Source organism: Rana temporaria, chromosome 5 (assembly GCF_905171775.1).
Source record: "Rana temporaria chromosome 5, aRanTem1.1, whole genome shotgun sequence".
Classification (NCBI taxonomy): Eukaryota; Metazoa; Chordata; class Amphibia; order Anura; family Ranidae; genus Rana; species Rana temporaria.
This window is the reverse complement of record NC_053493.1, coordinates 243144184-243216272: the sequence shown is the minus strand read 5'-3', so window position 1 is coordinate 243216272 and position 72089 is coordinate 243144184. Positions and strand designations below refer to the sequence as shown.

The 72089-nt window shown below is 43.3% G+C and overlaps 1 protein-coding gene and 1 long non-coding RNA gene across 2 annotated transcripts; one reads left to right on the top strand and one right to left on the bottom strand.

Moving 5' to 3' along the window:
- Positions 1 to 10200: 10200 nt before the first annotated feature.
- LOC120940676 lies at positions 10201 to 14609 on the bottom strand. Its single transcript, XR_005749472.1, has 2 exons — positions 14464 to 14609; positions 10201 to 10362 (listed from the first exon to the last, which is right to left on the bottom strand). It is a non-coding gene; the product is annotated as an uncharacterized LOC120940676 (long non-coding RNA).
- Positions 14610 to 38621: 24012 nt separating this feature from the next.
- On the top strand, positions 38622 to 65698 carry LOC120940675 (proto-oncogene Mas-like). The gene is made up of 3 exons (XM_040353657.1): positions 38622 to 38784; positions 45874 to 45918; positions 63079 to 65698. The coding sequence occupies exon 3, from the start codon at positions 63114 to 63116 to the stop codon at positions 64098 to 64100; it is 987 nt and encodes a 328-aa protein (XP_040209591.1). The 5' UTR covers positions 38622 to 38784; positions 45874 to 45918; positions 63079 to 63113; the 3' UTR covers positions 64101 to 65698.
- Positions 65699 to 72089: the final 6391 nt, after the last annotated feature.

Below are 72089 nucleotides of genomic sequence, written 5' to 3'. Positions count from 1 at the left end.
CGAATCAACTAAAATAACGAAAATTGACGGAAAACGTATTCGTAACTTAAAAAATTGCACATGCCTAGTACACACCGGGCCAGATTCACAAAGGTTAGCGGATCTTTAGATCCGTGTAACCTATGTGTTTTAAGATCCGCCCTCGCAAGTTTGTGAGGAAAGTGTCAAATTCACAACACACTTACCTCCAAACTTGCGACGGCGGATCCTAACTCCCCCGGCGGAATTCTAATTCCGCGGCTGGGGGAGTGTACTATTTAAATCAGGCGCGCTCCCGCGCCGATTTAAATACGCATGCGCCGTCCGGGGAATTTCCCGGCGTGCATTGCTCCCACTGACGTCAATAGGACGTCAGTGGTTGCGACGTGAGCGGGACTTGCGACGCGCGTGTTCGTGAATCGGCGTACGCAAACGACGTAGGAAATTTCAAATTTGACGCGGGAACGACGGCCATACTTAACAATACTTACCCCTGCTTTTAGAAAGGGTAAGTATACGACGGGTACCGCGCTACGGAAACGACGTAAGAACACTGCGACGGGTCCGCGTATGTTCGTGAATTTGCGTATCTCGCTGATTTAGATATTATTTATCGTAAATCAGCGGGAACGCCCCCGGCGCCATTTTTAAATTTAAAAAAAGATCCGACAGTGTAACACAGTGTAACACTGTCGGATCTAGCCCTATCTATGCGTATCTGATTCTATGAATCAGGTGCATAGATAGGACCAGTAAAAATCAGAGATACGACGGTGTATCTGTAGATACACCGTCGTATCTCTTTGTGAATCTGGCCCCACGTAACTTTAGGTGCAAACGACAGAGCACACGTGCAGTACACACCAAGTAGCTTTATGTGCAAACTACAGAGCACATGTGCAATACATATCAAGTAGCTTTATGTGCAAACTACAGAGCACACGTGCAGTACACACCACGTAACTTTAGGTGCAAACTACAGAGCACAAGTGCAGTACACACCAAGTAGCTTTATGTGCAAACTACAGAGCACAAGTGCAGTACACACCAAGTAGCTTCATGTGCAAACTACAGAGCACACGTGCAGTACACACCAAGTAGCTTTATGCGAAAACTACAGAGCACAAGTGCAGTACACACCAAGTAGCTTTATGTGCAAACTACAGAGCACACGTGCAGTAGACACCAAGTAATTTTAGGTGCAAACTACAGAGCACAAGTGCAGTACACACCAAGTAGTTTTTGTGCAAACTACAGAGCACACGTGCAGTACACACCAAGTAACTTTATGTGCAAACTACAGAGCACACGTGTAGTACACACCAAGTAGCTTTATGTGCAAACTACAGAGCACATGTGCAGTACACACCAAGTAACTTTAGGTGCAAACTACAGAGCACAAGTGCAGTACACACCAAGTAGCTTTATGTGCAAACTACAGAACACACGTGCAGTACACACCAAGTAACTTTAGGTGCAAACTACAGAGCACAAGTGCAGTACACACCAAGTAGCTTTATGTGCAAACTACAGAGCACAAGTGCAGTACACACCAAGTAGCTTTATGTGCAAATTACAGAGCACACGTGCAATACACATCAAGTAGCTTTATGTGCAAACTACAGAGCACACGTGCAGTACACACCACGTAACTTTAGGTGCAAACTACAGAGCACAAGTGCAGTACACACCAAGTAGCTTTATGTGCAAACTACAGAGCACAAGTGCAGTACACACCAAGTAGCTTTATGTGCAAACTACAGAGCACACATGCAATACACATCAAGTAGCTTTATGTGCAAACTACAGAGCACACGTGCAGTACACACCACGTAACTTTAGGTGCAAACTACAGAGCACAAGTGCAGTACACACCAAGTAGCTTTATGTGCAAACTACAGAGCACAAGTGCAGTACACACCAAGTAGCTTCATGTGCAAACTACAGAGCACACGTGCAGTACACACCAAGTAGCTTTATGCGAAAACTACAGAGCACAAGTGCAGTACACACCAAGTAGCTTTATGTGCAAACTACAGAGCACACGTGCAGTAGACACCAAGTAATTTTAGGTGCAAACTACAGAGCACAAGTGCAGTACACACCAAGTAGTTTTTGTGCAAACTACAGAGCACACGTGCAGTACACACCAAGTAACTTTATGTGCAAACTACAGAGCACACGTGTAGTACACACCAAGTAGCTTTATGTGCAAACTACAGAGCACACGTGCAGTACACACCAAGTAACTTTAGGTGCAAACTACAGAGCACAAGTGCAGTACACACCAAGTAGCTTTATGTGCAAACTACAGAGCACAAGTGCAGTACACACCAAGTAGCTTTATGTGCAAATTACAGAGCACACGTGCAGTACACACCAGGTAGCTTTATGTGCAAACTACAGAGCACACGTGCAGTACACACCACGTAACTTTAGGTGCAAACGACAGAGCACAAGTGCAGTACACACCAAGTAGCTTTATGTGCAAACTACAGAGCACACGTGCAGTACACACCAAGTAACTTTAGGTGCAAACTACAGAGCACACGTGCAGTACACACCAAGTAGCTTTAGGTGCAAACTACAGAGCACAAGTGCAGTACACACCAAGTAGCTTTAGGTGCAAACTACAGAGCACAAGTGCAGTACACACCAAGTAGCTTTATGTGCAAACTACAGAGCACACGTGCAATACACATCAAGTAGCTTTATGTGCAAACTACAGAGCACACGTGCAGTACACACCAAGTAACTTTAGGTGCAAACTACAGAGCACAAGTGCAGTACACACCAAGTAGCTTTATGTGCAAACTACAGAGCACAAGTGCAGTACACACCAAGTAGCTTCATGTGCAAACTACAGAGCACATGTGCAGTACACACCAAGTAGCTTTATGCGAAAACTACAGAGCACAAGTGCAGTACACACCAAGTAGCTTTATGTGCAAACTACAGAGCACACGTGCAGTACACACCACGTAACTTTAGGTGCAAACGACAGAGCACACGTGCAGTACACACCAAGTAGCTTTATGTGCAAACTACAGAGCACACGTGCAGTACACACCAAGTAACTTTAGGTGCAAACTACAGAGCACACGTGCAGTACACACCAAGTAGCTTTAGGTCTAAACTACAGAGCACAAGTGCAGTACACACCAAGTAGCTTTAGGTGCAAACTACAGAGCACAAGTGCAGTACACACCAAGTAGCTTTAGGTGCAAACTACAGAGCACAAGTGCAGTACACACCAAGTAGCTTTAGGTGCAAACTACAGAGCACAAGTGCAGTACACACCAAGTAGCTTTATGTGCAAACTACAGAGCACACGTGCAATACACATCAAGTAGCTTTATGTGCAAACTACAGAGCACACGTGCAGTACACACCAAGTAACTTTAGGTGCAAACTACAGAGCACACGTGCAGTACACACCAAGTAGCTTTATGTGCAAACTACAGAGCACAAGTGCAGTACACACCAAGTAGCTTCATGTGCAAACTACAGAGCACACGTGCAGTACACACCAAGTAGCTTTATGCGAAAACTACAGAGCACAAGTGCAGTACACACCAAGTAGCTTTATGTGCAAACTACAGAGCACAAGTGCAGTACACACCAAGTAGCTTTATGTGCAAACTACAGAGCACAAGTGAAGTACACATCAAGTAGCTTTAGGTGCCATCTACAGAGCACAAGTGCAGTACACACCAAGTAGCTTTATGTGCAAACTACAGAGCACACATGCAGTACATACCAAGTAGCTTTATGTGCAAACTACAGAGCACATGTCCAGTACACACCAAGTAACTTTAGTTGCAAATTACAGAGCACAAGTGCAGTTCACACCAAGTAGCTTTAGGTGCAAACTACAGAGCACAAGTGCAGTACACACCAAGTAGCTTTAGGTGCAAATTACATAGCACACGTGCAGTACACACCAAGTAGCTTTATGTGCAAACTACAGAGCACACGTGCAGTACACACCAAGTAACTTTAGGTGCAAACTACAGAGCACAAGTACAGTACACACCAAGTAGCTTTAGATGCAAACTACAGAGAACCTGGACAATACACCACGTGAGATTACTGCAGAAGAACTGATCTAGCTAAACTATACAGTGTATAAATATATGTACAACACCTGGGATGTATATATATCCTCTACACTCTGTGGGGCAGATTCACGTACAATTGCACGGGCGCAGCGTATGTGAGATACGCTACGCCGCTGTAACTTACTTTTCAAAGCTTTGAATCAGGAAAGAATTTGCGCCGTAAGTTACGGCGGCGTAGTGTATCTCTCGCGGCGTAACGTCGCGTAATTCAAATCGGTGAGTAGGGGGCGTGTTTCATTTAAATGAAGCTCGTCCCCGCGCCGAATGAACTGCGCATGCGCCGTCCCTAAATTTCCCACTGTGCATTGCGCTAAATGACGTCGCAAGGACGTCATTGTTTTTACGTGGACGTAAATTACGTCCAGCCCCATTCACAGGCGACTTACGCAAACAAAATAAAATATTTTCAAATTTGACGCTTGAACGACGGCCATACTTAACATTGCGTACGCCACCAAATAGCAGCTTTAACTATACGCCGAAAAAAGCCGAACGGAAACAACGTAAAATAATGCGACGGCCGCTCGTACGTTCGTGGATCGTCGGAAATAGCTAATTTGCATTCTCAACGTGGAATACGACGGGAACGCCACCCAGCGGACGCCGAAGAATTGAATCTAAGATCCGAAGGCATACGAAAACGTACGCCTGTCGGATCTAACCCAGATGCCGTCGTATCTTGTTTTGAGGATTCAAAACAAAGATACGACGCGAGAAATTTGAAAGTATGCCGGCGTATCAGTAGATACGCCGGTGTACTTTCTTTGTGGATCTGCCCCTGTAACTTTAACTGACTAGCCTGCCTGCTCTATCTACCTATTAAAAAAAAAAAGACACTATCTCTCTCTCTATAAGACTGATCTCTAACCACCGCCGCAACACACTACACAAGGCCGACCTGCAGGTGGCCTTTTATAGTGTGGGTCATGTTCTAAACCCCCTGAGCCATAATTGGACAAAGCCACCCTGGCTTTGGCCAATTATGGCTCTCCGTTTTTTGCGCGCTGTGATTGGCCAAACATGCGGGTTATAGTGCATGCTTGGCCAATCATCAGCCAGCAATGCCGCAGTGAAATATGGGCCGTGACGCGCTACTCGAATTTGGCGCGAACTGCCCGTAACGTTCGTATTTCGACGAACGATCGAACATGGGTTCGACTCGAACACGAAGCTCATCCCTACTCAGTATGTCAAGATACATTTTCAGATAGAAGAGGCTACAAAACCACTACATTACCACCATTGGCGGTAGGTTTTATCACCAACTTGCTGTTGATTCTACCTCTCTCTAGCCGTCAGATTGGATTTCATCCTACCAGAACGTTCCCCCTTTACTCTTTCCCATAGTTGCTTGAGGTCATGTTCAACTAATTTAACAAATAGTTGAATATTACTTCACTGGGTCAGGAAAGGGGTATAATTAATTTTGACTTTCAGGCTAGCTGGTCCTAAAACCTCCCTTGCCTCACCCATACCCTCATTTTGTAGGGATTCCAACAATATGACACCCTCAATATCCTTAAGGCCCCGTACACACGACCAAACATGTATGCTGAAACTGGTCCGCGGACCAGTTTCAGCATACATGTTCGGTCGTGTGTAGGCGCGAGCGGGCCGAATTCCAGCAAACATTTGCCCGCCGGGCCTTTTCCCAGCAGACAAATATTCCTGGACGTGTTTTAAAACCGTCTGCTGGAATCCTGCCCGCTCGGACATGTACAGTCGTCAGTACAGACCTACCGTACATGTCCGAGCGCCCGCCGTCCCTCGCATGCGTCAAATGACTTTGACGCATGCGTGGAAGCCTTTAAATGGCAGGCCCGCCCACGTCGCCGCGTCATCGCCGCGTCATCGCCGCGGCGACGACGCGGACACGCCCCGCGTATTGTTTACGCGCGGACTTCTGTACGATGGTTAGTACAGCCATCGTACAGAAGCCCTCTGGCAGGCATGTACGGTGAAAACGGTCCGATGGACCGGTTTCATCGTACATGTTTGCCCGTGTGTTTGGTCTTTATATTTCTTCCTCAATACTACCTTGCATGCAAACAAATTGATGTCTTTTACCCTTTCAAACAGTTTAAAGTCCATGTGGGAACACATAATAAACCTTATTCTAGAACATGGCACAATGCCCATGTCCTCTTTCTGTACGTTGGCAAGATGATACGAGAATTTAGACAAAGAGTGGCGGGGCACATAAATTACGCAACCCCCTAAAAAAGACAGACCAATAGTGAGACATGTCTGGACAAAACATCAGGGTAAACCTGAATGCTTAAAATTTTGGGTCATACAGGAAATTAAAATGGGTCCCAGAAAAGGAGACCTAAATCAATGTCTTCTGAAAACCCAGGAAAAATAGATTTTTAGACTGGGTCCCAGGTCACCATATGGTCCTAATGAAGTATTATCAAGTAACAAACAATCTGGCATCATAGAGCATGATAGAGTGTCTGAAGGTCCCCTATATAGCAGAAAGTTTGGAACAAAAATGTTTGCATAAGTTTTAGGAAGTCTTGTTAATGGCAAGTATGGTTTACAGTATGTTTTTTCCCACCTATTGCAGATTAATAGGAACATGCAATATACTTTATGGCCATTTGTGAGCGTCAGACCCACATAGGGATTGTATTGAATTGCAGATTATGCATTGGGACATTGGAGCCATTTTGACATTTGGATGGGTATTTATGTAATGGCGCAAAACATATATTTACGTCATAATGCAAAATTATGTCATGACGCACTTATGATGTCACATGTCGACATGGGATGACGTAGCCACACCCCTACCCCATGTTATGAATAGATCTGTACTGTAAACAGTCGTCATTTGCCAAGTGATTTTCTTAAACACCCCTAAGCTTAAAACCTTCCAAATCCGCCTCCTACTTCTCAGCACAAATCTTTGCCCCCTCTCCACTAACCCCCCATCTCGAATCCTCTCATTCCCTGTATGCCTCCAAAACAAATGCACTCCCCTGAAAATAAATTCCCTCCTCCTAGTACAAATCCTCTAACCCTCAAATTTCCCCTCTGAGCACAAATCCACTCCCCACTCCAAATTCCTCCTACCAGCACAGATTCTTCTCAATCCCCCATCCTAGCACAAATCTCCCCCAAATTTCCCCTCATAGCACAAATACCCCAAATCATCCCCTTCCACCCATCATATTACCCTTTCTAGAAGAAACTCCCCAAAATTGCCCTCCTAGCACAAATGTTCTTCCCCTATCCCCCCTCCCAACACAAATCCCCTCAACTCACCACTCCTAGCACACCACCCCAAATTTCCCCTCCTAGAACAATTCCTATTCCCCTGCCACCCCCCAAATTCCCACTCCCAACACAAATCCCCCCCCCTTACATGATACCACAGTGCCCAGGGCAGTCACTCCTACTGCCCACCCCTTGTCCTGGCCCTGGTTGTATACATTGTTGGCAGGCACTAATTTTATGTGAGTGTAGTGATTTTAAAGAACTGTTCTTATTAACTGTTCATATTATTAGGTGTGGGATTTTTCTTTATAAGTGATTATTTTTCTTTTATCATGTGAGGATGATGGGCATGACTGAGAGACATAAATATTGTTCACAATTTATCAATGGTAACAGGTTTTATGTGACTTTTAATATATGTAGCAACTGAGACTGAGAGGTCATTTTGGTTGTGTAGTTTGGAGCTTTTGTAGTTTAGAAAAATATGTTTTTATTTAATGGTTAAAAAATATAGTGTAACAGGAGTGACTTTTGGGCACAGATTGAGCCAGGAGATAAGGGACATATGTTGGATTGTTTTAGCATGGACAGTAATCTACAATATATTCCTTAATGTCTGCTAAGAATATTCTGACCCTACCGGTCAATAATGACTCATTCAATGCTTAGCCCTGGCTAGTGAGTTGTTAAATGAGGCTGGCTCTTGAAAGGCCTTTCATTGTGTGATAACACTGTTTAAAGCCTATTGATGCTCAGGTGTGAATACCTTTCTGTCGGAGACAGACCGTCTGTCTAAAGATGTGGATTGAGGGGAAATCATTGTGTGATGGTGTTTTGTTTGAATTCTGTTAATGAAGGAATGTGACTTCTCAGGTGGAGTGATTAGGTCATGTTAATTATAGACCGGCGCCGAAATGTCTGGAATGTTTAGCAATTAGCCCATCTGAAGGTGTATTGAAGCCCCCCCAGGGTGTGATGGGTGGGTGGAGAGTTTGATTGTTCCTGTGATCACTGAAACATGCCTTGAAAACTGTATATAAACTTGAGAGCTAACCATTAAAAGTGTTCATACATTAGAAACCAGTAACAGAGCAAGTCTCGTTATTCTGGGAAATGGGATGTCTGATGTCTGTTGGATGGTTCGAGTGTCAGATAAGCTGTCGTGGGTTGATGGAAGGTCGTAAACGGTGGTGACCGCTGTAAGGTTCGGTTCTGGTTCCGTTGCCTAGGCTCGACCTTGGACAGGTGGATGCCCCCTGTGCCGGCAGGACAAAATAATGACACAGACACAATATGCTGTATCAGGCCCCGTACACACGACAGAGGAACTCGACGTGCTTGGCACGTCGAGTTCCTCGTCGAGTTTTGGGATGAAGCCGCCGAGGAGCTCGGCGGGCCGGCTTCTCCCATAGAAGAACGAGGACAACGAGAAAATAGAGAACATGTTCTCTATTTTCTCGTCGAGTTCCTCGGCAGCTCCATCGAGCCAAAACTGTACAGACGACAGAGATTCTCGGCAGAATCCGGGTTTTGACCGAGTTTCTCGGCGAATTCTGCCGAGAATCTCTGTCGTGTGTACGAGGCCTCATAGATTGCAAATTGTCTATATTGTTCACAGTATTTTATACAGATACAGATGTAAGAATGAAACAGATACAGATGTTCCTCTTTCCACAAGTTTCATTCTTACAAGTTTCAGAAAATTGAGGAACAAGTTTCTTGCACACAGAATGTCTGTGCCGGAACTAGCCGTCTAACACATAATCTATTTGTATCTATGACAAAAACCGCAAAGCTTAAATGGTAGGAGAAAAACAAGCACAGTACTCATTGCAATGTCTCCAAAGAGACCCATGCCATACAAAATGGAACCCCAAATCTAAAATGGAGTAACTAATGTTTCATATAATATTCCATTATTTCACATTCCCTACAACCGTTACATATAGTTTAAAAAATCAGCAGGAGAAGGAGAAGAATGAGTTAATTAGGGATATTTAGGGTACACTAAGGATTAATAAGGAGAATATAAATACATTTTAATAGAAAAACAGGTTCCGTTGCCTAGGCTGGACCTTGTTCTGGTTCTGTTGCCTAGGCTGGACCTTGGACAGGTGGATGCCCCCTGCGCCGGCGGGACAAAATAATGACACAGACACAATATGCTGTATCATAGATTGCAAATTGTCTATATTGTTCACAGTATTTTATACAGATACAGATGTTCCTCTTTCCACAAGTTTCATTCTTACAAGTTTCAGAAAATTGAGGAACAAGTTTCTTGCACACAGAATGTCTGTGCCGGAACTAGCCGTCTAACACATAATCTATTTGTATCTATGACAAAAACCGCAAAGCTTAAATGGTAGGAGAAAAACAAGCACAGTACTCATTGCAATGTCTCCCAAGAGACCCATGCCATACAAAATGGAACCCCAAATCTAAAATGGAGTAACTAATGTTTCATATAATATTCCATTATTTCACATTCCCTACAATCCCTCCTCTGATCCCAAAGAATGTTTACTTTCTTGGGATCACTCACTATACCAAATTTGGTTCGCCATCTAAATGGTATGAATCTTTTCCTTACTATGACTAATTTTGGGTCTTGGCCTTTTCCTATCTTATGTATCCCATGTATCCCATGAATCCCATGGCAGCCTGGGGTGAAGTAGCAAACCACAAAAGCGGTCACCACAAACAGTATAAGCAATAGTCCACAATATTTCCCTCCTCGTATCATTCTATTGTACACCCCTGACCGTTGTCCCATATAGTTTCTATTCTGATTGGCAGTTAAGTGCTGGTTTTCCCGGACCCTTGCTCTATGGGAGGAGCCATCAGGGTCTCTGGCTTTACGTCCTCCTTGTTCTTGAGCCCTCGCTCCAAGGGGGGAGCCATCGGGGCTTCTGGGGTCTTTATCTTCAAGGGACCTTTTCCACCGTATATGGACCTTGGTAAATGGGGCCTGTCTTTCTCCTTACGGCCAATTGCTTAACCAATACCTCATCTCCAGGTATAAAGGGGTGAGTTGGATCTGTGGAAAGAGGAGAAAAGGTGACAGCAACTCCTTCTTGGGTATGTTGGATAGTACTTACCAGATGTTTCATCCAAGTCTCCTGTTGAGAAAACAAATCATTATCCTTTCCTACACTATTCTCAGCTGGAGGATGTCCCATGAGTATCTCAAAAGGGGAATACCCTCTAGAATTAGGAGAGATCTGGCAAAGTACACCCGGAAGATAATGTTTCTATTCATTCGTTACACAATTCCAGCACTCTGAGGGTGATAAGGGATGTGCAATTTCCATTGTATCCCCAAAATCTTGGAGCATTCCTGTGTGAGTTTAGAGACAAAAGCTGGTCCCTGATCAGACCAGATATTCACTGGGAGTCCGAATCGACTCACCTAATTATTTATAATAGCTCGTACCGCTATTCCTCCCCAGTAGTGGGCACTGCTTCTACCCACCCGGAAAATTTATCCACAATTACCAAAAGATATTTTACATTTCCTTTCTGTTTTGGCATATGTGTAAAGTCTATTTGTAAGTCTGTAAGAGGTCCTAATGGAGGGGGCAAATTTCCGTGTCTTCCCATTGCCTTGCCCTGTACATTATTTTGTGCGCATGTAACGCATGAGCTTACAAAGTCTTGTATTATTTTTATGAGTCCTTTTGGACTCTGTATTGTTTTAAGATGGTCTTCTGGCCTATGTGACCTGGACCATGAATGTATGAGATGATCAATGGTGCCGCAGACTTAGGAATACCCATGATTCCCTCCTTATCTGTCCAAAGACCCGCAGGATCCCTGGCCAAATTATGCTGCATCCAGTCAGAGATATCAATGGGCAAAGCCATAGACTGTAAAAGCATAACCGTAGTTTTGAAGTCTGGTGCACCAAAATCATTCATGTAAAACATAGAGGTTACAGGGGTGTCATGTGCAGGGATAGTATCCGCTGCTTGTTTGGCTACTTTGTCAGCAAGTGCATTGCCAAGTGCTTCCGTGGTCCTACTCGTAGTATGAGCTTTCACTTTAATCACTGCAATCGCTTTAGGCAGGTGTATGGCATCTAGTAATGTTTCAATAAGGGTTTGCAAACAGCTGACAGGCACGTATTAACGCAGTAAGTTCAGCCTCTTGCGCAGATTTTGCGACTAAGGGTTTTGCTTCATGAATAATGTTAGGAAGTTGGACAACTGCATAACCAGTACGGTAGGTTTTATCATTGGGACGTGTACAGCTACCGTCCACATATATGTTAATGCCCCCTTCTAGGGGTTTCTCCTTTAAATCAGCTCTTGGGGAGGTTGTTTGGGAAATTAGGTCTTTGCAATTATGCTCGGGCACTGGCTCTGATTCAGGCATTAGTTTAATGAGGGAGTGCAGAAACCGTACTATAGGAGTAGTGAATGGACAAGTTTTAATCTCTAAATTTTGTGTGTTTAAGAGAATTATCTCGTACCCACTTAACCTCTGAGCTGTCATATGTTGCGTGTTCATGTTTTGCATCAGTTGTGTGACACTGTGAGTTGTGAAAAGGGTCATGGGTGATGCCAGAACAAGTTTCTCTGCCGCCTGTACTGCTAAGGCACAGGCGGCCAGTGCCTGAAGACAAGCGGGCATACCTTGAAGAGGTAGTTTCTTTAAAATATACGTTACAGGTCTTTGCTTACCACCATGCTCCTGGGTCAGAACAGCAGCCATGGTATTCCCCACAACGAGGCAATACAGTGAAAAGGCCCTACCATGTTGTATCAACCCCAAAGCGGGTGCATTACGAAGTGAACGCACCAGTGTGTCATAGGCAGTGACCATCTCAGGGGTCCAGGTAATTTGTTTGGGGGCTGTGGCGAGTGTAGCCTTCCTAAGGACTGAGTCATGAAATGAACAGTCTGGAATCCATTGCCTACAGTACACTATTGAGTCTAGGAAAGACAGCAGTGAGCGCTTGTCGCTCGGTCTGCTCAGTGCCGATATGGCCTCTACTCTGGCAGGGGATACCAGCCTGGCACCTTCCGAGATGACCGCTCCCAAGTATTCCACCCGAGACGAGCACCACTGCACCTTCTTGAAAGACGCTAAGTGACCCTCGTCAGCGAGGTGGTCTAACAGATGCACAGAGTCATTATAGCAGCCAGTTTCCGTCCCATTTCCTATTAGAATGATCGTCCACGTATTGGATCAGAACTGAACCATGTTCAGGAACCCAGTCAGTCAGGGATTGAACACCATGCTGAAGGCGGCTGGACTATCCACAAAACCCTGCAGTAACCTGGTCCATGTCAGTTGGCCGCGTTTCCATGAAAAACTAAAGAGGGGCTGACTAGCAGCATCAACGGGCACACTAAAAAATGCATTGGCAAGGTCTATCACCGCATACCATTTGTGTTCTGGTGTCAGAGGAGCAAAGATGGTGCTAATATCTGCAACGAGGGGAGGTAGAGGTGTAATGCATTTGTTCAAGGGTCTTAAATCTTGTACCAAGCTCCATGTTCCGTTTGCCTTTCTTACGGGGTTAATGGGTGTATTTCAAGGACTGATGACTGGAGTCAATATGCCCTTTTGTAAGAATAATTGTATCTGTGGGTCTATACCATTCAACTTCTCCTCAGACAGGGGATATTGTTTCTGAAAAATGGGGATACATCCCTGTCTGATTGTCGGCCGGTAGGGTGTGCAATTTAGGAAACCCACAGAATCTTTGGACTCTGCCCATATTTTATGCTGACCTACTGGTGGGGGTAGAGCCACAAAGAAAGATCTGATGTCCACCCGTTTCTGCACTGACACATCACAGTCTGGTGAATTAACTGACACCGTGCCATTGGATTCAAAAATTATTTTGATCCGTAATTTGGACAGTAAGTCTCTACCAGCTAGAGAGTCTGGGCAAGAAAACAACAGAGCAAAACTGCATTTACATAGAAACTTGCCATCCTGGTTACATATTTCTAAGTCTGATGTTATGTCATGTGGTGTTGGTATAAGGTGGAGGAACTTCCCTAGTAAGGGCAGTACCTTGGTCCAACTCCGCATATTTCTTTTCATATTTTTCCACTAAAGGCCTCCACTTCTTACAACATTTTTTCATATACTCCGTATCCCAATCTCCTGGTGGATATATGTTCTTTCCTATTCCACACATCTTCTCTACCTCATACCACTGTTCCCTATTCACAGGACCTACTGGACTGTATCCTGACATATGCAATTGATGGCTTCGTTTCATTATCAAATCCCAAAAAGGATCACAATATACAATTGGTATTTCACTCTTAACAAACTCTATAGGGGAAGGTTGTTTCAGCTCACCTTCTGAATCTTCCTTCCCAAATTTATTACCCATGTCGGTACTCTGTATTTCAAGTCCTCCTAAAATATTTGGGACACTGGTAAAGAAAAGGGACAGACAACTAAAGTTTGTCCTGTCCTTTGTACAATCTCCTTCACTTCGTCCGGGGACAGGCCTTCTCTAAGACCTTCCTGCGGGGTGAACGTTATTTGATTGTGTATATTTACTCGGTGCACTCTAGTGCAGGGGGACTGTTTTTGGGGATTAAACGGGCAAAATCTCCTGTTGCCTAGTTGGGTTGGACTTCTATGTCCTCCCGGCCATACAGAGATTAAGGATAACTTTGACCCGTTTGCTGAGAAAGTTAAACCTGTTTTGCACTGAATACAGGAGGTCTTTGACACAGAGTATGACATGCAATCACTGTTACAAAAATAACAACAATCAATCTTATTATATATTACACAATACATTGTGTTCTATATCATTCAAAAGGTTGCAACAGATTAAATCACATCTAATTCAGACAATACAAAACAAGAAATTAGCTCTTTTGTACTTGGGGCTCCACTCTATGTCCGTCCTTCTTCAGGGAGCAATCTGCTGCTACCCTGAAATATTCTTACAATAGTTTATAGTCAGACTCAATACTCGTCGGACTCAGTGGTTTATAGTCAGACTCAACACTCGTCGGACTCTCCCTATCCTTTATAACCGCAACCTCTGCAATGCGCACAACAGAACTTCAAAACTAAAATTTATCCGAGGTACTATTGAGCCAGGCAAAGAACACAAAAATACCCAAATATTAAAATTCGAGAATAAATGCGGACCTACCTGGTCAATCAATACCCCACTTCTGGTACCAGTCTGTAAGGTTCGGTTCTGGTTCCGTTGCCTAGGCTGGACCTTGGACAGGTGGATGCCCCCTGCGCCGGCGGGACAAAATAATGACACAGACACAATATGCTGTATCATAGATTGCAAATTGTCTATATTGTTCACATTATTTTATACAGATACAGATGTTCCTCTTTCCACAAGTTTCATTCTTACAAGTTTCAGAAAATTGAGGAACAAGTTTCTCGCACACAGAATGTCTGTGCCGGAACTAGCCGTCTAACACATAATCTATTTGTATCTATGACAAAAACCGCAAAGCTTAAATGGTAGGAGAAAAACAAGCACAGTACTGATTGCAATGTCTCCCAAGAGACCCATGCCATACAAAATGGAACCCCAAATCTAAAATGGAGTAACTAATGTTTCATATAATATTCCATTATTTCACATTCCCTACAACCATTACATATAGTTTAAAAAATCAGCAGGAGAAGGAGAAGAATGAGTTAATTAGGGATATTTAGGGTACACTAAGGATTAATAAGGAGAATATAAATACATTTTAATAGAAAAACTAAAATAATAATAAAAACTTAGGCTCATCCTTTTGATCTGTTGATGACTGAAACAATGATTTTTTTCTCTGGTGTCTAAACAGTATTTAAAAAAAAAAGTCAAATTGCCTTTTTTTGCAGCAGCAGCAGCTACCTGTCATTCCAGAAAGTTGGAAGGGAAGAGGTGGAGAGTGACAGAGGGGCATAAGATAGGGATGACACTCTACACACAACCTACAGTATGTACTTTGAAGAAGTTTTTTTTTTAACCTGTGTGGTATATCCAGTGTCCAACTGATTTAAATAAATAGTAATGCCCTTTTCCTTGGATGCATTCTGTTGTAGGTTGTATTGTGTGTTGTAGTACAATATTATTATTATTATATAATTATCATTAGTCTATGAATAGAGCATCAATAAACGTATACACTACATTTGAAGGATAGCATGTACTGACAGGAGTTTCCACATTTACAAAACACAGTGTTTTAATCTTGTAGCATGTTAATAATTTTAATGATTTCATAATATTAGAGGAAATCCTGACTCATAGTTTATCTAAAAATATCCCTGGATTTTTTTCAGGGATTGTTTTCACTGTATTACATTTATTGAATTCGTATTACGTTGTGACCTAATTTTTAAGTGATGAGTAAAAACCATCTCCTTAAATTCCTTAATTACTACACTGCAACATTTCTTTGTACTTTTATTCACAATGAATCCTTTATTTGTATTAAAGTACAGTAAAACCTTGAATTGGGAGCATAATTCGTTCCAGAAAAATGCTTGTAATCCAAAGCACTTGTATAGCAAAGCAAATTTACCCATAAGAAATAATGAAAACTGAAATGATTCATACCACAACCATTTATTCATAGGTCCTTCAGTTCATAGTCCATATTTATAAAGATTATAGCAATGTGACCAGGTTGTGCAACCATAAAAATGTCACTGGATTTCTAGCCTCTTTGCTGACTCCCGCTTTTTACGCTTACCCCATGATGATGGAACAAGGCCTGACGAGACCCCCTCACTTGTGACACCAGGGCCAAACTTCTCGCTTGTATACAGAAGTGGGAGAAAGGTCTAGAGATCAGTTTTTCTCATGCCCATATTGACAAATTGATTTACTTTGCCCTCAATACATATCAAGAGTCAGGTTACACACTGCTCACAAGATTGTACAAGGTTCCATCCATCCATCACTATATATTCCCCATAGTCCCCAACAGCTGCGGGAATGCTGAGAATACCATCCTCCATTTTTTCTGGGGACATCCCAGATGCCAAACTTTCTGTTGCTCAGTTAGATCTATGCAGTTTCCCACAACCCCCGCTTTTCTTCCTCACATTACAACATGATCCCCAGAAAGATGTGCAAGTGGTCGGTGCTCTACCATTTGAACTATGGAGCCTGAACGTACACCCCTGGTCTCCTTGGCAAAGTGCAAGATATCAAACTTACGGAGATCATCACATTCACCATCAAATGAACAGAGGAAACCTTCTGCCAATGATCGCATTCTCAGAGGAATAAATCTCCTACCTGGAGGCACCCAAGGACAACGAATCTGGTTAAAGTTTAAGTTCACTTTTTCAAAAAAAAATGGAAAAGTGAATTAACACCATACACCTTAACCCCCCTCCCTGTGCTCCTGGACTTACTTACCTTGAGGGTTGCTGAGTGCCCACGCTGAGTGACCGGTCCATTAGTCCGGGATTTGAAATCCTTCTTGTCTTTGTGGTGCTTTCAGGATGGATCAGACTGATGTTGGTTGGTCAGAGCCATCACAGAACATCGCTTTGATCTGTCCCATAAGTGCTGCAAAGAGAAGAGTGGAGATTTCATATCCCTGGCTGTTTATTGGCTGTGTGGGCACTGGCGTCTGGCGGCTCAGCATTCCCAGAGGAAAGTATATCGGGGACCGGGGGGAGTGGGCAGGGTGTACGGTGTTAGTTAAGCTAACCTTTACATTTTGCCTGGAAAGGTGAACCAACACTTTAACCATATTAATTGACGATTTCTATACCTTGAGGTTTGGACCCTCACATTTTACCCCTCCCCGCTCCCTTTTTTGTCTCCCTTTCCATATTGATTGTCCATCCCTTTTTCTCCTGCATCTTACAAAGCTTTTTTTCCTTTCCAACTAAATTGTTTAGAAAGGGCAAAACACTTATTAATTATTTCTGATTGTTTGAGTTTGTGAAACACATTGCGGTACTAGCTGCTCTGGGTTTTCTATTTTGGACTAGTGTAAGCAGCCTGGCAGTTCTTAGTTTTCCTTTAAAACTCAGAGGAAGACACACTTATTGAGAAAAACACACCAACATTTGCAAAGGTATTCTTATAGCAGCTGTATTGCTGGTCTGCTCCAATACAGTTTATTTTCTCATAATTGTATTTCTATAGTCATTTGCAGTTAGTCTTAGGCCCCATACACACGATAGAATCCATTCGCTGAAAAATCCCAGCAAATGGGTTTCAGCGGATAGATCCTATGGTGTGTACACTCCAGCGGATCTGTTTCCGCGGATATTTCTCCCCTGGGATGGATTCCAGCAGATCGAATATTTGCTGACATGCCAAACAAATCTATCTGCTGGAATCCATCCCAACGGATGGATCCGCTGGTCTGTATAGACTCACTGGATTCATCCGTCCGAAGGGATCCCCAGCATGCGTCGTAATGATTCGACGCATGCGTGGAATTCCTTATATGACAGCGTCGCGCACGTCGCCGCGTCATAATCGTGGCGACGGCGCGACACGTCATCGCCAGAGGATTTCGGCGCGGATTTCAATGCGATGGTGAGTACACTCCATCGCATAGAAATCCGCGGAAATCCTCGAGAGGATTTATCCGTGGAAACGGTCCGCTGGACCGTATCCGCGGATAAATCCTCCCGTGTGTATGGGGCCTAACAGAGATTACTTTATCTGTAACCATATCCTTTTTGCATTTTTGAGGGGATGCCTCTCTTCTTCTGAATAAAGAATGTATAAAGAATAGAAACTCAAAGGCATAATCCATATTTTGAAAAAAATAATAATAAAGGCATAATCTTCAAACAATACATTGTGGGAGAAATGCACAGGCTCTTGCATCATTTGCCCCTACTCCGAGGCCTGTGCATAGGTATGGACAGTCTATTATGCCCCAGATGCCCCAGTTGAAGTCCACTTGGACGAAACGCGTCGGGCTTGCTATACCTGCACCCCATATTGCTTTTACTCATTTTTATACTGAAGTGATCACTTTTATGTAATTTGGTTTTATTACAATAAAACCTATCCTCTTTTATCTGCACCATCCGGAGCATTGTTTTTTTCTTTCTCCTGCATGACCTGCTTGGATACAAAGTTTTTCATACTCCATGTTTGTGCGCACCTTCCATCAGTGGACACCATTGTTTACATCATCGTTTGTCGCTTGAAACAAGCTGACCTTCTGTTCCTGTCTACGAATCTGAGTTGGAGCAAGTACACCCACGGTGAGGTTCCAGTCTAGGCTTACAGCCATCCATCGGGATATCCCGTGGTGAGTCTACTATTGGGCCATCGTCCAGCCGAGCAGATTCGAGTGAAGTCCTTCCATGCTTTTATGATCTGTTGTCGCTGACAAGCAGATCCACGTTATCCGGTAAGAGTATTCCATCTACTTGTCAGGTCACCCGTAGCCAGGTGACAAGTGCACCCCGTAGGGGTCAGGGATGCACCACAGGGTGGTGAATCCTATGGCCGACTGCTGCTAGCAGAGACGAAGCGTGAACCTAAGATCACCCAGGGCGCGGAGTCTAAGACCCAGTATTGTATTCACCAGAGCCTTTGATGGTAAGGATGGTCTTGGCCGCTACTGGGTCCAGGTCGCATCCCCGAGATTCCTCAAGTCACACTCCGCAGGGAGAAGGGGGAAGCAGCCAGCAGACCAAACAGTGGTGATGGACAGGCCGAGGTCAGGGCAACAGGCAGACAAGGATAAACGTGGAACATGCAATTAGTCAGGGGCACAGGCAGACAGGGAAGTCAGGGACAAGCCAAAACGGTACACGGAAGATGATCGTAGCACTCTGCAAACAGGAACTAGCAATACACTGCAGACAGGAACTAAGCATGGAACACTGTTGAACAGCACTGCAGACCTGTAGAGCAAAGGTTAATATAGGCTTCCTGGGATGGACTAGGGTGGAGCCATACAGGAAGAGGAAGTGATAAAAAGGGAAACCAGAACAGGATCTGCCTCTAAACAACACATGGAGATCAGGTGAGCGGACAGACTTGATGCATATTCATGACACTACTCCTGTTTTTATCGTGCAGAAAGTCTTTCCTATGATGAGGATGTGGCCATACACCCCCTATTGATGGACTTTTTGTTTTTGTGTTTTTCATTTCAAATGGACACTCATTCACAGGCTACTGTGATCCTATCACATTGACGCATGTTTTTCACTTTTATATCTTTATAAGAGTTTTATTAGCGCTGCATATTTTTTCACTGTTTATATTTCAATTTTTGTCATATTGCTTGTGTAGCTGCTCACTTTATGTTTCTAGATTAGCGCAGTTTTTTCCCTTTTTTACAGTCTATTATAGGGCTGAAGGAAGTAAAAAATGAACTACAAAAGCGGTGACATCAGTGCGTTTTAAGTAGATGGGAGAGTGGCGGTTTGAGGGTGGAGTGTGAAGAATGTGACAATGTGCTACAACCTAAATATGGGTGTAACAGGAAACATAGTTACAAAGGTCAATTATGCCTGTGTGTGCATGTTCATGTACTGACAGTTTTCTGTGCAATAATGGGAGGTTGTTTGCACATCAAGCTCATGATTGCTGTCATAGTATCAATACCATTATTATTAAACAATATGACAAAATATCCAACATAACAATGTAAAAATGTGGGATTTTTTTAGGTACCAGTAAATCAAAACTGGTTATGTAGCTTCAAAAATGTATTTATCTAGTCATAAAATTCTTTATTTAAAAACACAAATGTTCACCTTTAAAATAATCCCTATTTCCCCTTAAACTCTCTTGTATATTATCATTCTATATGAAATATATGAAAAAAATCTAAAGAGATCTTCCAAATGAAGGACAAGGGAAGTAGGAGATAATCTTAATGCTTTTTGTGAGCCAAATCAGTCACTTCCTCAGGAAATTAACGTTGTATTTAATTGACAAGGTAGCATTAGGATGAGGCCAGCTACGGTTAAAACCAAAGTATTAATGGTATTTGTCCCAGGGATGTGTGTGACAAGTGTACAAGGTGGACAGTGGCGGCTGGTGCTCAAATTTTTTTTGGGAGGGGGTGGCAAACAAACCTGTCCCCCCACTCGCACTACCCCTGGTGCTTGCTCACACTAACCCATCTCCTACTTCCGGCCACGGAGCATGATCGAGCCATCGAGTGGCCATTGGTCCATGGCCTTACCTTATGCAGGGTGGTGTGGGGAGAAGGTTGCGGAGGGAAGAGCCGAGTCGGGGCCCTTGCTTCTCCTCCTGGCCGAACAGGAAGTGGGTCATGAGACCCCATTGGCCGGGAGACCCCATTGGCCGGCTCTAATCACATGCTTCTATAAAAAAGAATACCCATTAAAATCCATGCGTCCGGCGCCCTGCATGGAGATTAGGGGTCAGGCGCATTAATTAGGGGGGCGGCGCTCCTGCACCCCTAATGAGCTGGCCGCCACTGAAGGTGGATCAGAAAAGTCTTAAAGAATATTAAGGACAATTATAGTATCATCAACATTCGTGGAATAGTGATGACAGATGCAGCTAAATATTGAGATGTGTTCTAACTGATCAATCTGCTATTTTCACACACTCTCTAAAGCCCTGTACACACGATCAGATATCTGATGGAATCGAATCCAAAACGCGGTGACGTACAACACTATGACTAGCCGGAAAAAAAATTAAGCTCAATGCTTCCGAGCATGCGTCGACTTGATTCTGAGCATGCATGGATTTTATTCCGATGAAGTTCCACACAGACGATCAGATTTTTCTATCGTTTTTTTATCGGTAGGAAATTTTTAAAACATGTTCTATTTTTTTTCACCAATGGAAAAATGACAGAAGCGGCCCACACATGATCGGTTTGTTTTCATCGGACAAACCGATCGTGTGTACACGGCTTAACTCTACATTACAATTAGGGTGACCATGTGTCCTGGATTGCCCGGGACAGTCCCGCATTTTGCAGGTCTGTCCCAGTTACCTTCATTCCAGGACAATACAGTGTCCCGGAATGAAACTGACACAGCCACCCCCCGGGCCAATCTGATGCCCCCAAAAAAGGCTGCCACATCACCGCTTTACTCACTGACAGTACTTGGGTCACTTTTCTCAAGACTGGGAGAATATCTGGACACCTTCTTCAAACCCCTAGTATCCCAAAGCCCCTCGTATCTTAAAGACAGCCGTGATTTGATAGTGGACATCCAGCAATTGCAGGCTTCCGATTCCACAATAATGGCTACAGTGGATGTAGAGTCTTTATATACCAATATACAGCACCAAGATGCGATCGAAGCACTCCGATGGGCCTTAAGCCAAGATGCAAAGATGAAACCAGACCAAATTAGTTACTTGCTGAAAGGGTTGCAAATGGCCATGAGCAACAACTATTTTTGGGCCATTAACCAATATTACACCCAAGTGGGTGGTGTTGCTATGGGTGCCCGATACGCACCCAGCGTAGCAAACATAGTCCTTAACAAATGGGAACATGAAACGATTTTCCATCATAGGCACGAGTCACTCAAGTTCTATAAAAGATATATTGATGACGTGATCATTTTCTGGGAGGGGACGGAGATTGATCTACATCAGTACATCACTGTCAGGAGAATATAGTAGACCAGTACTGTGTGACTGCACAGAGGAGACCAACAATGTAAGTAGTGAAAAAGGTGTTTATTTACAACAAGTGAAGACAACCAGTGCAACAAATAGTATATACAATCAAGGGGAGATAAATAGTATACACAATCAAGGGGACCGTATTCGTAAACAAGCCAGGCCGAGTTCATACACAGGAGAAGTCAGCAGATGGGTGAGGATGGGAACCCAACGGATCAGGGAGCGGATGGATGGTCAGGCTGCGGGGCAGGAATCCAAGGGGAAGGATAAGTCCAGGATGGGCTCAGGATAGGGATCAGAATCAGGGTCCAGAAAGCAGGGTCCAGAAAGCAGGGTCAGGATAACAGGCTCAGGTCCGGAAGGAAGAACGATACCAGGACGAGGTCTGCTTGAGCTCACCGGGTATTTGTAGAGGTGTGCAGTAATTGAGTTCAGGTCACACCTGAGCACAGTAAAGGCCATCTGCTCCACAGTGCCGGGGTCCATCCGCTGGTGAAGACCAGTACTGCATCCCAAGGGTGATATAACACCAGCAGGGGAATGTTCTCCTGACAGTTTGGAACTGTCAGGAGACACCTGCTGGTGAGACGCAGTACTGCAAGCCAGGTAACAAATAGCAGCAGCGGATGGAACCTTTCCTGACAATCACCCACATTAAAATTTTCAGCCGAAGTCAGCATCGTATCGATCAATTATCTGGATCTAACCATCAGAAAAAACGGAGCAAGGTTTGAAACCCTCACCTATTTCAAACCTACAGACCGCAATGGGTTTGTACCAATATCTAGCTGCCACCATCCCTGGTGACTAGGTGCAATACCCAAGGGGCAGTATATGAGACTTAAAAGAAACTGCCACAGACGAAGATTACCATTTGCAAGCTGAACAACTCACTACCAAATTAATTGAAAAGGGGTACACAGAGGAAATATTAGGTAAAGTCAAAGAACAAGTCTTCAAAATGGAAAGGCAATCTCTCCTAGTAACCAATCCCAAAAAAGAACAACAAAGAGAAGTAGCGCTCATCTCAGGGTTTAACAGACAGTACAAACAGGTTGAAAGTATCTACAGGAAATACTGGTCCATCCTGTTAAAAGATAAAGATCTTCAGACCTGCATCTCAGATACTCCCAAGTTCATCTATCGTAGAGCACCAGGGTTGAGGAATAAAGTAGCACGGAATGTGCCAGATCCACCTGAAAAACCTTTAACATTCCTTGACATTCCTGGGTTCCACCATTGCACCAGGTGTAAAGCCTGTAAAACTACACGGCAAGCAGGAGCCCCCAAAAAACGTACACAATTCAAATCGCATGTCACGGGAGACCAGTTCCAAATTAAACCCCTTATAACAAGCGATTCAGATTACGTAACATACGTGCTGGAATGTCCGTGCCCACTCCAGTACGTGGGGAGAACGACACGTAAATTAAGAATAAGAATTAGCGAACATCTAGCCAACATCCGGAATAATTTTCCAAATCACAGTGTGTTGTGTCATTTCACCAGTCACCATAATAGTGACCCCACATTGTGTACTTTTTACGGAATTGACAAAATATCCAAACACTGGAGAGGAACACACATGACACGGAGTGTGTCCCAAAATGAAACCATGTGGATAAACAAATTGAAGACTATGCACCCATCAGGGTTAAACATAGAACTGGACCTCGATTGTTTTTTAGCTAATGATTAATAATTTTTTTACCATCATCAATTTGTCCCGCCTATCTTTGTCCTAAATTGATAAATAAGGAAAGACAAACTAGTACATAAACAGTTAACAGCGAGAACCAATCATAGTACAATCCAGCCATATACGGGTAGTGTAACTGGTTTCCTGTAGTTGTATATATTATCCTCACATTTTTGTAGATTCCCTACATTGTATAATATGCCTCCTATTGATACTATATAAGTGATGCCTATCTATCTCCAGCAGATGACAGCACTAACCATGCTCTATGCATTTAATTCCCTTAGCTAGATTCCACTATTCCCCATATAGAGTAAAGCCATATTCCCCGAAGGAATTTTTAACAAGTAATTTTAAACAAGTAATTTTTATCTATTTTGAATAAGTAATTCTCATATAATAACTGTTATAATCAATTTACATAACTACATTGATAACTCGCGGTCATTGACGATCACAAATAGCCTGTTGATATTCTATTGCACTATCACATTCAACTGGCCCAGGTTTTTTCTATGATAGCTATCTATGATTCAGTTATATATATATTAGCGTTTGTTTGTTTTTTGTTAGAAGAGAGAGTATGTATATGTGGGGAATGTAAGTTTGCCTTTGTTAAACGTAGTACTGCACGGCACTGAGACTGCGAGCGTCACAAACACACGCCCATCGGCACTTACCATTGGCTCCCCCCACCTTTCCTACATATACCAGAACTCCTTGCGGCCAGACATGCCCCCCTGATGACGTGTAATCCACGAAACATATGTCGGCGGCATAGATCTGGTCACCCCGCTCACAGCTGATCCCGTCACTTGACAAACATCACAGGACCCAGGACATCCAGCCGCAATATCCTGGTTTGGCAGAGCAACGTCCACTACATAAGGGTTGATACGCATGCAGTCCTAGTGCCGGGTAGGCACCTATTCAAGTAAGAGGCTAATCAGCTATTTTTATTTCATGTGTTTTAAATAAATGGTAATACACTATGAGATCCCCTTCTGTTTTCTTTGGTTGAACATACTGGTTACCACTATTGGAGGCATCATTCCAGATATTGTCGCAAAGTGTGCAGGCACTCATCCTGCCCAGGGTATATGACCAACTTTTTCAGTAAAGTGGTCCATTCATTTTGGTAAGCGCATTGATTATCTAGAGGTGAAGTTAAATAGATGGTGAAGGCTGCTTTATCACCTGGAAACTAATTGCATGATCACCTATAGAAGAATCTCTCCTTGGAAACTTCTTTATGAACTTTTTTATCTAAGAATCATTATTTTGTTTATTTACTAATCACCATGGTTTCGAATGTTGGTCTTTTTTTCATTATTATATATGTATTCTTATTCCCAATCACTGTTATGGAGAAGGAATTATTCTCATTGTATTCATCTTATCTAATGGAGTGTTAAACTTTCTTTTCCACACCCTGGTATTTAGATCCACCATTGCAGGTGAATCTTATTCACTAGGATCCTTTCTGAATTCACAGCAGGTGTCTCACAATTTAGCGCCCTCATTCACACTTCTACCAATCATTTCACAGTTCACGTCTGTACCCTGAGGAGCAGCTTCACAATATTTTTAATATTTATCCATTAATCATTTATTTCACTATTTGTGAATTCCAATATATTTAATTACTTTGGCGCGGAAAACACCTTACCTGACCGGGAATGCCTGGAGAAGCACAATCCCCGCCCCCTGCTTGTGATTGGAGAAATCATAAATCCCGCCTCTTGTGTCCATTCACTGTGCTGTGATTCGTTACAGCACAGGCTGTTTTTTGGGAAGGGGGGTGTCCCTGAATGGTAGTTTGGAAATGTGGTCACCCTAATTACAATACGTCCGCCATAGTGAGTATTGTCATAGACAGGCAGTGATACAATCTTGCAGCACACCAACCTCATCGGTCAGAGACCCAATAAGGACGAATAGATACTGTACATTTATGAATTTTCCATAACCAGTTTTGATTTTGTAGCGCTATCCCCAAAGGACCTGCTTGGTTATTTGTGTTCTATGCTCTGTGCCTCGACTTAAAATATAAGTCTGTACCAATAAACTGGGATTAACTCATGAATCAGCAAAGTCAGCAATAAACAGTGCATATAAGCGATGGCGGCTGATGCACAACATTTTTGTTGGGGGTGCGCAAACAAACTGAAAAAAAAAAACATAAATTGCAGCCACTGTGCCCATCAAACACAGCTACTGTGCCCATCAATTGCCACCACGGTGCCATCGAACGCAGCCACTATGCCCATCAAACGCAGTCACTGTGCCATCAAATGCAGCCACTGTGCCCATCAAACGCAGCCACTGTACCCATAAATTGCCGCCACTGTGCCATCAAACACAGCTACTGTGCCCATCAATTGCCACCACGGTGCCATCGAACGCAGCCACTATGCCCATCAAACGCAGTCACTGTGCCATCAAATGCAGCCACTGTGCCCATCAAACGCAGCCACTGTACCCATAAATTGCCGCCACTGTGCCATCAAACGCAGCTACTGTACCCATCAATTTCTGACACTGTGCCCATCAAATTGCTGCGAGTGTGCCCATCAATTGCCGCTACTGTGCCCATCAATTTCTGCCAGTGTGCCCATCAATTGCTGCCAATGTGCCCATAAATTGCTGCCAGTGTGCCCATCAATTGGCGCTACTGTGCCCATCAACTGCCACTACTGTGCCCATCAATTGCTGCTAGTGTGCCCATCAACTGCCGCTACTGTAGCCATCAACTGCTGCCAGTGTGCCCATCAACTACCGCTACTGTGCCCATCAACTGCTGCCAGTGTGCCCATCAATTGCCACCACTGTGCCCACCAATTGCTGCCTGTGTGCCCATCAATTGCTGCTACTGTGCCCATCAAATGCTGCCAGTGTGCATCCCCTGCCCGCCCTGCTCTGTCTCAGTGGGGCAGCTGGTCACGGCGTTGTCCTCCGCGCTCCTGGAAGTCTCCTCCCGCCCTTTGCTATGATTGAATGGGCATGATAAGCGGTGTCCAATCACAGCGACTGTAGTTTCTGCCAATCAGGTGGCAAGGAACAGACCCGAGCACCTGATTGGCTGAGAGGCGGTTCTGTTTTAGGAAAGTGAATATTCATTCGCTTTCCTAAAACAACGCTGAGTGAACAGCGAGAGCCCAGCATGGTGCACGCTGTTCACCTTTTTTGATGCCTATTAGAGCCTATGGCTTATGTGTCCGGGTTTCAAACTGCCTGAAACCTGGACACATTATTCAGACTGGAATATGGCTTTCCAGCAGGGTTGCTGGCTGCAGTTGTCTAAGCCAAGAGCGTCTGTTACACTCCCTTTCACACTACCCAAAGCCAGCACTAACAATCCCCCCTACACACACACACACACACACACACACACAGACAGGAGAGGAGAGAGGGCTCCTCTTCCTCCAGCCCCTACCCCTATGTGTCTGTCCACACTCCAAGTCCCAGCACTGTGCCTCAGAAAAGGAAAGTGGGGGCTGGAAATTTGAAGTCCAGCAGCCTCAGATACACCTTGATGAGAGGTGCTGACTTCCAAGGGGTGAGTGAGCTCACAATCCATCCCTGTCTGTGACTGAAGCCTCCCCCCTTCTCTCTCCTGCCTCTGAGTGGGTACACTGAGGTAAAGCAGAGTTCTCAGAGCACCCCTTATATTAGATTTCCCCTTTACACCAGAAGTCACAGTGTCCCCCCTTACATCAGAGTCCTCTCTGTGCATCAGAGTTCTCAGTGTTCCCACTTACATCAGGGTTCCCAGAGCATCCCTTATGTTAGAGTCCCCAGAGTTGTCCCTTACATCAGAGTCTGCATAGTCCCCTCTTACAGTGTAAGGGAACTCTGTGACTTCAGATATAAAAGGGGAACTCTGTGGATTCAGATGTAAAAAGAAAGCTCTGTGGAATCTGATGTAAAGGGGGACTGATTAGAAATGTTATTTAATTGCAAAATATATGTATAGTTTATACTATTTTTTTTTTTTTTTACTGTGCACCACTAAAGTGTTCAGGTTTGACTTGAAGAAAAGGTGGAAACTCTAAGTTTGGATCTGTAGGGAAATGCAGTTTTCCCTGCCTAAAAAGAAATCTACATCCACTGTCAGCTCAGGGACTGACACAGTACACAACTTACAAGTGGTGTAGGAGCTGGAATTGTCCTTCCTCCCAGGCAGCTGCACAGACACTAGTGTCGGGGAGGGGGGGGCTAACATATAGTAGATATAAAGATATGAGGCTTGTAATTTATTACATATGTAAATATGTCAGGTTTCCAGTCCTTTGGCTGCATATGTAGAAAAGTTGTTTGAACAAGAGGGTCAAACCAAAAAGAAGGACTATAAGGAAAATCAACTGACTAAATAATTATTCAAAAGTAGAAAAATGTATTAAATATAGTGATTTTTTTTTTACATATAGTGGAAGAACTTGATTGGATAGGGAACAAAGTTATATAAAATTGGCTGCAGTGCGGTTCACCGCCTGTAGGGTATATTAGACCAGCAAAGCAGCCTACACATACGGTACCAACAATAAAGAAAAAAATATACAAAACACATATACACAGGGGCTATCCGGATATCAGATAGTGTGGAGGGATATATATTTCAGGGAATTCCCTAGATGTAAATACAACAATTTGAAAAATTATTGGTAAATAAAGGAAATATGCTATCCCTCCAATCTCATCTGAAGCTCGAGCTGCTGAGAAATTAATAGAAACCAGAGACAGCAGAGATAGGAAAAAGAATGAATGTAGCAATCTTGCGGTAATCAAGGAGGAAGCAGGGAAACCTGTATATGTCCTCATGTAATGGATATAAAGTGCAGTCCGCTGTATGTAGATTCAAACCTTAATGTGGTATCTCTGCTGGTAAATTAGGGCAACAGTGACTGATAAATATTCACAGATCTATAGCAATCATATAGGGGACAGGAGACTACCTGTATGCGTCCTTATAAAGTGGAAGTGCAAAGATTACAGCAGTGCAGAAGTTCAAATATTAGACTCTTAAAGCAGAAGGACCCGCATATATTTCAAAGGGTCGCTGAGGATCCAGCATATGATTTAAATATCATTCAGGTTATGCGTTCTCACAAGGAATAGGAGAAAAGGACACTGATTCACAGTGGGTACTTTACCAGTCCTGGGTCATTAGGGTCTTTGCTTCTGCTGGTGGGTAACAGTAGCTTTAGGGAGACACTGCTGTAAAAAGATGTATAAGTAGCCAGGTGCGGGTCTACTAAGAAATGGAGGAGAGGAGACATTGCCAAATAAACCATAGACTGTTTTTTCCCCTTATGCTCATGGACAAGGTCATTACATCTTTTTTTTTCCTCTTGATGACTCTTCCTGCCCTGAAGCAGAGGATTTGGGGACTTGTAGTCCCTCGGCTAGCATTTACTGAAGCCTGAAGCCACTTTGGAACTACAACTCACAGTGATCTGGAACAACAGGGGACCCTGGGAGAATCTATAAATGTGACTGTTACTGGTGGGCTGCTCTCTTGGCCTTGGGACATCTAAAAGATTGATTAGGTGCCGCTGCTCTGCCCGCAGCTGTGCATGAGTCAATCTGCACCACCACCAGTGGTTCAGTGACACTGCGCATCTCAGTGCCTGCAGAGTTTCCACCAGGGTGACCGCTACTCACTGCGCACTCTCTACTTGGTCCTGCTGTTGATCCAAACTCTGCTTATTCCACTATTTTGCAACAAAGTTCTATCTTCAGTTGGGGTTCATGAGAGGGCAGATTGCCCTGCCTTTTTTTTTTTGCATACATGGATACTGCTAGCAGGCATCTCTACACCATCTTAGTGATGGAGACCTTGCTATTTTACCCTCACCATATGCAAATCTGACTCACTCATCATCAGCTATATATCAAGTGTTAAAGGGCCCCCAACCATTGCTGACAGAAGATTCAGCTTTAAACACAAACTGACTTTTTCCGACCAGGATACAGACACCCACCCAAGGGTGTCTCACCTATGACCAAATAAATAAAGAAATAAACATGCAATTTTTTTTGTTATAACAAACTAAGTTACATAGAGAGAGGGAGAATGAGAGGGAGATAAAGGGGATAAAAGAGGGGTAAGGAAAGGAGGATGAGAGAGAGAGGATGCGCATGAGCATGCGTGGGAGTGACATCAATATAGCCTGGCCAAGGCAAGTGACCAAAGGCACAGAAACCGTAAGGAAGACCGGGTGAAGATGAAAGCGCCCAGGACCTGCCGGATTGATAACAGCGCAGCGCTGGAGGGCTCAGTCTGATAGGTTATTGCAACATAAAGTGCTAAGATGCTGTGCTTACTTGTACATTATGGCTTAACCTTCCTCAGGCCCTATAAAAATTTGTAATGTTCGCAAAGTTTACTACCGGTTTAATATCACAGGATCCCTGGAGCCTCTCATTGAGCCCCCTACTGACCCGGTGGTACTTGGTCAGTACGCATGCCCTCTTCTATGACACTGCAGTGAGAGGACAGCCTCCACAGCAGCCTTTTTATTGGACAGCTGGGGCCGATGGTACTTTACCATTGGCCCAAGGCTCCAGGCTGTCCATTGGGCTCAGTGCCTCAGACAAGTAGTGAGAGGCGCTGTGAGCTCATCCTCTCAGTCTGCTGCAAACAGAGTGTGCCAGCCACTTCTGACAGGCTGCACAAGGAGCTCCATATCTCTGAAAGCAGTACTGCACTCTAAGCAAGCACTGCTATAATCTACACTGCTCCACCCAGCAGTTTGTGTTTGTCTGTTTCAAACTGCCTATTTATTATTATCTATGTTAAATTAGACAACTTTTAATATATCATTCGACTGTGTATTGCTGCAAATTGATTTTCTCTAATAATAACCTGACCTAATTGCGCAATACAACATAATTTATTGAAGGGTTTTATAAGGCCATCTACCTCCCCTGCTCGCGCTGAAATTGATTTTTTGCAGGAAAGAAAGATGGAGGCCTCCATCCATGTGTGGATTATCGAACACTGAATGCTATTACCATTAAAAATAAATATCCACTGCCTTTAATTCCTGATTTAATGGAAATATTGCGTTCTGCTGCCACATAAAGCAAGATTGATCTACGAGGAGCTTTTACCTTAGTGCGGATTAGAACTTGATATGAATGGCCTTCCATTCTCGTTATGGACATTATGAACATTTGGTAATGCCATTTGGATTATGCAATGCTCCTACCACATTTCAGCGGTTTGTCAATGATGTTCTGCGGGATATTCTAGATACCTATTGTGACGGACCCATCCGTATACTGGACATATTGTGTTCGTTTGCTTTGCCGTTTTACATGAAGTCGCCCATTCGTATGTCGACCACGAGGTGGCGGCCATTTTGGGTGTAAGAAAGTACAGCGGTGTTCGACGAGTATTCACTAGAACCCGAAACGGACACTTTTCCAACCGAACACCGCTGAAGTCGTGGACCCCCCCCCCCCTTCGACGGCGCTGTGCGGGAGAATTGAACAACCCGACTGGACTTAACCCAGATAGCCGTCCCCTGGAGTCAACCGCATACCAACGAACTATAACAGACTTTGACTCCATGGCGATCGGACTATGCGGATGGGATCTGGGCGCTATTCCCCAATAATATGCCCTCAGTTCCAGGTTATCTGGGGATACGTTATAGGAATGTAAAATGTTCGGCAGTTATAAAGTTATAGATTTTAATGTACTTCGCAACTGTGAGTTAAGATGGCGATGTGCCTCTGCTCGAGGAGATAATTGAATTTCGTCCCAATTGTCTCCCGCGCAGAGGGGAGGAAACTGTGATGCATGCTGGGAAATGGTGGGGATGTATGTCTGAAATGTCCCCATGTCGTTCTGTTATTTCAGTCTCCCATCTGGTCCCCTAGGGGAGTGTCCACCAGGTGGGAGACCTGCATAAATACGGGCGGGTAGCCCACAGTAAAGGAGTTCGTGTTTTACCCCCATAATGGAGCGTGGTCTCGTTATTGGAGGGGATTGGGTTACTGGCCACTAAGGACGGTATATGGAGATGATTGCCGGTTGGAACCTATTGCACTTCGGCGGTTAGCGGCGGTTCGTGTACTTTGGAGCTCGGGAAGAGAGGTACCGTAACACCTATGTAGTAGTATACCTGGATGATATATTGATATACTCTACCACAGAGAAAGAACATATTAAACATGTTAAGACAGTGTTTTCCCTACTAAGGACTCATCATTTGTATGCAAAACTACAAAAATGTGCTTTCAATACGAAAACTGTGGATTTCTTGGGGTACATTATTTCACCTGGTTGCATAGAGATGGACCTCTCCAAGATTCATCCATATTATCTTGGTCAGGATAGTACCTACAAACAAAAAAGGGGTACATGATTTCTCAAAGGTTTTTCAGACAATTACAGCTATCACAAAACAAAAGGTGATCAGTGACATGCTCGCCCCCCTCCTGTGAACTACATCTGTGCGTCAGGACGTGCTCTATGTGTTAGAGACTTCAAGGAGGTGTGAATTACTGGGCGTGCCGCAATGCATATTGGGAAATGTAGTTCTTACATAAACGAGCGCCGCAAACCAGGATGTGAATGAGAGAACAGAAACTAGAATGCCGGAGGTGATATAGATGAAGGAATTTAATAGGTATTTACTCATTTTTTAACAGAATCATTACACTATTCTGTCTGTCTACCTTGCAGACATTAATATTAGGCAAAACATTTTTTTCTTTTACAACTCCTTTAAATGTCCGGTAACCAAAAGGTGGGTGAGCTCATATAGGGTATGAGCTCCCGTTACCACCTCAAAGAGGCCTTTAGAAATAAGACTGAACGTGTAGGATGATCTCTGCAGTCAGGTAGTATACCCTGTTGCTGAACAGCAATATGTTGGTGGATCACTCTTCCCGTGATACGTGTCGTAAATATAGGCCATTCTATGAATGAGTGGGTTATTGGTATGGTGGCCCTCCTCCTCGGGGTGAATGATAGTTATGTGAAGTGTAAATTTCTATGTTGAATAAGTGTAGTGCTAAAAAACAGCAAATAAATCAACCTTGCAGGTCTGAGTGCCTCCTAATCCATTAATAGTGCAATATACCAAAAATTGGTAATATAAATGGGATAAGCCCTTACAACATCAAAAAAGAAACAACAAAGAAAGTAAAAATCCTGTGCAATCCACAACCTGATGAAGAATAATTAATGTGCAGATGCTCTGCTTTTGCCATGTCCCAGAAAAACCTGAAGCTGTGATTAAACGTGGTGCATATACAATAATGCCCTGAATCTCAAAGAGATCTTATGCTCATAGGTGTGTGCACAAAGAAATTAATCCCATGTGAACAAACTTAATAATTAAATAAATAAAAAAAGTCTCAAATAGTGTCAATGTTCCACACAATATCATTGTAAAGTGACTTTTGTGAAAACTTCAAAAGGCTGGTCATCAATCTCCTAGTAGGGTGACTTGTGTGCTCCCCCCTGTGGGTCCCCACTTACCAGAGCTTTGTCCCCCTGCAGGGGTGATAATCACAAAATGAGTGGGATGGAAAAGTAGATCCTCTCAGTTTGCCTCCACCACTCAGATCCGGATAGGTTGTCCTCCTAGTATCAGCGTTACACTTGGGCATCTTGTGGATAAAAAACGGAAGCGTGCATAGTGTAATTATGTTTTTTTTTTTTAAATAAAAGTATTTACTGCATAAAAAGATAGATAAATACCGTGCAGGTATTAGTAAAAACAATAACAATGTAAATTAATCCTTCCGCACTGGGGATGCCAGGTGCTAGCTGCGTGCGCTCCACAGCCGCACTCCCCTGAACCGGATGGGACGTAAGACTTCTGTGTTAGCTGGTCACCTGATGTGAATGATAAACCTTCTACAAACCCCCTAATGAAGAGTTTATGTCCCTTCTACTACAGTCGTTAAAGTACTACAATATTGCCATGACAGTCCCATAGGGAGTCATGGACAGATACATAAAACACATGAACTGATTCAAAGAACCTTCTGGTGGCCTTCCTTATTAAAAGATGTGACATCTTACATTTCTACCTGTTCTGTTTGTATTCGTGCTAAAGACAGCCACAATCGCCCTCAAGGTCTTCTGTTGCCTTTGCCTGTTCCTTTCAGGCCCTGGACTGACATTTCATTGGATTTTATTGTTGAGTTACCCTTGTTAAAAAAATAAAATGGGGTTGGGACTTTGTATGAGGCACGTGGCATGCACCACCACAGGCCTCCATCCCTGTAAGGGTAAAAAAAATGGAGGGTTGGGACTTTAAATGAGATGCGATTATAGCAGTATGCGATTAAGTATATATATGGAAAATATAAAAAGTTTCCATAATGACCAGGCTCAAAAATACCAGCCAGCCCAAGAAGCACTAAACCAAATTAATCTTTTTTTTGTTTTTATTGTTGAGTTACCCTTGGCACATGGTTACAATACAATAGTGGTATTAGTGGATAGTTTTAGTAAAATGTCTCATTTCATAGCCACTAAGAATCTACCAACTGCCAGTCAGATATCTCCTTTATTCATATTAGAAGTGTTTCGTTTTCATGGTTTACCCAGCAGTTTGTGTTTGTCTGTTTCAAGCTGCCTATTTATTATTATATATGTTAAATTAGACTACTTTTAATATATCATTTGACTGTGTATTGCTGCAAACTGATTTTCTCTAATATTAACCTGACCTAATTGCGCAATACAACATAATTTATATTCATCTTCATGGTTTACTAGAATCCATTGTTACGGACAGGGGATCTCAATTTACATCAAAATTCTGGGCTGCCTTCTGTAGGGGTCTTCATATCCAACACTCAGGCCCCGTACACACGGCCGAGGAACTCGACGTGCTTGGCACGTCGAGTTCCTCGTCGAGTTCTGGGATGAAGCCGCCGAGGAGCTCGGCGGGACGCCTTCTCCCATAGAACAACGAGAAAATAGAGAACATGTTCTCTATTTTCTCGTCGAGCTCCTCGGCGGCTCCATCGAGCCAAAACTGTACAGACGACAGAGTTTCTCGGCAGAATCCGGGTTTTGACCGAGTTTCTCGGTGAATTCTGCCGAGAAACTCTGTCGTGTGTACGGGGCCTCATTTTCAACCACTTTCATCCTCAAATGGCCAAACAGAATGTACCAATCAGACCTTAGAACAATACCTGTGATGTTATACAGCATATCTTCAAGATAATTGGGATTCATGTCTGTCTTTAGCTGAATTTGCATATAATAATCAATTCCACAGTTCCATTAATTAATTATGGCTACGATCCCACTATGTTGCCTGGATCCCCAGTTGCTGATACTGTACCTGCTGCTAATAATCATTTGGAAGAAATTGTGTAGAGCTTTTCAGTACTAAAGAAGAACATAAATTGTGCCCAGATTAGGTATAATGTCTATGCAGACAGACACTGTGATCCTGCCCCTCAGTAAGTACCAACCAGGTGATCGAGTATGGTTGGCCACCTTGTTCCTAAAACTGAAATGTCCTACCTGAAAATTTAGACAGAGATATGTGGGACCCTTTTCTATTAAACGTGTCATTTCCCCCAGTGGCGTCACTAGGGTTGGTGTCACCCGGTGCGAAAAAAAATGGTGTCACCCCCACCAACTATAGTCCCACCTCACTATAGACCCCCCTCCACTAACTACAGACCCCCTCCCGCAGTATAGATCCCCTCCCTCAGTACAGACCCCCCACTAAGTACAGACCCCCCTTCAATATAGAACCCCCTCCCTCAGTATAAACCTCCCCCTCAGTACAAACACCCCACCTCAGTGCAGACCCCTCCATCAGTACAGACACCCCCACCTCAGTGCAGACCCACCACCTCAGTGCAGACCCCCCCACCTCAGTGCAGACCCCCACCTCAGTGCAGACCCCCACCTCAGTGCAGACACCCCCAATCAGTACAGACACCCCCACCTCAGTACAGACCCCCCTCAGTGCAGACCCCCCCTCAGTTACAAACACACCCCTCAGTGCAGACCCCCTCTCAGTGCAGACCCCCCTCAGTTACAGACACCCCCCTCAGTGCAGACCCCCTCAGTTGCAGACACTCCCAGCAGTACAGACCCCCCTCAGTACAGACACACCCCTCAGTTGCAGACCCCCAGCAGTACAGACCCCCCTCAGTTACAGACACCCCCCTCAGTGCAGACCCCCTTCAGTTACAGACCCCCCTCAGTTACAGACATCCTCCAGTGCTGACCCCCCTTCAGTACAGATCCCCCTCAGTACAGACACTCCCCACTTGGTGCAGACCCCCTAGTGCAGACCCCCCAGTACAGATGCCCCCCAGCAGTACAGACATCCCCCTCAGTGCAGACCCCCCCAGCATTAGACACCCCCTTCCCCCATCAGTGTAGACGCCCCCTTACCTCACAGACCTCAGAACAGCAGATGCACACAGTGGTGTGTCCCTCGAGCTTGGGCTCCTCCTCCTCGGTGGATGTAAATAGATAGGAGGGGGCGGCAGCTTTGTTCTGCTCCACTGAGACACACAGCCGTGGTGCGAGTCGCGAGGCACAGGGAAGCGGGCGGTGTTAGTGGTGCCGCTACCCACGGGTGTCACCCCTCTGGCAGGTGTCACCCAGGTGCAGCCTGCACCCCCTGCACCTGCCTAGTAACGCCACTGATTTCCCCTGCTGCAATGAAATTGAGTCTGCCTGATTCCTATAAGGTACATCCCATCTTTCATACATCTCTGTTAAAGCATGCTGTTCCAGATCCTTGTCCCTCTAGCTCCCTATCAACTGCTGATCCTAATTATTGTAAATGGAGAAGAACCTGAGGTTGATGGCCATCTTAGATACTAGATTACGCCATGGTCATCTGTAATATTTAATTCACTGGAAAAACTACAGTGTTGAAGATTGTTCCTGGATTCCTGCCTCTGATGTGCATGCTATTGCACTTGTGTGCCTTTCCCATAGACGTCACCCTGGCCATTCTGTCCTTTTGCGCTCCTGGAGGTCACACCTTTGGGGGGGGGGGGCACTGTCACAACCCGCAACTTACCTGTACCAACCACAGGGGTCCTTGCACTCGCAGTATGTCAGTCCTTGGCACTCTTGTTGGTGGCCTGTGTCACGTGGCATACCCCTGTGAGTATGGTGAGACCTCTAGCACAAGTCTGATGACATCCTCATATCAAAATGGCAGCACTAAAATGCTTCCTGTTCTAGACAGCAATTGCATCACTTCCACCACACCCTCCTGAGGTCATTTCCTATTTAATCACTATAAAGCTGAAGGGTTCCAGAGAGAGAGTGCTCAGTTGTATTAGAGCTGTTCACAGTGTGTTCCTGTTGCTTGCCGTGTGATATTGCTACCTGAATATGTGTATTGACTCTAATCCTTTGCTGCCTACCCCGACCTTATGCTATGTTTGAATGTGATTATTGGACTTTGCCTTTTTGTACCACATTTTTGGAAACTGTGCTGAATTCACCTCCTGAGTATCTTTATCCAAGGAGTGTACCCCTGCTATACCTAAACACTGACAATACTAGACCCTTATTTCAGCATGCAGCCTTGCTAGCCAGGAAACCTTGTCCTTATGTTATGAGTATGAGAACTTCTTCCCCAAAACCCTGGCCTGGAGATTGTGGGGTTCTGTGGGGGGGGGGGGGGGTTGACAAGGATCTGGAAGTCTCCTTTAAAATAAGGGGGGCCCCAAATACTGCCCCATCTATGTGAATGAATAAGGGGCAGCCCGTTTACTTAGTTAAAAGATTAAATAAAACTAATTAAAATGTAAATAAACACACTAACACCATAAGAAAGTCCTTTGTTGATAAAAACACACTGTGTTAAAAATAAAATTACCTATGATGTAAACACATATTCAATCATGTTGTTCAGTGATGTGGATACATGTCGATCACGATGCAAAGATCTCCTTCCCGTGAGAAAAGGTCCCCAAGAAAATTCCCCATCCAATTTACGGATGGGGAATGAATGCCTTGAATAAAGTGCACCAAGAGACATGGATGTCCTTCCTTCCAGGCTTCCCCTCAGCTGTGTCACATGACACATGACAGCTGAGGAGGAACCTAGAAGAGTGTCCCTTTGCACTGAGTTGCAGCCCCAGTATTTGAAATCTGTGCTGTGAGTTTCAAACGAAGAAGAAATAAATGATGTTGTGGTGTTGATCGCCAGGGCACCCAGCAGGAGATGCAATGCTGGTACACTAGTTGCCTGGCACTAGTGATGCCCCTGGAAAGAGAATCATCAATTGGATGTGTTTAAGGCAGGATGTTAAAACACCACCTTGCCTGCACCTGGTCTCCCAAGCCTCTGCCTTGTGCTCAGATATCTATTGCAGCTTTGATTTGGACATACTATGCTTGTCTTAAGTTCCTGAAACCCTTGAATACAGACAGCTGTTTCCTGCTATCCATGACAAAACATGCCCCTAAGGTCTGATAATATTGCATTCCGAAGAATCCAAATGACCTATATGATCCCGAATTGTTAATAATTACATCCCTGTGCAAAAACTCCTTAAAAACTCTTAAATGCATCTGTGAAATGTTTTGCCTTGTTTGATGATCTAATGCAGGAAAGACGTGTGAAATTTCATTCTAAGACACAGTATAGCAGCTCATAATGGTGAAACACCAAGTCACAAAAGCATAAAAAGATGAATGTATTACACGAGTCAGGTGCAAAAGAAGAATCCAAGCTTGGTATCAGATCAGCAATTGCAGGCTGGGAAATATAAGCAGGTTTCATTTATGAAACAAAACTCCACTTTTTTAGCTAAGTATGTAAGCTGTAATATCAAATGTCTGAGAGTATTCAGCTCATTGTTTTAGGGTACAGGGTATAAAGAATACATTAAAACTGCTTAAAAATAATATACATACTACCTTTCTATTTGTAATAGCAATAAAAAGTGAAAGCTAACTTGGACTCTAATATTGTTTTTTTTGTGGCAGCGTTACCTAAAACTTGCCAGAAATTATTAAAAATAAGGGACTTTAACAGGATCCACATCTACGTCAGACAAGGATTGTTTTGAGACAAAGCTCCTTCAAATAAAAGGACAATTCTCATATTTCTAAAATGCAGAGAACAGAACTGAGAACTGAAGTTATGGTGCAAAAGGCTTAGTATGACTCAGTTCTACCCGACCTGGAACAGCAGCATCCTGCGTCTCTGTAACAGGTAATACAAATAAATAATACAACCTTAATATTGGGGTATTAGAAATAGTTAAATGTAGTTGTAGATTAGATATAATAATACTAGAGAGTTGAAACTAATGTATTGGGTTGATTTAATAAAATAAAACTGTTTCTATCTTTACGGTACTTTAGTGGCATTGTATTCATTTTGATCAGACAACAAAGTTCAAAGGAATTTCCTATTTTTTCCAAATTCCTTTACACATGTTTGGGTGTTTACAGTGAATACAGGTTGCCTTACTTACAAATGTTGTTCATCATTATATTGCCCAATAACTAAATTATGGTTTCTCTAAAATGAATTTGTACATTATACATGTATGATTCACCCTATTTAGTTCCTTTAGCATTTCTGATGATTTTCTGATGACATTTTTTATTTGACCATTTGCTATGGCTGCATAGTACTATAGATTATATTTTAGATTAGTTGAGCCAAACTGCTTAATGATGATTTGATGAGGCTAGCTTACTAAAGGAGTTATGAATTTTAACTCACTAAGGATTTGACTATGCTCTAAAAATACACTGTGTGAATATTCATTCTCCTATCCAGCAGTCATGTGCAATGAAATAAGTATACAGGAATTTTCTTTTAACATAAAGATTCACTTCAATTTTTAATTTTCTAAACATGTGCAAAGCTGATACCTATTTTCTTATATCATCTGCACATGATTGGGTATTCAAAGTTAATACATCTATAATTTACTGGGTGAACATTCTTAACTCCTTTGGTAAATAAACCAGCATATTTAAGAATTCTATGTAAACTATTTCTGTTAAGTTACTCTTTGTCTGAGATCAAAGGTGCCTTTGCACTGGCAGATTTTTTTTTAACATGCTGCATTCAGCAGGCATCACTGCCGGAAAATACCACCCATGCAGGTCAATGGGAATCGTGCTGCAATCATGTGCATCAAGCACGGTTGTTTTTTTCTTTTTAGCCATATTGTATTTATAACAATAATAAGTATACATTCAGGGAAAGAACAAGTCTGAACAGGTTCCAGCCTATTAAGCCATTCTCTGACCATCTACTGGGCACACCACCCCAAGGATTGGCCAGTGGGTAGTAAACATTCAGGTGAAAACTTTGAATTTCCCCCCATAAACTCAATAGAGACAGGGGAAACAATCTCGCTACCTGGGAAACCACAAACAGAACAAATCCATCTGCTCTGGCTACAGAGCAAGTCAAACACGAAATTTCCTAGCATCCTAGTCTAGACGGTGCTACAAGTGTAATAGAGATGGGCAATCTGCTCTCTCACCAATCCTTGCAACAGAGATGCATTGCTCCACTGGTAAAAAGGGGGCCCATTTAGGTATGTGCAAAGATGGTTCCAGTGATCAAAGGTGTGAGGGAGGGAGGACGAGAGGATTCTCCGCTCTCTGCACAAGTGTGGTGTTGATGAGGTCACTGTGGTCCCACACAGTCCCTCTCTTTTTGCTGCAACCATTTTCTGGCTTTGAGCTCCAGTCCTTGCTGGCTTAGCCTATTGGCTAGGCCTACAGTTCTTCTGTGGGTATACAAGCAGATGTGCTCACCAAGAGTTCCTTGCCCCCGAAGGAAATCAGTTTATTTAAAAGCTACCTCCCCGCACCTTCCTCTTCAGGGTCTTATGGAAGTTGTAGTGTTTGTGCCTATGGAACCTATAATGCCATGGATATCCTGAACTTAAATTCCCATGATCTCCAAAGCTCTGTAAAGAAGACCATAGACTCTCCTGTGTAGTTCTCCCCCAGCTGGCCAGAGGGCATAATATGTTGCAATGTCCAGCGTATCAGTGAAAAGTAAAGTAACTAGCTGTAAGAAAGCAATGTCTCTTCCTCCATGTTCTTGTAGTCCAGCACTAGGCTAAAAGGGGAAAATCCTGCGCTTATCCTGCCACCTAAGTGGGGCAAAGTGAATAAAGGAAAATGTCTAATTAATAATTGAAACAATGTGGAAAAGCTCCAACCAAAAAGGTCTGAACCCCTGACATAAGCATAAATAATTAAAGAATTGGTGCGCTATGCACTATTGTACTCATATGACAAAACAAATGAACGGTGCAAAAAAGCATATATTCCTCAAATCTTAACGAATGAATAAAAATATCAACAGCCAGTGAAAAAAAAATCCTTAAATCATATACGTGAGTGAAAGTAAAGTTCAATCCAAAAATATGTGACTATCCAACTGGAAGACGCTTTAAAAAGGGATTAATAATACACCCAGTGAATTAACAATTCAGTGTCCTTCAAATTTCCAAGGCCACGAATCGTGAATATCCCATCACCACACATATGCGTCTCTTAGCAGAGTGAATGGATCTCAGATTATAGAGATCTCAAATGCTGGATGACAAGCTCTGGCAAGCTGGGCTGGAACAGCAGATTCAATTTTTCAGCTACCACAGGAACCACCTTATTGATGGATAAACTGACATTCAATGGTGGGGCACAGAAGGTAATGCTCAGAACATGTGTAGGAAGAAGAGGGAAGCCTCAGAGTGTAGTAAGTATTACCAAGGGATTTAAAAAAAAAAACACCACACACTTACATCAAGGCAACTTGTAATCAGCTTAAAAACTCAAAACGAGCATCGGTCTGCACCAGCCTGCTCTAACGGAATGACGTCTCACAGTGGGCTCCACCCCGCGCGTTTCCCCATAACAGGCTTTGACTGGGAAAGGAGAATTCTTTAATTACATAAATATATGATGATTTCCATCTGTATTTGGTTGTATTAGATAAAGATCATGTAGTGACCATACTTAACGTGATATTAGCACTATTACTGCAGTGTTGCAAAAACACAATCGAGTACTGTCCATGATACTCTTCCATTCCCACTAACTTTTCCTAAAAGTTTTAATGTTAGTGCAAATAAAATCGTAGACAATACTCAATTGTGTCTCCACAGAGGCCGTAGAAACCTTTGCAGAGTTGACAAACATAATGGAGCATTTGCATTTCTAACTCTGAATATCATTGTCCTCTCATTAGTGTGAACAAGCGCTGTGATCTTTTAGAGGTGGATGATCAGATAGAATAAGACAATGCGCCAATTATGTGGACCAGAGGAGCAAAGGAGTAAAACTGAATATTTCTGTAGCTAAACACAAAATAGCAACAGCTGTATAATAAAGTATGCAAAGAAGGTAACAGTAATAGTCAAAGTACCATAGTGCAAAGTTTAAATAGGGCTCCTCAGGTCTCATAAAAATTCTCTGATGATTTCATTCATATCTAGGTTTTTCTTTTTCTAATAAAACTGGGTCTGGCTGTTCTTTTTCTAAGCATACCTAACACTTTGTTAAAGCCATCTAAATGAATGCCATGGAGACACTGTGGCAAATCTGCTAAAAGTAGAACATGTTTGTATTACAAATTTTTTTTTTTCACTTTGCAAGAGAAGTTCCATGAAACTTAGTGAATGAGGTGAAAATTCACAATGTTACCCAGTTGTGTTCCAAAAAGAGTGTCAATTATTTGCACAACTTCACCTCTTTTATTAAACTAATGAAAATTCCCATGCAAAGTAAAAATTCTGACTCCTTTCACAACCCACATATACATTATAGGCCAGATCCACAAATGAATTACGCCAGCGTATCTATTAATACGCTGCGTAATTTCAAAGTTCCCCCGTCGTATCTTTGTTTTGTATCCACAAAACAAGATACGACTGAATGAGGGCTCGAACCGACTGGCATACGTCTTAGTACGTCGTCGGATCGTAGGTGCATATTTACGCTGGCCGCTAGGCTGCGTTTCCGTCGATTTCTGCGTGTCGAGTATGCAAATTAGCTAGATACGCCAATCCACGAACGTACGTCCGGCCGGCGCATTTTTTTACGTTGTTTCCGTAAGGCTTTTTCCAGTGTATAGTTACCCCTGCTATATGAGGCGTATCCTATGTTAAGTATGGCTGTCGTTCCCGCGTTGAATTTTGAAAATGTTACGTCGTTTGCGTAAGACGTTCGCGAATAGGGCTTTGCGTAGAATGACGTCACCGTCGTAAGCATTGGCTTGTTCCGGTTTAATTTCGAGCATTCGCACTGGTATACCCCCACGGACGGCGCATGCGCAGTTGAAAAAAAACATAATTTACGTTGGGTCAAGACGTATTTACATAAAACACACCCCCATCACATCCATTTGAATTGCGCGCCCTTACGCCGCCAAAGTTACACTACGCCGCCGTAACTTAGGGCGCAAATTCTTTGAGGATACAAAAAAAATCTGTAAGTTACGGCGGCGTAGTGTATCAGAGATACACTACGCCCGACGGAAATATGCGCTAGGGGACGTGGATCTGGCCCTATGCCTCTACGATCAACCTAGAGGCTTGCATTGGGGAAGTGAGATGTGGCACACCTCCAGCTGTAAAGGCTATAATTGCAAACAGAGCTCCCCAATTTAATGGGATCCTGTTTTTTTTTAAATAAGTTCAGAGACTTTTATGTGTTTGAAGTTATCATGTAACATGTATAGCTTTATCCAGGTGACAGATGTATAGTATATTAATAAGCCTAGCTTGCTTTTTAGGAGGACCTATAGCTTTTAATTTTTTTAGATATGCACAGAAAAATCTGAGCTAAATATAAATAATCCAACATTATCAAAGTGAATGCATTAAAACATTGTTTTTATGTACAGCATCAATCCATATATCTATATGGGTCTTTCTGATTAAGATGATTGACTTTCTAAAGTATGTAAATATTATGATAGAGCACAGACCAGCTTTTGTTTGTTTGGTAATAATAATATTGATTCAGATGAAGTGTGATTTTTAATTATGGGACAATTTTAGCCCATTTAACAATAGATTAGCATTGGTCAACTATCCTAATATGGATGGCCTCAAGGCAAGTTTCCAACATCACCAAAGAGACCCACAAAATTCAGTGATTAGTCATCCATGTGCTGTGAGTGCCCATGTGCTGTGAGTACCCGTGTTCTGTGAGTACCCATGTGCTGTAAGTACCCGGGTGCTGTGAGTACCCATGTGCTGTGAGTACCCAAATGCTGTGAGTACATGTGTGCTGTGAGTACATGTGTGCTGTGAGTACCCGTGTGCTGTGAGTACCCATGTATTATGTGTACCCATGTGCTGTGAGAACCTGTGTGTTGTGAGTACTTGTGTATTGTGAGTACCCGTTTCCTGTGTGCTGTGAGTACCTGTGTGCTGTGAGTACCCAAGTATTGTGAGTGCCTATGTGCTGTGAGTACCCATGTGCTGTAGGTACCCCAGTGCTACGAGTACCCATGAAATTTGAGAACCTGTGTGCTGTGAGAACCCGTGTGCTGTAAGTACCCGTGTGCTGTAAGCCCCCGTGTGCTGTGAGTACCTGTGTGCTGTTGAGTATTAGTGTCAGGAAGCTAGTTGTTAGTTAATTGGAGCATTATTCCCAATCCCCATTAAATGAGTGAGTACGATGACTGGTGGGTATGGAGATGTGATTCGTGTACATCTTGCAGCATGTGTTAGATCCTTTATCATCCGATCGAGGGCGAATACTGCTGCGCAAAATATAAGCATGTTGTTTCCCTGGAAGCCCAGGACCTGAATCTAGGGAAGCAACTATTAATACTGAGAAGACTCTCCATACTTAAGGAGAGTTGGGATCATACCTGGCAGGTGCCAGCAGGAGCCAGTACAGAGGTGGGTGGAGATAAAGAAGTGCAAGCACCAGAGCAGAGTGGATGGCTGACAGTCAGAAGGGGTAGAGGGGAAAGAATCAGGGAGGCCCGATCCTGGGCTGGAACTTCCTTATAAGTATGCCCTGTTGCGTGATATTGAGGATTCCAGTCAGGGACCAGCATTGCTGGAGCAGAGTGACGCCCCTAGCTGCCAGGGGAAAAACTCCTCCAGTGAGGGTGGGGGTTAAGCCAAGGGAAAGGAAAGACAGATTCTGGTGATAGGGGACTCAATTATTAGAAGGACAGATAGGGGAATTTGTCACAAGGACCTGAAGCGCCAAAATGGATCTGGTGGATAGATTACTGGGAGGGGCTGGGGAAGACCCAGCTGTCATGGTGCATGTTGGCACCAATGACAAAGTCAAAGGAAGATGGAGTGTCCTAAAAACGATTTTAGGGATGTGGAGCTAAATTGAGGAATTACATTTTTCCATATTTTTTTCTAATGAACTCCTATAATTAAAAATCTATTTATTCAGATCTTAATTTTTTTTTTGGAACAAAACATATATATATATATATATATATATATATATATATATATATATCCACAAAAACGTTCTGGTCCCATACAGGTAAAGACTTTTATCTTACAAAATGATTTTCTAAAAAGTTTGTCCAGTATCATGTTATGCCGCGTACACACGATCATTTTTCGGCATGTAAAAAACGAAGTAATTCCAACTTCATCATTAAAACGACGTTGCCCACACACGATCGTTTTAAAAAAATGCTCTAGCAAAGCGCGGTGACGTACAACACGTACGACGGCACTATAAAGGGGAAGTCCATGCGGATGACGCACCCTTGGGGCTGCTTTAGCTGATTCGTGTTAGTAAAAGACGATTCCACGCTTTTCTGTCTGTTACAGCGTGATGAATGTGCTTGCTCCATTATGAACGGTAGTTTTACCAGAACGAGTGCTCCCGTCTTATAACTTGCTTCTGAGCATGCGCGGGTTTTTAACGTCGTTTTAGCCCACACACAATCATTTTTTACAACCCGAAAAACGGCATTGTTTAAAACGTCGTTAAAAAATGCAGCATGTTCGATTTTTTTTTTACATTTTATCAGAACCCGGAAAATGATGTGAAGCCCACACACGATCATTTTAAATGCCATTTTTTAAAAACGTCATTTTTTACATGACGAAAAATGATCCTGTGTACGCGGCATTAGTGTTTGTTCACTTGAAAGCCTTGGTTTAATTACTAGGCATGAAAGAAAATGGGAAATTGATCAATGAACTAGACAGGAACGTGTTGTGCGTTTAAATAGCATGTTAGATTGTGTATAGTGTAAATATATTAATATTGACAAAATACAAGCATACAGGCATTTATAAGACTTTCCATACTTTTGTATTAACAGGATTGGCTTTGAGTGAAGATTTGTCATTTGTAAAACAGAGATTTGGTGAGTCAACATTTTCCAAAGAATATTCTTTCTAAATGTCCTGTTTCGTGAGCTGTATTTTGTTTTCAAAGGTGTGGCTATATTTTCTGTACAACACATTGAGTTCCAAAAGATTCTTTCAGCTGAAAGGAGGGCAGATCAGCATTGAATGTGATCAGTCTGTCTTTTATTCTGGAAAGACAGGAAAAACTGGAAGAGGTATCACATACATGGGTTTCATATTGCTTTTGACTTTCTTGTAACAAAGTATCATTTATTTTTAAAAATCCACTAAAATACTGTCAATCTTTGGGGTTTTTTGTATAGTTTTTTTATAGACATGCCACACAGTAGCCTGCACACCAGTGTTTAGGATTTTGGCTACCTCAGGACTTTGCACCCAAATATACAAACAGAATACATATTTGAAGCACCTAACAATGTATTAACATTTAGGAATGAAAAAGGAAGTAGGGCCCCTCTTTACTTTGTGACCAACATCAGTTCTTGGAATATTGTCATCTAAGTCATGAACTAAGGCCTCGTACACACGATAGGACAGCCAGAGGACAACGGTCTGAAGGACCGCTGTCTTAGGTTAACCTATGAAGCTGACTGATGGTCTGTCGTGCGTACACACCATCAGTTAAAAAAACGATCGTGTCAGAACGCGGTGACGTAAAACACAACGACGTGCTAAAAAAAACGAAGATCAATGCTTCCAAGCATGCGTCGACTTGATTCTGAGCATGCGCTGGTTTTTAACCGATGCTTTTGCATACTAATGATCGGTTTTGACCTATCGGTTACCAGTCCATAGGTTACATTTTAAAGCAAGTTCTCATTTTTTTAACCTAAGGTTAAATAACCTATGGGGCCTACACACGATCGGTTTGGACTGATGAAAACGGTCCTTCAGACCGTTGTCCTCTGGCTATCCTATCGTGTGTACGAGGCCTTAGGGTAGCTTAGATGTGCGTCTAAATCTCCATTTAAAAACGGTATCATATAAGCACTTATAACAAAATTCACAGTGCCCATGCAATTATAACACTGTGTGAAGTGATCATATATATAACTGTGCAGTCCTTAACCATTTGCCGACCGCTTCACGCACTTATAAGTCGGCAGAATGGCTCATGTAAGCTTCAGTGACCGTGCCGCAGAAACCGTGGGACTCAGTGTCCGTCGGTTTTCCGCAATTGTGTCACGGAATGGCAATTGTAAACAAGGCATTTCCCTGTTCTGCCTAGTGACAGGACACTGATCTACTGCTCCCTGCCATCGGGAGCAGTGATCAATGTCGTGTCACTGGTAGCCCAGCCCCTCCACAGTTAGAATTACTCTCTAGGACACACTTAACCCCTTCCTCACCCCCTAGTGGTTAACCCCTTCCCTGCCAGTATCATTTACACAGTAATCAGTGCATCTTTATAGCACTGATCGCTGTATAAATGACAATGGTCCCAAAATAGCGTCAAAAGTGTCCGATGTGTCCACAATAATGTCGCAGTCACGATAAAAATCGCAGATCACCGCCATTAATAGTAAAAAAATAAATATTAAATGCCATATAATTATCCCCTATTTTGTAGACGCTATAACTTTTGTGCCAACCGATCAATAAATGATTATTGTGATTTTTTTTTTACCAAAAATATGTAGAAGAATACGTATCAGCCTAAACTGAGAAAAATAATGTTTTTTTTTATATATTTTTGGGGGATATTTATTATAGCAAAAAGTAAAAAATATTGAATTATTTTTAAAAATTGTCGCTCTATTTTGGTTTATAGCTCAAAAAATAAAAACCACAGAGGTGATCAAATAGCACCAAAAGAAAGCTCTATTTGTGGTAAAAAAAAGGACGTAAATTTTGTTTTGGAGCCACGCCGAACGACCACGCAATTATCAGTTAAATCGACGCAATGCTAAATCGCAAAAAGTGGCACGGTCATTGACCAGCAAAATGGTCGGGGCTTAAGTGGATAAAGAGCACCACTTTGACCTCGCTATGTAAAATATGCAGTGCGTTATCTCCGTGACACAAGCCGCTAGTGTGCAGATCCTCCCGCCAGGTGTACCCGCCATACCATCCTTGGGTGAATTTCCCCTTAAAGAACCCATTTGTCCCTGTGGCATAACGGGTAGGGGAGGGGCAAAGAGGATTATTTGGTGAGTGCACCCGGTGAGAAGATCTGCATACTACCAGCTTGTTTCACGCTGATAACGGACTGCATATTTTACATGGCCATGTCAGAGTGGTGCGCTTTAAGCACCCTGAAAATGTGAGTAATCATTTTGCACTTTAATAAACACCATTTGGATTTTAAAGTGTTATAAGAACTATTGGAGATCATTTTCTTTTGCATATACACAGCTTTTATGGTGAGAAACAGCAGTACTTGGAAGGAGAAAAAGGAAACCAGGACATTGTTACACTTTAGCCCGGATGGGCCAAAAAAGTGAGTGTTGACCAAACTTGTGAGGTCACTGGCATTGAGGTGAGCATACACCCAAAGGGGAGCATTAGTGGGGTGCGTTCACCAGCTGTATTATATTGAGCACTTTAATGAAGCACACAGAGGAGTGGTTATTGTCAGCACGACAATAAGGAATTGGAATTTATACTATATTAAGGACTGCACAGTTATACTGTATCCATCATCACTTTATACGTGTTATGATTGCCTGGTCACTGTGAATTGCGTATTTTATTGCTTATATGAATAGTTAATTTAACTGACTGTAGGTTGCTTACAAGGTTTCTTGTTTATTAGCGCTTTAAATGTTACGCTTTAACGCAACCTTTCTCAATTTTTTTACTCCAGAGGAACTCTTGAAATAATTTTTAGATCCTAGACAACCCCTGCTAAATCCAAATGAAATAAATGTATTCGTTAATTTTGTTATAACTTTTTTTTTCGGATTTGTTGACATTCAATACTATGTCCATTCGAAGATTTGTATACTGAATTCCTGAAATATTTATCTGAAAAATAAATCATAACGAAACTAAACGCACAGTGGGAAGAATGCTTCCCTTACAGTGGTGGTCATGTTGCCACCCTTGTAGACAGCTGAAAAGTGAAATGGTGTCATGCAACTGGCTTTGCCAAATGGTGTTAGCCTTGAGCTATCAGTCCCAGAGGTCATGTGAAATGGTGTCATGCAACTGGCTTTGCCAAGTGGTGTTAGCCTGGAACTATCAGTCCCAGAGGTCAATCAACCCCAGCTCAATGGATCCCTATCAACATCTGGAGGATCCCTGGTTGAGAATGGCTGCTTTACCTTAACAACAAAAGCTCACTGATCTCAGCTGCAGACAATGTGGTGCACTTCTTTCACAGCAGAATCTTCAAAGTCCTTGTATGGGCCAGTTCACCCTGATCCCCCTCTCAGCAGTAAATTGGCAGCTTTCAGGCCTTCTAGTCTCTTCTGTTCTCCAATGACAAAAGGTAGACACTGTTGGAGGAGAAAACAGGGTGAACTTAGACTGAATTACCTAACTGCTCCCTTTCTTGAATTTGTTTAGTGATGTACATGAGGTATTATCACTTGAAATGTGGAAACATCATGAAAGAACAGTGTTTGCCCCACAGTGTAAGCTTGCTCTTATAAAATTGCTTCATATTTCTCTGCTAATATACAGCCATACAGAACCAATATAATAGGGTTCATTCAATAATGGAAAAGAGGCTGCTCACAGGAGTAAATTCAATGTCCTAATAATATCTGTATGTTTCCACTCACCCATCTCGACAGGACTTTCTGCGCTTTGCAATAGCAAAGAATCACTTCCATTTTTTGGCACTGCCCTTCAATATATCTTCTGGTCTCAAAAGGTTCAAAACCCAGGGCATTCAAGTCATGGGCTATCGAGCTAACCTTTTTCTGAAGGACTTATCTTTTAGAAAATAGCTACAGGACAATTTAACTGCTCCAGGGTGATTAAAAATAAATTGCTCTCCAGCCTTCTCTTTGACTGGAATGCATGGTTCTCGTCCCGGACATGTCCCAAGCAAAAGTTTTTATTTCCAGAAAATAAAATTCTTTCTCTAAGAGCTTATGCTTAAGAACTGAGATCCAGGAGCAAGCCAACGGTGAGATTCTCAATTCAAGTTTTGGATCTAATGATCCAGTAGAAGGAGGCAAAGCTTAAAAGTTTTCACCCAATTCCATTCAAGAACTCTCCAACAAAACATTTTGTAGAAAAAGTAGACTCTTTCCCTCGATTTACTCATTCTCCTATCCAGCCAAGCAAGAACTTCCTTATCTTGGTGGAGCACCACACAAGCCCTAATAGTGGGGAATTTCTTTCTTCCCTTCCACTGTAAAGCCCTTACAATAGATGCAGGTCTATCAGGCTGGGTGGGGGGAGTGTTCCAAACCTTGACAATTCAAGGAACATGGTGAAAAGAGGGAACCAAGCTTCTCATTGACCTATCCTGGAGCAGGATTGTTGTCCCTGCAGCACTGGACCTAATGCCTTAATGGTGGAATATATCAACCATTGGGGGGGGGGCACAATAAGCATGTTTGCTTTTAAGGAAGCAAGCCAGATTCTCTTGTGGACAGAAACTTGCTGCTCAGTGATGCTGCGGTTCACATCCCTGGAGTGGACAACTAGTAGGTGGATAATCTTAGCTGCCGCCGCTTGGATCAATGTGAATGGTCTCTTCATCCAGATGTGTCCACTCTGATATAGCAAAGATGGGGGATTCCGGATGTGGACATCCTAGCTTCTACGTTCAACAAGCTACCCCTGTTTGTTGCCAGAACCAGGAATCTTCTAGCCCTAGCTTCAGATACCCTAATAATGCCCTAGCCTCAGTTCAGGCTTATTCATGCCTTTCCTGTAGAGTAAATTCTGCCTTGTCTACTCCACAAAATAGAGCATGAGAGAAAAGTGATGATTCTAATTGCACCAAACTGGCCCCAAAGAACCTGGTGCACAGACATACTCAGACTTTTAGTAGACAACATCTGGCCTCTTTCCAGCAGACAAGATCTGCTATCTCAAGTTTGCCTAATCCATCCTGCTTCTCAGTCTCTGACTTAAACAGCTCAGCTGTTCAAACCCAGGTCTTAAATTATAGAGGGATTTTGAGTCTGTGATTCCTACTTTGCTGAAAGTAAGAAAAGTCACTTCCGGAAAAGATAAATTATATTATCGTACCTGGAAATCTTATTTTGCCTAGTATGAATGCAGTCAATTCAGATTATTCTGTGCCTCGCATTCTGGCCTTCCTACAAATAGGCCTTGACCACAATTTGTCTCTAAGCATGATTAAAGGGCAGGTATCAGCCTCATCCACCCTTTCTCAAATGCCGCTTGCTTCACACTCCCTTATAAAAAACCTTTATTCAAGGGGTTACTCATATCCGCCCCCTTGCAACACCCTGTGAATATCTGGGATCTTAGTTTTGCTCTCTTTGCCTTGCAGAAACCACCCTTTGAACCCATCTGTGATATTCACCTGGAGGATCCTGCTGGCAAAATAGCCTTTGTCTGTAAAAAACCTTGCCTCTAGGGATGAGCCGAACATACCCGGGTTCGGTTCGCACCAGAACGTTCGAACAGACCGCGGGTTCGCGTGAACATTTAGAACCCCATTGAAGTCTATGGGACTCGAACGTTCGAATTCAAAAACGATCATTTTAAACACCAATATTCAATTTAATGTTGGAAAACGTCTTTCAGAACCCGGGTCTTGCCCCAGGGAACATGTATCAATGGAAAAAAAAGTTTTAAAAACTGTCGTTTTTTCTGGAGCAGCGATTTTAATGATGCTTAAAGTGCAAAAAAAATTTGAAAAATTCCTTTAAATATCACACCTGCTGGGTGTCTATAGTAGTGGCACGTGTTCAGGGCTGGTGCAAGGATTTTTGACACCCCAGGCGAAACCTTATTTTGCCGCCCCCGTGGCTCCTCCCCTGACCCCACCCCCTTTGTGCTTGCCCTGACCTTTTTAATGGCTGCTCAAAAACAAAATAAAAATACCTTCAAAGTTGCTGCTTTCTCCACAAACCAAACTTCTCCTGCAATCCTCACTTCCAGCACCCTGCCATTCCTGCTCCTAGCAATCCTCACTTCCAGCACTCTGCCATTCCTGCTCCCAGAAATCCTCACTTCCAGCACCCTGCCATTCCTGCTCCCAGCAATCCTCACTTCCAGCACCCTGCCATTCCTGCTCCCAGCAATCCTCACTTCCAGCACCCTGCCATTCCTGCTCCCAGCAATCCTCACTTCCAGCACCCTGCCATTCCTGCTCCCAGCAATCTTCACTTCCAGCACCCTGCCATTCCTGTTCCCAGCAATCCTCACTTCCAGCACCCTGCCATCCTGCTCCCAGCAATCCTCACTTCCAGCACCCTGCCATTCCTGCTCCCAGCAATCCTCACTTCCAGCACCCTGCCATCCTGCTTCCAGCAATCCTCACTTCCAGCACCCTGCCATTCCTGATCCCAGAAATCCTCACTTCCAGCACCCTGCCATTCCTGCTCCCAGCAATCCTCACTTCCAGCACCATGCCATCCTGCTCCCAGCAATCCTCACTTCCGGCACCCTGCCATTCCTGCTCCCAGCAATCCTCACACTCAGCACCCTGCCATTCCTGCTCACAGCAATCCTCACTCCCAGCACCCTGCCATCCCACCTCCCAATATCCTGCCATCACTTAGCCCAGCCTGCCACCTCTGTGACATGTGACAGCAAATGCATTTAGTTGCTATTAAACAGCACACGCGCAGTAAAAGCGACTGCATTTAGGTGCTATTAAACAGCAAACGTGCAGTGACACCAACTGCGTTCAGGTGCTATGTAACAGCAAACGTGCAGTGACACCAACTGCGTTTAGGTGCTATTAAACAGCAAACGTGCAGTGACACCAACTGCGTTCAGGTGCTATGTAACAGCAAACGTGCAGTGACACCAACTGCGTTTAGGTGCTATTAAACAGCAAACGTGCAGTGACACCAACTGCGTTCAGGTGCTATTAAACAGCACACGCGCAGTTACAGCAAATGCGTTAGGTGCTATTAAACAGCACACGCGCAGTTACAGCAAATGCGTTAGGTGCTATTAAACAGCACATGCGCAGTTACAGCAAATGCGTTTAGTTGCTATTAAACAACACACGCGCAGTAAGAGCGACTGCGTTTCTGTGCAATTCAATAGCCCACTTGCATTAACAGCGACTGCGTTTCTGTGCAAATAAATAGCACACGTGCAGTAACAGGTAATGCGTGTATGTGCAATTAAATAGCACACGTCCACTAACACGGAGTACTATGTTTAAGCTAAACCCTAATGCAGGCAATACAACACGTTAGAGCACTGCATCAAGCACAATCTCCTGCCTGATAAATACTAATTGCAGATCTAGCTATGCTATACAGTTTATAAATATATTTACAACTCCTAGGGATGTGAATATATTCTCTACAAACTGTAAATTTAACTATACTGACTAGCCTTCCTGCTCTATCTATCTATCTCTATCTATCTATCTATCTATCTATCTATCTATCTATCTATATATCTATCTATCTGGTAGAAAAGACACTGTGTCTCTATCTATCTCTCTCTCTCTCTCTAACTGTCTGACTGATGTTCTCTTTTACAAAGCCGGAACACACTACACGAGGCCGCCTTGCAGGCTGCCTTTTATAGTGTGGGGCGTGTACTAAACCCCCTGAGCCATAATTGGCCAAAGTCATCCTGTCTTTAGCCAATTATTGTTCTTCGTTTTTGTGCGTTGTGATTGGCCAAGCATGCAGGGTCATGATGCATGCTTGACCAATCAATCATCAGCGCGCCATGCCGCAGTGAATTATGGGCCATTTCATTTCACTCGAACTTTGCCACGAACGATCGTTTTTGTTCGAATTCGCCGAACGATCGAACGGCCGATGTTCGAGTCGAACATACGTTCGTTTCGAACGCGAAGCTCATCCCTACTTGCCTCATACTTCACAAGGACAAGGCTGTTGCGCAACACCATGCATTCTTCCAAAGATAGTTTCAGCCTTCCAACTCATTTAGGATTTTGTACTACCATTCTTGTGCCCTGCTCCTAAGCATCCAGATGCATTGTCTCTACCCTGTTGAATCTCACCTTGGGAGCTTGCAATGGGGCACCCTGCTTCAAAATCCACCATTGCTTGGTGAATAAGGAAATTGATTGCAAGGGCTTATGTCCTTTAGCAAAAACCTCCTCCTGTGTCATTCCACCAGACCATTGGGTGTATTCTGAGCCTTTCGGCATCAAGCTTATGTAGCCCAGCTGTGTAAGGCCACCACCAGTTTTACGTAGCAGACATCAGATCTTCTTGTGATGCAGCTTTTGACTGCAAGGTTCTCATAGTGGTACTCTGAACTTGGATCTTTTGACCACTGTTGTTTTTTGGGGTACAGTTGTCACAGTTCTGTTTGCCTAGTTGTTGCCCACAATTTGTATTAATTGTTAGCAGATGTCCCATGGTGTATGAATATTCTGCCTGTGTCCTATACTGTACAATTAAGATAAAAGGAATTTTAGACTTACCCATAAAATCCGTATCTTGGACTATGGTACAGAACACAGGTCACCCTTCCTTCTTTTCCTTGGCTACTCTGCATTGTTTGCCACAAAATTGAGGATTCAGAGTGGGTCAGGGTTATGGTGGTGGCACGTCAGGGGTGCATATCCTTAAAAGCTTTCCAGTAGACATGTGCATTCGTTTTCGTCCGAATGCATTTTTGTCCGAATATCGGGGTATTTTGGTTATCGTTTTAACAAAGGAAAACGAATGCGCAAAATCCGAAATCCAAAAGATCCGACATAAAAAAATGCTTTATTTTCGTTTTCGTTGCTACAACAGTTCAATATAGATAGGAGATTCGACATGACGCTGACCATAGCAATCTGTGTCTATCGAATCTGTGGTCGAATGTGCCTAACCTTAACTCTATTAGTCCAAGATTATTCTATATAGAGAGGAAAGATTAGACATAGAGAGAAAAGATTCGACATTATAGAGATAGTGTTGGGATAGACCATTCGACATGAACGACGAAGATTCGACGAAGCAGCGAAAAACATACAAACTTTTAATCTGTCATTGAAGGCTTTTGGTGTCTGTCGAAAGTTCTAAGAAGATTCGACAAGCAGCTAAACTGTACAATGCCGCAATCGTACATTTCCGGTCAAATGCTCGGCCCACAGGCTATAGAAGAATTTGAATGTTGGTTGACTAATAATAATAATTTATAAATATAATTATTACTTGTGTCATACAACATTAGAATTCTTCTATAGCTTGTAGGCGGAACATTCGACCGGAAATGTACAATTGCGGCCTTGTACAGTTTAGCTGCTCCGTCAAATCTTCTTAGAACATTCAACAGACACCATAAGCCTTCAATGACAGATTCAACCTTAATTAATTTGGATTTTCGGACTAATGCCTTTTTTTAACTAAATGAAATAAATAAAGACGAATTTCGGGAGTAACTAAATAAATGTATTTTTCGGACGAAAACGAAATTCCGAAATTAAATATTTCAGTGTGCACATGTCTACTTTCCAGTGTCCAATTATCTGATAGGATGTGCATGTATGTATTGTAGAAGATATGGAATATACAGGTAAGTCTAATTCATCTTTATTTTTGCAAAGTGTATATTTGCAATGTGAATTTTAGTAAATAAGGTGAAACTGGTTTCACGTTAAGTACCCAATCATGTGCTAAATGTAAAATGTGTATTTTTATTTTGCCTCACACAAGTTTGGGTATTCAAAATAAATTCAGCTACAATTTCTTTACTAACATTCACTTTTCTAGGTGAAAAGCTTCAACTCCTTAAGTAAATCAATCCCAATATCTAATGACACCCTTTAGATAGATGCCCATGTCATTATGCATCTGCAGCATGCTTGACAACTGCTGACAGATTGGCTTTCTTCCTACACAAACCCTTCCAGATAAGAGAAATATTGTATTGTCAGACCATATCACTTTTATTGCTCTGGTATCCAGGTATTGTGCTCTGTGCACCCAATGATGCATTGGTAGAGTGGTTAGCCCTGCCAATATTTTTCAGTTTTTTTAGGCTGGCTTTTTTCTGATTGAGACTTAATCACAGAATCGTGTTTGATCCTGCAGTAAATTTATATGCTTAAAGATACATTTTGGGTATGGTGATTTTTCCATGGTTACATCCAGTCTTGTTGATATTAAAGATGAAAGTGCATCTGGTTGTCAGCCAGGAGGGGGAGACAACTTGGCCCAGTGAATTAGTATATGAGGATGGTGAAGAAACCAAGACCATAAGGGGGACGGTTGTCCCATGCGATTTAGATAGTACTTCTAAAATTAGTGTGGGCCAAAGGACACCTTACTGGCTGTATTAAAGATGGATATTAACAAGGGTGCTTTATAACCAGGAGTCAGGTGGTCATCAGGAGATGTCAGTATCGCAAAAACGCAATAAAAAAAAACGCAAAAAAAAAACAAAAAGAAAAAAAGAAATATAAAAGTGCAGAAAAAAAAAATTGCCACCACACAATCTCAGCACCGCAACCTGATACCTGCTAAGACCGTTGCAACGACACAAAATTCGTCTTCGCAGCCTGACACCGTTGTTGAGACCCTTGCAAACGCAATACCGTCTCAGCAGCCCCACACTCATGGAGACTCTTGCAAGCACACAAAATTGTCTCAGCAGCCTGACACCCTTGTTAAGACCCTTGCAAACGCAATACCGTCTCAGCAGCCCCACACTCATGGAGACTCTTGCAAGCACAGAAAATTGTCTCAGCAGCCTGACACCCTTGTTAAGACCCTTGCAAACGCAATACCGTCTCAGCAGCCCCACACTCATGGAGTCTCTTGCAATCACGCAAAATTCGTCTCCGCAGCCTGACACCTTTGTTGAGACCCTTGCAAACGCAATACCGTCTCAGCAGCCCCACACTCATGGAGACTCTTGCAAGCACACAAAATTGTCTCAGCAGCCTGACACCCTTGTTAAGACCCTTGCAACACATGACCCTTACAAAGCGCAAAACAAAAAAAAAATGCAGAAAAAAATAAAATTGTCACCACACAATCTCGGCCCAGCAACCTGACACCTGTTGAGACCATTGCAACCATGCAAAATCATCTCAGCAGCCTCACACCATTGTTGAGACCCTTGCAAACGCAATACCGTCTCAGCAGCCCTACACTCATCAAGACTCTTGCAACCACGCAAACCGTCTCAGCAGCCTCACACCATAGTTCAGACCCTTGCAAACGCAATACCGTCTCAGCAGCCCCACACTCATCAAGGCCCTTGCAACCACGGAATACCGTCTCAGCAGCCTCACACCATAGTTCAGACCCTTGCAAACGCAATACCATCTCAGCAGCCCCACACTCATCAAGACTCTTGCAACCACGCAATACCGTCTTAGCAGCCTCACACCATTGTTGAGTCCCTTGCAAACACAATACCGTCTCAGCAGTGCCACACTCATCGAGACCCTTGCAACCACGCAATACAGTCTTGAGCAACTTCCCACACGTCAAAGCCCTTTGTGACCATGCAGTCTTGCCCCAGCAACCTAGCATTCATTGAGACCCTTGCAGCCAGACAAATCATCTTTGGCCTCATGTACACTGCTGTTGGTAAACAGATGTTTAGGAACAGTTGGGTGTTTTTCAGACGCCCCTGATTTCTCCTCGATGTTATCTTATCAGTACATGTACACAGGATCATTTATAGTAGTTTCTAGGCAGTTGAGTTTAGAAACCTTCCCGAAAAAAAAAAATGGGTTCAGATGGATGTTCAGAGGCATTCGAAACGCCAATGCCCGTAACAGCTTGTAAACACTGCCAGATGCGGTAACTCATGTTTACCAGCGTTTCATTCACAGTCGTTTTCATGAAAAAATAAAAATAAAGGGGAATATTGTCTCAGCAACTTGACACACATTTGAGACCCTTGCTAAATGGAATATCATCTCAGCTACCTCACACCCGTCTAGACCTTTGCAACCACACAATCTCATCTCAGCAACCTGACACCCGTTCAGACCTTTGCAGCCATACAAAGTCGTCTTAGCAACCTGACACTCATTTGAGACCATTGCAAATGCAATATCGTCTCAGCAACCTGACACCCATTCAGACCCTTGCAGCCATACAAAGTTGTCTCAGCGGCCGACACTCATTTGAGACCATTGCAAAACGCAACATCGTCTCAGCAACCCCTCACTTGTTGAGACCCGGGGAACCACATAATGCCATCTCAAAACAAACCTCATAATCATCGAGACCTTTGCAACCACGCAATATCGTCTCAGCAAACCAGACTGAGATGCTTGCAACCACGCAATTCCGTCTCAAAACAAACCTTCATACTCAAGGCCCCTGCAACCACACAATATCGTCCCAGCAACCTGACACTCACTGACACCCTTGCAACCGCACAATATTGTCTGCAGTAGTATAAAACACTTTGCGGCACGCACCTACGTGCAAACCGGAATACAAACTAAACTTGCAAACACACCTCAGTGACAAACAATCAGCCACACAAACACACAGTGGCACCCAGTTGGCCATTCATCTTCAAACTAGACCAAGCATCAGTAGGAGACTTAGCTATGTGGGACAACTTCCCCACCTGATAGAACAGCATTTCAATCTTCATCCCGGCAGTGTCAGCCGAGCCACCAAAGGCTTTTGCAGCCATTTTTAGGCCGCCACTGGTTCTCTAAACCTTGGCCCCCAGAAATTCTCCTAAATTTTTGCTTCACCCAGTCTTCATCACGCCTCGTGCTGCACCCCATCGTGGCAGCTGCCCAGGTCTGTGACCACACTTAAACAGGACAGACACTGTTCTTCACCACAGACAATCAGGCCACAGCCGACATCATCAATTAAGGGAGAGATCTAAGTCACTCCCCATCACTTCCTGCACAGGCTCGCGCAGCTGTCACTCCGTCACCAGTTAATATCTTATGTAGACCTTTTCCAGGCAAATGCAAAAAGCAGCTGATGCGCTTTCCTATTCCAACCTTGGAATGGATGTTTTTTTCCAGCAAGAGCCTGGAGCCGACCCAACAACTATCCCTGTCCCACCATGGACATTGCTGACGATGGACTGAAGTCGCATCTCACCAACGCAATCCAACTTATTAACCACTCCTTGGCACGCAACACACTGAAGGCCTATTGCACTGCTTGGAACACTAATCGCAAATTTTTGGCCCCTTGCCCCGGAGCAGCAATAGGCAACGTTGGACACATCCTAGCCTTCATATCGTATTGCCACATGCAGCTGACCATTTCTCAATACTATCACGCCATATCTAGATGGCATCCAGCATTTCCTGTCCCTGCAGGACCCCAGTAAACCGTCAGTATTCTCAAGCCCATGCAGTCAAGTCCCTCCTACAGGGCATACAGAAGCACCAACCTGTAGTCAGTGGCAAGCGCCTACCTTTCAAGAGTCCCCTCTTTAGGGACATGTCTAAAATCCTTACTCGTTCCCTGTTTAGGGCTTTGCCCAGACTAGTCACCCAAACAGCCATCTACCAGGCCTTCTACGGTTCCTTACAACCTAGTGAATTTAGTCAGCGGCTCCGGCAGTCACACACTGCTCCGACGCCACCCAACTCGCTTTCGAACCACTACACTCTCACAGTCTGCAAACGCAACAAACCAGCCCCTGGGGTTGACATCAACCTGTTTCAGACTGACAATGCCTGACGCCCAGTGACGGTGCTCGACCCACTACTGCTCCATCTACCCAGCCAATCTGATGGTAGCTCGTTGCTACCCTTTCTAAACCAGCTCCCTGAGTGTCAGCCAGTGTGCCAAGCATGTCAGAATCCTCCTAAGTAACTTGGGCTTCAAACCCCAGTCAGTTCTCTGGATATTCTTTCCGAATTAGAGCAGCCTCAGTTGCCTCCCAACAGGGAGTACCAGACCACGTAATCAAGATACCAGGCTGATGGAAGTCTCCTTGTTTTGCCACATGCATCCCAAATCCTCATGAAGGAATGGCACAAGCCTTTACCAAGCTGGCTCAATAAATACAAGAAATCAATATAAACTATTTCCCTATCTGAGTCTTTTTCCCCCTTTTCTTGGCATACTGACCAGACCACCAAGGCACACTTCAGGTCTATTTATGTTGTAAGTCTTGTCACGTGTTTATGTGATCCACATCTCTCTCGGGTCAGAGGGTAACGACCATAAATAAGAAGGCCAGTATGGTGGCCTGAGTTTATGGGAGGAGCCCGGAGGGTATTTAAGCAGCCCACTCACACATGCTCTTTGTCGGTTCAGTGTGCGGTACTACATGTCACTGGGCCGACTCTTCCCAGCTCACCTCATGTCCGTGAGTTTGCACATTTAATCGCATTCGACACCCTCCCGCCCTTCCCTTTTTCAGGGCACTTCTCAGCATATCCTTCTTCAATTAACTACCCATTACTTACCTTGGGTATGCCCCCTTTTCTTGGCATACTGACCAGACCACCAAGGCACACTTCAGGTCTATTTATGTTGTAAGTCTTGTCACGTGTTTATGTGATCCACATCTCTCTCGGGTCAGAGGGTAACGACCATAAAGTCCATTTTTGTCCTCCTCCAACAACTTATTAATTCAGAAAATGCTTTGCATGCATTGAGTAAATGCAAAGTGTTCCCTGAATGGCTCCATGTTAAGAGATCGATTTCCTGTATTCATGATGCAACAGTGAAGCCACTGGGAAGCTAGTGGAGATCACTGTACTAATGGTGCTTGCTACAGTAATTTCCAGATTCAACAGGGATCCAACAAGTATGACACAAACATACTTACATGGGAGTAGCTGGACCAATGTAACTATGGAAAAATTCCCAGACCTAAACCTTAACTTAATTTTTTGTGGAATTCAACATGTGAACAATGTTCCTGTTTGCTGATACCATTTATTGACATTTTGGCATTAGGGATGAGCTGAACACCCAGAACATGCGAACAGGCAAAAAGTTTGAGCGAACATGCAAACCCTATTGAAGTCTATGGGACATGAACATGAAAAATCAAAAGTGCTAATTTTAAAGGCTTATATGCAAGTTATTGCCATAAAATGTGTATGGGGACCCTGGTCCTATCCCAGGGGACGTGTATCAATGCAAAAAATGTTTTAAAACAACCGTTTTTTCAGGAGCAGTGATTTTAATAATGCTTAACCACTTAAGACCCGGACCAAAATGCAGCTAAAGGACCTTGCCCCTTTTTGCGATTCAGCACTGCGCCGCTTTAACTGACAATTGCGCAGTCGTGCGACGTGGCTCCCAAACAAAATTGGCGTCTTTTTTTCCCCACAAATAGAGATTTCTTCTGGTGGTATTTGATCACCTCTGCGGTTTTTATTTTTTGCGCTATAAACAAAAATAGAGCGACAATTTTGAAAAAAATGCAATATTTTTTACTTTTTGTTATAATAAATATCCCCCAAAAATATATAAAAAAAAATTCATTTTTTCCTCAGTTTAGGCCGATACGTATTCTTCTACCTCTCTTTGTTAAAAAAAAAATCGCAATACGCGTTTATCGGTTGGTTTGCGCCAAATGTATAGCGTTTACAAAATAGAGGATAGTTTTATTGCATTTTTATTAATTATTTATTTTTTACTACTAATGGCGGCTATCAGCGATTTTTTTCGTGACTGCGACATTATGGCGAACACTTAGGACAATTTTGACACATTTTTGGGACCATTGTCATTTTCACAGCAAAAAATGCATTTAAAATGCATTGTTTAATGTGAAAATGACAATTGCAGTTTGGGAGTTAACCACATGGGGCGCTAATTGGGTTATGTGTGACCTGAAGTGTGTTTACAACTGTAGGGGGGTGTGGCTGTAGGTGTGATGTCATCGATTGTGTCCCCCTATAAAAGGGATGACACGATCAATGCCGCCGCCACAGTGAAGAACGTGGAAGCCTTGTTTACACACGGCTCTCCCCGTTCTTCAGCTCCGGGGGATCGATCGCGGGACTCCAGCGGCGATCGGGTCCACGAGTCCCGCGGTCCCGGTCACAGAGCTTCGGACCGGGTCGCGGGAGCGAGCCCGCGACCCACGGCTGGGTACTAGTACAGGACGTACCTGTACATACATGTGCCCAGCCGTGCCATTCTGCCGACGTATATGTGCAGGAGGCGGTCCTTAAGTGCTTAAGTCCTTAAGTGAAACAATAAAAATGAAATATTCCTTTAAATATCGTGCCTGGAGGGTCCCCTTAGTCTGCCTTCAAAGTTGCACATCTGTGTGATGTGTTGAACAGTGCCGCAGAAAAATTAAATTTCTAAAGGAAACATTTTAATTCAAACTTGCTCGTGCCTGTAATGTATTGCTTTCTCCCGGCAATATAGATAAAAATTCAATGAAATAAAAGGCATGCCCCCCCCACATCGAAGTCCATACGAGGCCCTTCAGGTCTGGTATGGGTTCTAAGGGGAAATCCACGCCATTTTTTAAAAAAAAACAGCGTGTGCCCCCCCCCCCTCAAGATCCATACCAGGCCCTTAGGGTCTGGCATAGATTTTAAGGAGAACTCCACGCCAACATTTAAAAAAAAATGGTGTGGGCCCCCCAGTCCATCACAGAACCTTATCCAAGCAAGCAGCCTGGTAGACCAGGAAAGGGAGGGACGAGTGAGCGCCCCCCCTCCTGAACCATACCAGGTCGCTTGCCCTCAACATGGGGAGGGTGCTTTGGGGTCATGGGGACAAGGGCCTCCTCCCCTCAACCCTGGCACGGTGGTTGTGGGCGTCTGCAGGTGGGGAACTTATCGGAATATGAAAGCCCTCCTAAACCAGGGGGACCCCTGATCCCGGCCGCCCATCTGAATGGGTATTGTGTAAATTGTACCCCTAATCATTCACCAAAAAAACTGTAAAAAAATCAAGCAACTCATATGAAGCTTTCTGGTAACAGTCATGGTACTTGCACAGTAAAAATATCAGCCATTATTTAAGGACATTGTGTAATCCAGTGATGGCACCCCAGATGTTTTGGAATTATATTTCCCATGATGCTCATGCACTCTGCAGTGTAGTGGAGCATCATGGGAAATTTAGTTCCAAAACATCTGGGGTGCCAAGGTTTGACAATCACAGATAATCACCTTGTTTTTTCTTTTAATCTAGATTCAATTTACAACCAGAAAATATCAGAGTGCAAAATGAAGATCTTGTCTGTTGTCCACATGGCAGAGAATGGGAATGAAACAGAGGAGCAAAATGACAGAGACCCTCCTGACATCAATGTTACAGTTACTGCCTGTTGTATTATCATGGTTTGCATATTCGGAATGCTGGGAAATGGAATAGCCTTCTGGTACCTTTCGTTCAGAATTCCAAGAAACAAATTCACAGTGTATATAATTAATCTAAGCATCGCTGACTTTACTTACCTATTTTTTAATTCAATTCTCATGGTATTTCAGATTGATGATTTGATGGGTGTTCATCCAAAAATTCCAGGAATAGTTAAGGTTATTATTTCATTAGAGATATTTTATGATGGCGCATACCAGGCTGGTATGTTTTTCTTACTTGCCATCAGCATTGAGAGATGTCTTTCGGTTTTCTACCCCATATGGTATCGTTGCTGCCGTCATAAACACCAGTCATTAATAGTCTGCATAGGGTTGTGGTGCACTGCTGGGGTAGAAAGCTGTCTAGAAAACCTTGTCTGCACTGCAGATGCATTTGCAGCAAGATCAGCTCAATGTACAGGGGTTCAGGCAATGACATTTGTATTGGCCATTGGAATCTCCCTCCCACTCATGCTATTTTCCAGCGCCATTTTACTCATCAAGGTCCATAAAGCATCAGTAAAATGTCGACCTCCAAAGCTTTATGTCATTATAGCTATATCGGTCTTTGTTTTTATGGTTGCCTGTGTGCCTATCAAATTTATGTGGCTGCTAAGGTACATGAAACTTTTGCCACATAATTTCCGATCAGTGCATTTCTTTTTTGCCAGCATCTTGTGTACTGTATTTGGGAGTAGTATTAACCCATATATCTACTTCATGGTTGGAAGACAAAAGAAGCAAAATTTGCGTGGTTCAATTCACTCTGCTCTACATAATGTCTTTCATGAAGAGGAGGATGAAACAGAGAAAACATTTGCAAAGAGCTCCGGAATTAGTTATATTAGTTAGCATGTCAATTCAAGTAGTTTAAAGTGTAACTGTACACAGTAATAGAAGACTTGTTTAAACCAATTATGTAGGCATTACAAATATTTTTTAAATAATACCTCAAAATGTCTTTGTGTCACCACTTGTAATTCTGCATATCAGCATTGGGACAATTGACAGCATTGTTAGCCAATCAGGCTTTACTGCATTGCACAGTGCTGTAATTGTAATAAATGTAGCTTGCTGATTAGAGGAGAGCGCACATTTATGTAATCATTGAGCTATTTCGCCAACAACTCAGTTTACTGAGCTGTATTGCCTTGACTGAAATGAAGACATGTATTTGGTGAGCCTATTGTGTCTAGCAGATATGTATTTTTGGAATATTGGCTGAACAGAGTTACAGATCTTACAGAAGATAAGGCAGATCATGCATTTCAATTGTATATTTAGCAACAGAGAAGACCAGCCACATGAAGGTACATTACAGCAAAAATGAATATAAATAAAGCTTTACAAGCTTTATGAACCTATGGCCCATTCATCCTGCCTGTATGCTAAAACGCTCTGTTTTAGAGTGCCAGACAGTGATGGGGCTTTACAATTAATTTTAATTTTTAATTAGAAGTGTACACTACATTCAAGTCCCTGCACAACCGCACATTATTCTGCACTGCACATCATACCAACATTGTGGTGTGAAAAGGACACATTGAAAACAATTGTTATGTATATGCTTTTGTGGTGAATGGCATTGATCCAGTTGGAAAAACGCCATTCACTGCATACTGTGTGAATGGGTCCTAAATGTATTTGGGTATTCTTTGGATCTTGCTGGTAACCCTACAAACCTAGCTACTTTGCAAAGTTACTCATTATTGAATAGTTGAAAAAGGGGGGCATATGCAATCAGATATTTGACATTTTTAATGCATAATGATCTGTATATTTTTAACTTTAGATCTACAGGACTGATTTACTAAATTAGTACAGACTGTTCACTCCAATCATCCGCAAGCAGAAATGCAGTTTTTTCCCCTACACATACCTAATTGCATATTCCAAAGTTAACACAGGACCTTATTCAGCTCAACAAACCTTCATGTTTCAAAGTTAATATTAACTTTTCTAAGTGCCCTTTTACATTAACAACTTAGCACCAGCTGCACGCAAATATGCGGCATCTCGGCAGGGTAGGCCTTGGTGCCGAGCGGCCCACATATTTGCGTTCATTAGTGCAAATGCAGCTGTGCCAGTGGCTAACAGAAAGCTCACGATCGCTGCTTGCAATCAGGAACTTTCTGATCCTGTGACCACTGTGACAGCCAATTACGGCGATCACATGATCATAAACCCCGCCCGCCTCCCAGCATCCGAAACCCTTTGAAAGGCCAGGAGGCACTGGCGCAAAGAGGTTAATATTGATGCGCTTTTGTGCATTTCAGGGGTACATTTACACAAAATGCAGTGGGACTGTGTGTGGGCACAGTGCACTAAGAAAAAGTACTTTTTTTATCAATGCAGCATGGTGAGAGGCACCATACCATACAATGCATCGGGCAATTGAAGTTTATGAGATGTCTTTGTGACATCTGAATAAAGTTTGTAAAAAAAAAAAAGGAACAGTGTGATCCACCAAGCTTAGCACATCATCACTGTGCTGATCTCAGCCTTATCGCACTGCATTGTCTTGCAGTTGCTGATGCGAGTCAGCCCATAGGGATCTTTTACATTTATGCGCTTTTGATGCATTCCTATTGACTCACAATGGAAGATGCCTTTTCGGGGCGCTTATGAAAAAGCTGCATGCAGGACTTTTCAAATCGCAGTGCACCTGCAGTATGAACAGTTACATAGGATTTAATGGGGAATAGTTTTCATGCGCTTTTGACGCCCTGAAAAAGCATGGTGGGCCATAGTGAACAATCTGAACAACTCCAGTGTCTTCAACATATATTTATTTATATATGTGCATGATGCCACAGCAGTGCTAGTAGGCTACCCAGGGCCGCTGATAGAAATCATGGGGCCCTGTACAGCCCACCTGACGGGGCCCACTTCAGCTCCACCCCTTTTGCGTTTCAAAACAAAAAAATAAAAACCATTTTGAAAAATATATATATTTTTAACTTTCTGCAATACAACACATCTAATAAAAATGTGACAAATCGAATTTCTTCAATAGTTTAGGCCAATATGTATTCTGCAACATATTTTTTGTAAAAATAAATAAAATCTTTAAAAAAAAAAGCGTTTATTGATTGGTTTGCACAAAAGTAATAGCATCTACAAACTATGTGATGTATTTATGTATTTTTTTTTTTTGCTACTGCCTGGACTGGAGTGTGAGTGTTCACAAACTATTCTATTCACATGTCAACTGCTTTTTTTTTCTTCTGCCACTGGCGCCGCCGCTCGCCTCACTGCTTTGTCTCTCGGGCCGAGTGAAGAACAGAGCAGAGGGAGAGGAATCACTCTAAGGCCTCGTACACACGGTTGGACAAAACCGATGAGAATGGACCAAGGTTCAGTTTCATCGGTCCAAACCGACGGTGTGTATAGCCCATCGGTCTGTTTTCCTTAGGTCCAAAATTTTAAAACATGCTTCAAAACCGAACCGATGGACCGCTGCCCGATCGGTCCAAACCGATGGTTAGTACAGAAAAGCATCGTTTCAAAATCGGTTCAGAATTAAGTCGACACATGCTTGGAAGCATTGAAATTTGTTTTATTCAGCACGTTGTGTGTTTGACGTCACCGCGTTCTGACCCGATCGGTTTTTGGAACGATGGTGTGTACACACACCAGGCCACTTCAGCGGTGAACCGATGAAAACGGTCCGTCGGACCATTCTCATCGGTTTTGTCCGACCGTGTGTACGGGGCCTCAGGTGCCAGGGAAGGACGTGCTGGCTGGGAATTGAGCCAGCACGAGGAGCGGGTGTGCAAGGGACATTCTTCCACACCCGAAATAGAAAAAATAGTCCCTCCCCCTGTCGCCACCTGCAGATATTGAGCTATCAAAATAAAAAAAATAAAAAATGCAAAATGTAATGGCGGGGGGACGGTGAGGGATGACTCGGACAGACGATGTTTGGTCATGGTGGCTGGAGGATTTTTTTTTACATGAATTAGTTCTCTGTTCAGGTTTCCCGGGCCCCCCTGCTGGCCGGGCCCGGTACAACAGGGCCAGTTGTACTGGCATATCAGTCGCCACATGACCGAGAATCTCGTCGTAAAAGAAACATACACACTGTCAAGACAAAATCTCATCGTTCTCAAACGTGGTGACGTACAACACGTACGATGCACTATAAAGGGGAAGTTCGATTCCACTGGCGCCACCCTTGGGGTGCTTTTGCTAATCTCATGTTACCGCGTGTTAAGTAAAAGTTTGGTGAGAGACGATTCGCGTTTTTCAGTCTGTTACAGCATGACGAATGCTACTTTTACCGAAGGTGCGCTCCCGTCTCATACTTTATTCTGAGCATGCGCAGGTTTCTAAGCATACACACAAACGTGTTTCTCGTCGTAAACCAGCTCGATGAGAAACACGACGAGGAAATTGAGACTCCCGACAAGAAAAAAGAGAGCATGTTCTCTTTTTTTGTCGTCGAGATCCACAACAGTTTTCTCGATGAAAAACATACACACAACCGTTTTTCTCGGCAAAAATGCTCTGCCAGCATTTTTCTTGATGGATTTTGCCGAGGAAAATGGTCGTGTGTACGAGGCTTGAGGCTACCTAGCAGGAGGGTTAGGACCAATTTTCATGGGCACTCAGCCCTGCACAGCATGAAGAGCCATTTATTTTATTTATTTGCACTAGCATTCAGCTACTTGCAGGCAGCCTAATAAAGTGAATGGATATGCATGGACTGTACAGGCTCACCTGCATAGCTGGGATTGATAGGTATGCAGGGACGGGTGCATGGAGTAAAGTAATGCATTTATCATCTTCCTACATGTGTCAACAAAGGAGGACCAGCAAAACTGTGAACAACACTGCACTTCACACATAATATTCCTCTAACATTGTAAATTAACCACTTAAGCCCCAGACCAAAATGCAGGTAAAGGACCAGGCCCCTTTCTGCGATTGGGCACTGCGTCGCTTTAACTGACAATTGCGCGGTCGTGCGACGTGGCTCTCAAACAAAATTAGCGTCCTTTTTTTCCCACAAATAGAGCTTTCTTTTGGTGGTATTTGATCACCTCTGCTGTTTTTAATTGTTGTGCTATAAACAAAAATAGAGCCACAATTTTGAAAAAAATGCTATATTTTTTACTTTTTGCTATAATAAATATCCCCCAAAAATATATATAAAAAAAAAGAAAATCCGAAGTTTAGGCCGATACGTATTCTTCTACATATTTTTGGTAAAAAAAATCGCAATAGGCGTATATCGGTTGGTTTGCGCAAAATTTATAGCGTTTACAAAATTGGGGATAGTTTTATTGCATTTTTATAAAAAAAAATTTTTTTACAACTAATGGCGGCGATCAGCGATTTTTTTCGTGACTGCAACATTATGGCGGACACTTCGGACAATTTTGACACATTTTTGGGACCATTGTCATTTTCACAGCAAAAATGCATTGTTTATTGTGGAAATGACAGTTGCAGTTTGGGAGTTAACCACAGGGGGCACTGAAGGGGTTATGTTTCACCTAGAGTGTGTTTACAACTGTAGGGGGGTGTGGCAGTAGGAGTGATGTCATCGATTGTGTCTCCCTATAAAGGGGATGACACGATCGATGCAGCCGCCACAGTGAAGCACGGGGAAGTCGTGTTTACACGCGGCTCTCCCCGCTCTTCAGTTCCGGGGACCGATCGCGGGACCCCAGTGGTGATCAGGTCCGCGGGTCCCGTGGTCCCGGAGCTTCGGACCGGGTCGGACCGGAATCTTGAGAAATCCATGAAAAAGTAACGCCGCTCCAGGTGAGAAAATCAATATGATCCGGATGTGCTGGGTGCAAGCCTGGTTTGAAGAAGCACTATTGACAGTGTGAAACACATCACCTCTCCTGGTACCTGTGTCTTTGTCTTGGTGGATGTCATGTGACTGTTGTTTGAACAATAAAACTACATTGGAACGGCTTTGTTGGTGTGCAGAAATTTTCCTGTTTTTCTACAATTTTAATCTTCGTTGGCCTCTGCTGAACCGGCTGAGATTAAAAACCATCTATGGCTGGCTTAAAGAGGAGCTCCAGGCTGCTTCAGAAAAAAAGTCAGCAGCTACAAATACTATAGATTCTGACTTTTAATTATAGGGCACTTACCTGTCCAGGCATCCAGCCAGTGTCCTCACCCAAGCCAGTTATTCAAATGGCTATTGGGTGCCTAGGCAAACTGGCAGCAAAGACTTGTGGCCAAGTGTGCTGTGCTTTGTAAATGGACACCATTTTCTGGGACCTGTGAAGTGTCCTAGAATGCTGCAGGGGAAGTAGAGGGCTCTGAACTTCTGTCTCAGTTCGCTGCGGCGAACTGAGACAAAGTGGGAGCAGGGACCTGTCAAAACCAGGTACCCGCTCTACTCCCAAAAGGTGCCAAATGTGGCAGTGGAGAGGGGGAGGAGGCAGACAAGAAAAGCTTCCCTTTTGGGTAGAGCTCCCCTTTAAGATGGCTCCAGCCTTACACTTAACCACCAAGCAGCAACATCCCATTATATATACTGCCCTTTTGCATTGTCACCTTGTGTTCCCCACAGTTCCCACATTGACAAGAGCTATCAGATTTCCATAACAGCAAAAGGTATGAATCTAAAGAAAGCTTTCTAACATCCTTGCAATGTATTTAAGTAATCTGGAGGGGAATGTCTTTGTTTCTCAACAAAACTAGAAATTCACTTAAATAATAGGACACAAAAGACCCAAAAACACAATGACTTGCACTGGTGAAGCTTCGAATAACAGTATTTGCTAGCTGCTATGTTTCATGTTTCTGTAAAGTACATGTGTAAGTAACCCTTAATCTTTAAATCACACAATATCATAGACAAATATTAAGACAAGGTATTTCAATAAAAAAAACTTTTTGCAAACTTTATGTAGTGCTCACCTCTACAGAGACCGCTGGAAATAACCCAGGTCTATCCTACCTGTTCAGTGACTGCCAGTTCCAAGTACCAGTTCAAGAGCACACCAACAAAATTCAGGCTCAGTTCAGGGGTGTCTTTTTTCTGGTACAATAATTTTTATTAAGTCAAAAGGAAACAATCATGACACCATAAGCAAAATAGTAGTTGTTTCCCACACAGGGGAAAGAAATAGCATTAGGGATGTATTTTTTAAGATTTATTGCAGTACTTGAACACAGGTGGGTAGAGGGATGAGGGTGAAGGATACTCCAAATCATACGTAGGCGTTAGAGGACTGATTCCAAGCAAAGTTCTTCAGTAGCAGCCTTAAAGGGTCACTAAAGTATTTTTTTTTTAGCTAAATAGCTTCCTTTAACTTACTGCAGTCCTGGTTTCATGTCCTCGTTGTTCGTTTTTGATCTGATGTTGCTGTAATTCCTCTCTGTTCTGGACACTTCCTGGTCTGTTTCCTGATCACCACAGTACTGGGAGATTTCTCACTGTGGTGACTAATCAATGAGGTGTGATTACTGTGTGTCTAAAACTCCTCAGCACCAATCCAGTTTCGTTTTGCAAAACCTCCACTGCCCTCTATTGGCTCTCAGGCTCTGTACATCAGAGAACCAGGAAACAGCAAAAACAAAACTAAACTGTAGGTACATTGTATGATTGTTTTTTATCTATTTTTATTCATTTTTAAAAGGAATCAGTTAACTATTATGTCTCTATACACTGTAAACAGTCATTTCAGCAAAAAAAAAAAATGTTTTCCTTTAGTGACCCTTTAAGTAAGCCAGAGTTAGAGGGGACAGCCTGCTAGTCTGAGACTCTGTAAGAGCAGTCACAATCCTTGTAACAAGCTCTGGCGTCTGACCAGGGCTGGGACAAGGGGTGGGTTGGAAGCGTGGTTGCCCTGGGCACCATGGGTTTACTGTAGGGATGGGGGCGACAAAGCTGACAGGAGTAGTGACAACAGCAGTGATTTCGACAAGTAAGAGACTACTGGGCATAGGACCCCTAAGCTTGCACATCATGAATGAGGGGGCGCAGTTTGGCATATTTGCCCTGGGCATGGGATAACCTTGTCATGTCACTGCATCTAACCCTCAAAACATAAGCACACCAGGAGCTCTAGGCAAAAGGTCCAGGGGAAGCCTCCCAACAAGCTCCCCTGTGACACTCTTCAGTGAAAGATTTCCTTCTCCAGCCCAGCTTCATAAGGTAGTGTCTTTCAGCAAATTTCCTTAAGTTCAGGTTCCTCCAGGTCCTCAGCTGGGCACATGATGAAGCCTGACAGCAACAGCTCTGCAGTACAGTAATACAGAAAGCAAGAAAAAATTGCACTTTGTGAATTCAACAAAACAATGTAATTAGCAGAACCACTGATGTGAGATATTATCACATAGACAAGTCAATTCAAAAATTGTGTTGCAGTAGATAAATAAGTCAGTGTGTCTTCAATATGGCACCAGTGCGATGCCTTCACAGCAATCTTGTACGTGCAAAAGTTCTTGTGTGTGAACATCAATTCGGGTCCTCCACCTTGTGAATAAACCACCACCAAGGGTTAAGATGTGCTCTTACCAAAGAGTATTGACCGCCTATTACGGGGGGGGGGGGGGCAAAAAGGGATCATACATCTCATCTGCTCTGTCGAAGGTCACTCCTCAGAGTTGGGTAGGCGAGGGGGATCATCCATTCGTCATGTGAAGATGACACTCCTCTTGCCTCGGACCATAGTGCACAGTGGAAAAGGTCAGAGAAGAGATAAGACGCCAGATAGGGTAAAATCCTTTTAAGTTGTGCTTTATCGTAAGTAATATGCTAGACATTGCCATTACATTAAAACAAAAATCTTTCTCTGCGTACAGTAAATGGTCATTAGCGCAAACCAAACAGTGACAGGAAATTATGCCTTAGCCCGACCGGTT

What these genes read in the sequence shown, in the direction of transcription:
- LOC120940675 (XM_040353657.1), top strand. Translation starts at nt 63,114, where the DNA reads ATGAAGATCTTGTCTGTTGTCCACATGGCAGAGAATGGGAATGAAACA.